Source organism: Amblyomma mixtum, chromosome 7, assembly GCF_055824585.1.
Source record: "Amblyomma mixtum isolate Tamu chromosome 7, ASM5582458v1, whole genome shotgun sequence".
NCBI lineage: Eukaryota > Metazoa > Arthropoda > Arachnida > Ixodida > Ixodidae > Amblyomma > Amblyomma mixtum.
In genome coordinates, this window is record NC_143018.1 from 90,994,581 (window position 1) to 91,065,344 (window position 70,764).

The 70,764-nt window shown below is 48.1% G+C and overlaps 2 protein-coding genes and 2 long non-coding RNA genes across 5 annotated transcripts in view; 3 read left to right on the forward strand and 1 right to left on the reverse strand.

Moving 5' to 3' along the window:
• Positions 1-1,789: 1,789 nt before the first annotated feature.
• LOC149336811 (uncharacterized) lies at positions 1,790-4,031 on the forward strand. Of its 2 annotated transcripts, none has more exons than XR_016284331.1 (5): positions 1,790-1,963; positions 2,722-2,778; positions 2,891-3,006; positions 3,158-3,323; positions 3,678-4,031. It is a non-coding gene; the product is annotated as an uncharacterized LOC149336811 (long non-coding RNA). The 2 variants fall into 2 exon arrangements; XR_016284332.1 differs by having other exon boundaries at positions 1,805-1,963; positions 2,891-3,041.
• A 1,421-nt stretch (positions 4,032-5,452) lies between these two features.
• Positions 5,453-6,539, forward strand: LOC149336812 (uncharacterized). Its single transcript, XR_016284333.1, has 2 exons — positions 5,453-5,781; positions 6,396-6,539. It is a non-coding gene; the product is annotated as an uncharacterized LOC149336812 (long non-coding RNA).
• Positions 6,540-9,443: 2,904 nt separating this feature from the next.
• Pop1 (POP1 ribonuclease P/MRP subunit) lies at positions 9,444-54,469 on the forward strand. The gene is made up of 10 exons (XM_089553151.1): positions 9,444-9,823; positions 10,022-10,112; positions 12,242-12,423; positions 14,675-14,905; positions 21,357-21,444; positions 21,826-22,722; positions 26,180-26,329; positions 38,984-39,064; positions 40,874-41,093; positions 53,378-54,469. The coding sequence occupies exons 1-10, from the start codon at positions 9,683-9,685 to the stop codon at positions 54,141-54,143; spliced, it is 2,847 nt and encodes a 948-aa protein (XP_089409277.1). The 5' UTR covers positions 9,444-9,682; the 3' UTR covers positions 54,144-54,469.
• Positions 54,470-56,687: 2,218 nt separating this feature from the next.
• The window catches only part of Apt1 (Acyl-protein thioesterase 1), a 15,954-nt gene continuing 1,877 nt past the window's right edge, over positions 56,688-70,764 (reverse strand). The window contains exons 2-7 of the mRNA XM_089553152.1: positions 68,500-68,531; positions 68,189-68,254; positions 67,872-67,990; positions 65,730-65,905; positions 58,897-59,061; positions 56,688-57,056 (exon numbers count right to left, since the gene is read on the reverse strand). Of these exons, the coding sequence (XP_089409278.1) occupies positions 57,003-57,056; positions 58,897-59,061; positions 65,730-65,905; positions 67,872-67,990; positions 68,189-68,254; positions 68,500-68,531 (612 nt within the window). The 3' untranslated portion in view covers positions 56,688-57,002. The remainder of the gene's footprint in view (positions 57,057-58,896; positions 59,062-65,729; positions 65,906-67,871; positions 67,991-68,188; positions 68,255-68,499; positions 68,532-70,764) is intronic.

Below are 70,764 nucleotides of genomic sequence, written 5' to 3' on the forward strand. Positions count from 1 at the left end.
CCCGTTTAGCTGAAAGAATCATTTTACGGGGCGCGTATATTTCCGCAACACGCGATAGAATATTGGGTAGTGTGCTCACTGCGCCGCGTCTCCATAGGCCGAGGTGAAGCCACCGGTGTAGACATTTTTTAGTTTCCCGCTTGTCCGCTAGGTGCCCCCCGTGTTCCGAACACTGTAGTCGGCACGGCACAACCCATAGAGTTTCTTACTATTACCTAGAGGGAAAGCTGGCAAGCCGTCTATGGGAGTTTGCATGGAGACCCCACGTGACCACCTCAGCCACCATGGGCGCTCAAAGCATCATGGGGCGGTGAGCTACTTGTTACGGAACTGCAACTTTTGGCCAAAAAATAATAGAAAAATTAAGCTGTTTGATAACTACAAACGTCCTAACATTCAATATCTTGTCTAATGATTGCAACAAACGAGCAGAAAAGTATTTAAGTGCAAAGTTTGCCTAAAATAAGAGATGACTAGCTTTCCTATCGGCCAAGTGATGAACACTAAAAAAACTAATATTTCGTAGTTAACAGGCGCACTTTTAAAAGTAAATATGTTTTCAAAAAAAATGTTGTTGTTTAGATACTTTAAGAGGTTTTTTAATGGCATTTCGGAAGAGTAAAACCTTTTATTGGCGTCGTGTGTCGTCGAGTTTTCACTACTATGGCTTTTGCACACTGCGCTCGCGCGAAAGTCGTCTGCGCACACACAAACAGCGTTTTCGGAATGAAACATCTCAGTAAAGCCACTCCATGTTCCCAAAAAAATACAACTGTTCCGCAACAAGTAGCTCACCGCCCCATGATGCTTTGGGCGTCCATGGTGGCTGAAGTGCAGCGCCGCCAGCTTTCCCTCTAGGTAATAGTAAGAAACTCTATGGCACAACCCACGAAACACAAAACGTCTTACAAACGTCTCGGAACAGCTAAAAATGACTACAAACGTCTTGCGCTGCGTTCAAACGTCTCATAGATGTCGACAAGCAGAAGTTTCCTCTGCGACGTCTCTTAAACATCTGCAGTCAGATGCTTGCTGTGAAACTTCTGTGAAACATCTGAAGTCAGATGTTTTCTAGACTTGTTTCTAACACGTGGAACTTCAGACCACGTCAATGAGACGCGCCTAGCAATCAGCAGGGAGTTGCCGCCGTGGATTAAACATGCTGTAAATCACGGCACATAAATCAGATGGCTCTCCTGCTTGACGTTTCGAAGAGCAGGCGCGCCGGTCCACAGACCGCTCTTTGTATTCGAACACTGAAAGCGCGTTTTCTCCTACGGAGCCCGAATCACGTTCCACATCGAGTGCAGCTAAGCCGCCACTCGTAAGGCTGGATTTAGGTAACATATAATGGCTCTGAAAGCCGACGGTAGTTACGCGAGCGAAAAATTTGCTTCATGTTGCGAACGCCTCTGTTACCCCTCGGCTAGCTGGCGGCAGCACGCGGATTGACAGGCGCAGCGTACGCTGCCTACGCCGCCTTCCCATATGCCTTCCCGCCGCCTTCGCCGAGCTCGCTCGCGCGCTTGTCACCCGCACGCTATCGTGTCGGCAGATCTTGGAGGCAATAATCTTTCTTGAGTCACGCCGCAGCTTGCTGCTTGGTGTCGTTCCGCACGGTGGCGATGCAGGCTAGTTTGCCACAGTGGTTTTAACCGTTTCAAGCAGAAATAAATCTTAGTGCAAGCTGCAAGTGCTTAGTTTTACATGAAAGTATTAGATTCAGTTTGTTTTTTTTTGGTTCTTTGATGATTTGTTTATTTTTACGTTTAGAAATTTAGTACTTCATTTGGCGTTGCAGAGGCTAGCGATAGCTACGCGCGCAAAGCGGATGCTGCGTACGTTTCGCTGCGCACTTTTTTCCGCGCTGGTTGGCACTTGACGCCGCTGCAGTTTCCCCTTTTTCTGCGGTATCGTTTACTACCAGTTTTGCACTGAGATGTGAGCCTCGTTTTCCGCAAAAGTAAGTAACCTTCCATTTCTTTTCTGTGGTGAAAGTGTCGGCCTTGCTTTAGCTAAGCCTCTAACGCGCCTGATTGAACGGTCGGCTAGTGTGTCACTCCTTTGGTTTACAAATCACAAAACAGTATCAGCCAGTGCTTTACATACCAAAGTGCTATTTGAGCTTTTGTTAAGTGGATACAGCTAGGCTATGCGAGTTACTTTCTTTACCAAGGCGGTGACAATATGAACGTGACAAAGCTTCAAACCAACCAGCTTTGTTTAAGCGTACGTTGATAAGGCGCGAATTTTTTCCTAGACAAAGTCTGTGCTCTATTGCATTCTGGCAGGGTTTTATTCTTGCCAAGGACTCTCATCTGGCCACCTGTGTGCTCCAATTCTCCTTGCTGTGATTGCCGTCAGTGAAACTCCCGTTAAAAAGGCTTTGGTTATCTTCACTAAGGTATTTGTTTGGGCTAGTCGGTACATTGTTAAAACTGAAGGCATAAGGCACGAAGGACCTGTCCTGTCCTTCGTGCGCTGTGCCTTCAGTTTTTGGTTATCTTAACTGCGTCAAGCTTTTATTTCATTACGATTGAGAGCCCCGGCACAAAGGTAGTTTACTCAGTGGTGCTGCTTATGTGTGCCGGCTGTTTGACAGTGCAGTGAAGTACTACGGCGCTTTGCAGGCGTGGCAGCTTTTATTTTTTGGGGAACCATTGCGCCATGCACAGCTGGCGTTGTCCCTGCTTCACTGTGTGCATTTCGTTTTGGGTACAGGCTGTTCAACAATGGTTTTCAGAGGACCTCCTTGCCTGCTCAACTTCTCAAGTTTTGGTAAGCACGCTTTGCAGCTGACACCTTTTCTTTCACTTCATGATTTCTTGTATAGGTCTGGGCTGTTTGCTAATGTTCATTCCACAAGCCCCATTATGTGTTTGTCCTTTAGGACCCCAACTGTTGGCCGGAGGAGCAAGGACCTGGTCTAGTTTCACGCAAATTAATCGCAGCACCTTGTACTTGGTTGTTCAGAAGACTTGGCCTGGAGATTGTTTCAGTTCTGAGGTGGGAATCTGGACAAATGCTTCTTGTGCAGTGGTGTAAGTAATCTCTTGCCCGCTGTTTGAGCTTCATCGTACAGATTAGAAAGGGCTTGTTTGGCAATGCAGTGTTAAGAGCCTTATACACACGCACTTTTATTTGTCTTATCTTTCAGATGTGCCCCTGTGTGGCTGTCAAGGTTAGGTCCAAGATTTAACGCATCTCTTGTGTATACTGAAGTGATGCAGGTATTACCAGGACAGCAGCATCTCTTCTATGGTTTCGTGCGACGGTGCAAGATGTCAACCATCAACCACTTTTGATTCAGCCACTTCTTTCAGGTAAGAGAAAGCCTGTTTGCGAGATGCAGCTTAGGAGGTTCTGTGAGTACAGTGTGCATCACAGTAAGGCAGTGCACTTGCTATTGACTGCTTGGCTTTCAGTGTCCATGCACGCTGTTTGAATTTTGCTTCTCTTAAAGGCTTCTTGAGTTTATGGTGAGCCGTAGCACTCTGCTGAAATGCCGCTTGCAATGACATCATATGCTTATATGTTTTTGGTTAGCTTATTTTATTGCCTGTGCTGTCACTCCTTGCCATTTCCTGGTCTTATTTGCTTCCGACTCCTCATTGGCCATTCTACATGCACCTGACTGACTGTGCTTTTGGTCACTCTAATATTTTTCACTTCTGCAGGCTGCTGAACAGAGCTGGATTTGACTTCCCCTTGTATACCGTCTAGTTGGCATCCTCCTTGCAAGAAAAGCGATGTTTGGAACACCTAGCGATCTCTTCATTGCCGTCCACATCACAGCAACTTGATCGTCAACGCATCTGTTGTGAACAAGGCCTGGGGCCGAATGAATTTTTGATTTAACAATTGGTTGCTGCTCGACACTTTCCCGCCATCCAAGTGCTTACCGTTGTAATGTCAGCCAAACCAGTGAAGCTACCTCCTCCATGGCTTCTAACATTAATTTCCTGGTCCCTTTCTTTTTTTGTGTGGGTGTATGCACTGGATTCAATAAAGAGAAATGCAGTGACTGAAAATTGTGCTCATTTTTCGGGTCTTTGCAAATCAGCTTTGAGTTCATTTTTGAGTGTATACCAGAAAAATGAACTATAACATTTTTAAAGCTTTAGAGGGTTTAAAGGCAGCACTAAAAATCAGTCTTGAAATGCGTAAGATATTACAGGCACCCATTTCGGAAAAAAAAGGAACGTCTAAAAAAATTCTAAAAAAGTTCTACCTCAGAAGTTTTCTAGCCGTATACAAGCGTAGCGTTAGCAGAGCTAATAGAGGGCTAGTAGACGTCGAAGTCTAAAAAACTGCTTAGATGAAACTTCTTTTAGATGTCAAGCTTTTTCTTCCGAGACTTTTTTTAGACGTCTATTAGCGCTTTTCGTGTTTCGTGGGAAGTAGGCGCGGTTGGCGCGGTCTCGCGCTTTGGCTTTGTTTTGGTCGTCGTTGTGTGTTATGCTCAGTTTTAGCTTGATCTGAAGGATTCATTGGCGTGCTTAGAACATTATTTCGTGTCCCACGAATTTGCAAGGCACGGATACAGCATCCTGGATAAATCGCGAGAGTGTTCAGGAAAAGAAAAAAATTGCCGGGTGGCAAGCAGAACCATTGCTTCGCGCCGGGTTGCAATACCGACTATGCCTACAAGAAAGATGACCCAAGATAGCCGTCTTCAGCGTGCCGAAGGCTTTGAGGGACCAGTGGGAGAGGAACCTCCGTCGCACGGACAAAAAGCTTGACTACAGCTGTGCGGTGTGCGAGCTACACTTCGAGACGCGCTTCATCAGTTCTCAGAGAAAATGTGCAGATTCTCTGTTGGCCTCCTTGCTTGATGTGGGAGATAAAGAATAAGCTGAGATACCTAAACGTCACATGCCAGCAGGAACTACCGTGAAGTTGTCACTTGGTCAGGTTGGAGCTCGTGCATGATCATAGTCAGCACGTAGTCAAGAGTGACCCAAGCAACCTATCCGTCGGACGTACGAGCTAGATCCGAACGTCCTTTGCCGAGATCGGACGTCCATCGGACGTACGAACACAATCCGATTTCGGATATCCGTATTCGTACATCCGCCGGACGTACGGACAGTGTCCACTTTTGTATATCCGCATGAGAGACGAGGTGTACGTCCGAAGGATGTAAGGCCGAGTATTTTCCCAGGCCATGAGTATGGACGTTTTTTATTTCACAGAATATTCGCGTCTTTCGTGTATGTATACTGTTTTATTTGCATCAGTTGGAGGGTTTGACGCGAAGATGTTTGTAAATTGGTGCGATTCCACTCCTACCTGCAGTGCAAGAGCCGCCAACGAGCTAAATTTATCTAAGAGGAGAAGCAGGTGTTGCAGAATTTTGCAAGAACTCAATGCCTAGTTTTATAATTATAAAACTTCTCCAAATTAGTGGAGTTCTGCGACATGTCCACCGTTTTGCTAGCTAAACTTGCCATTGAAACCATTCGTACCTAAGTATCAAAACTCCCGTGCATTCTGCTATCACCATCATCATAGATGTCACTTCGTGGTCAGTTCAATCCAATCCATCAGTACGGCTCTGTAGAGCTGTTGTTGTTTTGTCACGTGGTGTTGTCGCGCAGAGCTTTATAGCTCTGTTATTATCATGTGTGGCTTTGTTCGGTCTGTGGACGAAAGTAGAATGTAACTTAAGCAATTCGAAAGATACGGGAAGCGCCTGAAGCTCTTCTGGAACACCGGAATCCCGTACTGCGTCGACCTTGGTTTAAAGAAGGCTTAGTGCACATGTGATTGCCTACGAAGGTATGTATCCAGTACACTTCTTGGAACTTGCTTCTATGACAATGCAGCATGCTCATATAACATTCGTTCACGGGACAGTGGGGGCAGTAAGCGCGAGGAGATGGCTTCCACAAGTGTGTGCTGTTCTCACACTTTCGGGAGCCTACATTACTCAGCTGCGGGAGCCCTCAACTCGCGCGACTAATTCCCACTCCTCTTCAAAGTTGCGGGACGGAGTATTTTCGCATCTTGTTAATTTTTAAGGCATCGTTAGGTTCACTGTGCCTATATAAAGAGTGACAACGCGCGAAAGGCAAACCGTAGGAAGCACGTGTAGTTCGCAGTGGTTCGCAACGGAAGCTTTGCGGCTTTCTGTGCACAGTCGCGTACAGTGCTGCGCAGGTTAGTGCCCTAAGGCCCATGAGAATAAATAAAGAACAGATACATTGTCAAATATGGTGTGGAAAAGTGAGAGCTGTTATTGCCTTATACTTGTGGAGGTGGTAAAGTGCATTGTCTGTTATACTTGCAGCATTAAACACTTCTATTAATTGGTTCCAATGTTTTTACTTGGGTTGCTGCATTGTGCCATTTGTTTCACATGACTGATGTTTGCCGCGTTCTTTTTATTTCAGAAATCCTGTGGATGGGAAGATTACGGATGTGTGCCCCAAGCTTGCCACATTTGACGAGTCACATTTAAGAAATTTTCCGAATAGAACCCATTGCTCTGCTGATGTATCATCAACCACAATAAAATATGCGTGCTATGCATCAAATTGTTTTTGGTTTTATTGCATCGCGCGGAGTGAAAAAAGCACGCATGCACCATATATGCGAATATTCGAGAAAGATCCGCCAATGGACGTACTCAACTGGACGTCCGTCGGCGGGCGAACCGTATACCTTTGGCCACCTTTCGGACGGCCGACGGACGTCTATCGGCTGTTTGCGGATGTTCAGCGGACGTACAGAACATCCGAAACAGACCTCTGTCGGCCGTCCGAAGGATGTCGGTGGTTGCTTGGGGACTCAGTACTAGTCTTTCATATTGCAGGCTATGTAGCACGAAAATGTGTTATGAAGGCGAAGTGTGAAATCTGCATTAGCCTCCTAACTATGCAAGCCGCTGATGACAGTTTTCATCTGGCAAGGTTACACAAGATACTGCGACAGGGCAGCACTCGTCTACTCTTCCGCACAGCTGTATGATTTTGTGCTGAAGCTTATTAAAGATCAGGTAGCATGGTCGTGCCGGAGAGGGGTTGAGGAAGGTCGGAGACGAGGTTTAAGGGAAAGACAAGAAGAAGAACTTTATACAAGGGAATTTACATAAATACAAAAAGCAACTGGGAGAACGTCTCAGTGAGAGAGTATCAAAACAAGGAGCAGAGCCACATGACGATGAGCTCAGATGGTCAGGAGCTACTCGGCCGTCCAAGGCGCCGAGTTTTATATCCTTTCATTCCCTGGGCTCCCTAGATGGGGACCGGGCTTGTCGGGAAAGGAGGGTCCTGAAAGTTCACTGTGGCACCCACACACACACACTCTCAATAGGGAACACGTCCCCGTCACGTGTTGGGAGAGAAGGATGCCCTCTGCGTCGCGCAGATTCTGGAAGGCTCTCGAACAGCATTCCTGCGCCTTTCCTGTGGTCGCACGTGCTCGGGGTAGGGGAAACGGTCGTTGACCACTTCTCCCTGGAAGACGGTTGCTGCTGTCAACTTGATGTGCCCCTTGGAATGTCTAGTACCGCCGAACGTGGCAGCTAACTTCTTTCTGTACTGCAGAGCTGGCTGGCCAGATGCGGGGTGGATGCCTGACGCCGCTTCCGTGGCTAATTCAGGCGTTGACCCCGCGTGCCTTTCGTGACTCATCGGCATTCCGCTGCTACCACGGCGATTTTTTCTCACGAAGGAGGCGAAACGTAACAAGCTTGAGAACCTTTACCGAATGCTTCAGCCAAAGCCAACTCCATTCAGACGGCATCTTTGATGTGCTGGACTTGGTCAGGGCAAGATTGTGTAAAGAGTCGGTTGCCGTCTTCCCGCAGACCTTTCGAATGAAATTGTAAAATTTTACAGCGTAGCCAGGCTTCACTTTTTTGTGAAAGGAGTGAACACTGAGAGGCCTAGCAGATGAGAACAGGCCAAGCACTTGAAATTAAGCCGCAGCTGAAGCACTGCCACAGTTGCTTTCCCTGTGTGCTTATTGCAAACAATGTAAATAAATTTGTCTTTGCCCTATTTGATGTTGACGGTTTTGTGTACTATTTCATTTCAAATCTGCTAAAAATTAACCCTTGGGCTGATGCTATGGCAGAGGAGTTACTGCATGCAAATTCAAAGGAATGGTACAGGCAATTCAAAAAGCATGAACGAGTCGGGAAATTAACTGCAAGGTAGTGGAACGCCAGGGTTGAATCTGTGAGCATGTGTAGAATTTCGCATTCTACACTATTCTAGTTCATTCTATTCTAGTTCACTGTAACTGGGTGTTGGCAGATTCCGCGTGGCGATTCATGACGTTCTTTTAAGGTCTTACGCGCCCTCTCAAAGAAAAAAATCCGCAGCGGAAAATTTGGTGTCTCTGGGGGACCCCTTTCATACAACAGTGACCGCAATAATGGTAGGTGGATCGCCGCATAAAAAAGTGCATCGAATAAGAAGTGAGTTAAGTATTGTTTTATGAAAATAACGCAAAAAGAAAGAAGGAAAAGGTGTCGGCTACGGCAACTGCTATTTAAACACCCGAGATGGGGTCGGCGGAAATTATTTATGTATGGGCGGAAATAATTGAGAGGAACAGGAGAAGTAGGGACCGTGTGTCAGCGAAAATTAAAGAGCAGGAGAGAGCTATTTATGCACTAATTACTAAGCACAAAAAGTAAGCAAGTTTGCGCAGGTACGCAAGTGAGCAACTCATTTTACAGCCATAAATATGAAGTGCGGTGAAAGTGGCGTTTGTTTCTTAGAAAAGCGGCAGCAGGAGCTAGCTGAGGACTCGAGACGACAGTATTTATATATATATGACTGTGAGAAACAAATTTGTAGAATTTTTGTTTCGAGTAGATTTTGCAGAGGGTTCAACGACGGAAAACATATACCTCTTCGGTGGTGGTGGTAGTGGTTTATTTAAAAAAAAAAAGTGAAGCAAAAGACTACCCGAACCATTTTACACCATATGTGCCAGTGGGCAACGGGTACGCGGTAGTGCAATGAAAAAAAAAAAAAAAAAAGGCGGCTGAGAAAATTTTGAACGCATTTGGTTGGCGTGATTATAGGGGTAGGCATGTAACGAGAGGACAGTTTACTTTATTAATTATGAGCGCCCATTTCAATGACATTCATGTGCAATAGCGTACTCAAAAGAAAACCACAATCGCGATTCAGACATCGGTCACTAGCGCTCAAAATTCTTTATGTCCCATCCGTGTATGTTATGGCTTAAGTCGCCAAAATATGGCATGCTTCATGACAATATAACGTAGAATGATTTAAGATTTGCGGATGGGTCAAAAGTCGGCAAAACTTCGGACCTCAGACCATGCCGTATTTCGAAACCGAAACTTACTCAAAAGCAGCAGCTCTCTCTCCACATTCCACTCCCCCTTTTCTCAACTTATGCCTCAAAACAGACTTCACGAATAAAAAAAAAAAAAGTTCTCTCTCTCTCTTTCTCTCTCTCTCTCATACGCTCTGAAAATGGCGGCAGCGTGTCCGGAGGGCGTGCACGTGTTTGTTGTCGCAGCGCTTATTTGTTTAGACAGTTCAGGACGCAGCCTGTTTTGCTCTTAACAGATGAGCTGAGATATTAATCGGTAATGCGGGCTAACACGGTACTGCATTTATAATAGCCTGGCAGCTGTTATTTAGGTAAAATCGCCTAGGGCCTCGACTAATCTACGAAGCCGTCTCCTAAAATGCCGGCGGGAATGGAACAACCGGCAGATTACTACAAAAATGTCGCGTATTCGCCAGGTAACGTCAACGGCGAAAAGACCGAGCCGGGACACGCAGTCGGTGAAGACGCTGGCGAGGTTTCTTCGGTAAAGTCTGGAAAGGTGAGTGAATGCACAGGCGCGCATCGAAAATCTGATCCCACATTTTTTGTTGGCAGAAACTCTTAAGTCCAAATCAATGTGACATTGAGTAGCCTCGTAAGAGTTTTATGTTCATGTGTGTCGCTCAAGTGCATCGTGTTCGAAAATCAGTCCTGGCACTAGTGTTGAGTAATGACTCTGCGACGGATGTCTTTTCAGCATGCCGCTGACGACGACGGGGCTTGCGGGAAGCCCAAGAAGCCGCGTCTTGAAGGCTCCCCGGATCTGGATGACATGAAGTTTCCACGTGGTATGAACTCTGTTTTCTAATCAAGTAGAAGGTCCGCTTAGATAGATAAAGTGAGGTTTGCATGGATAAGGTGCCGACAGCTGACGCAGGACAGCGAGATTAGCAGTAGGAGCCTTCGTCCTGCTGTAAGCTTACCTGGGCTGAAGATGATGAAAGATGATGGTTGCTACTTTAGAAAGGTGGCTCGTGACTAATATTGAGAATTTAGAGCATTTATTTTGAGTTGCCCTTCTTAATGCCCGTCATGACCCTGGCCTCCCACGTGTCTCTAACCTCCGTATCGTATCCCTCAGCATCACCCTGTTCCTTCACTCAGGACGCAGGGAGGTCCAAGCCGCCCTGTAGCGTACACGGTCGCCTCCGTGTGCAAATCTCTGGGTGCTGCATGCACCCACGCTTATACTCTCCCTTTTTTTTTCTCCTCACACTCGCTCTTCTACCAGTGGGCTGTACCTCCGCCCATCCGACAGTGCCATCTCGGAGATCCTCTTGATTGTGCACGTTTTTCAGGATTTCGCTCATCTTCCCCCAATCCAGCAGTATGTCATGTACAGTACAGTCCAGTGTTAAAGGGAACATGAGATTGCGTGGCCTCCGCGCTTTGCGGAACGCTGCCGCCCAGAACTGGTGAGAATTGTCGACACAAGGTGCATGCACAGTAAACACAGCGGCTGGTATTTCCGTGCATGCACCTGATGCTGTCCATTCTCGCCGCATGTGGGCAGCACGGCTTCATGAAGTGCAGAGGCCACGCGATCGCATGTTCCCTTTAACACTGGACTGTACCGTACAGTGACTCGTAAGCCACCCGCCATGCTTTTCAGAAGTGAACCATACCTCTGGATATACACTCTGACCTAGGCATTGCACCTATGGATCTGAAACCTTGCACAGTCGCATTAAGATGGATCCCTTGGCATTCAGGGACTGCTAAAAATGAGCTGTGTAATCAGCTTACTGAGGATCTCAACTGGGCCCCAGCAATCCACTATAGTAGGATACAGCTCAAGAATGAAGTGTTAAATGCCCTTTAAAGGAGGCCCTCCTGCAATGGGGTCGACTGATCTTCGTGTAGTCGCGGATGATCCCCTTAGAGCTGTTTGCGTGAAATAGCAGGGGGGAGGGTGGCAGATGAAACAGGGTCAACCATGGTTTGATCGAATTAACGACAGTGTCATTGAAATCGTTCGGCCCCATTGGCCAGAAGGCTTCCTTTGAGGAGCATCCGCTGCTTCATTCTTGAGTTTTAGTCAACTCCCATCATTGTGTGACAAGGGCCTTCAGACCTAGAAAGAAATCTTCCACTCCTTCCTTCAATTCAAGCCAGAACTCACCACTCTCCCAGTCCCACATCTCCCTCTCTGTTTCCGATGCTCATACGCTTGATAACATTCAGGCCTACACATTCGTTACAACAGCTAGACTTTTTTTTTCCGCTTCTGCTCTGGCCCTTCCCCCTGCCCCAACTACCTTGAACTCCATGACAATCTTGCACACTGTCTCTTTTACTGTCCTGTTGCCCTTCAGTCGCCTTTCTACATCCTTTATCCCGAGTCTTCTCCTGGCATACCTGGCTGGCATCTTGTGAAGAGGGTCAGCTCAACCTGGTGTGGCATGCAAAGCACTTTTTTTTTGTCATTTGATGTGTTTCAAAATAAAGCCTTTTACTGCCACTACAACTTAAGCGGTGAAAAACCTTGTTGGTGCATAATATGAAGAAATATGTAGTGCAACCAAGACACGGATAGATATGACGCACACATGCAGTAATGTATATGTGTGTGTGTCCTATCTGTCCGTGTCTTGGTCGTGCTACATATTTCTTCATGCCTTATACAAGCTTGCTGAGAAATTGAGTGGGCTGTATGTTGGCATTAAATGCTGCCAGTGGGTACACTCTAATTAGAAAGGAGTATAGAAAGGAGTTAAACTGTCTTCTAGCACACTCCCTTTTGTAAAAAGGAGTGACCGACCAGCTTAGACACTTCTCATGTTGGAGCTGAGCTGCTTCTTACGGTTAGTGCCACTCCATGAGCTTAAGAAGAATACGTTGTCTTTTAAAATTGCCTGCTGTCAAAGCTGAATGTCATGGTAGCTGGCCATTCAATCGCGGTTTCTCTAAATTTCAGAGGTGCAACTCTTTCACTTCCTGGGAAGCCGAGCGGACGAGATTGCGTCGTTGGCGAAGGATGTTGAACGCAAATACCCCAAGCTCATCTCGCAGCAAGTGCCTCGGCATATGCGGAGGCGTGCTGTCAGCCACGACAAGCGGCGGCTGCCCAAACGTCTTCAGGACAAGCTTGCACACGAGGCACGTAGCACTGTGCAAAGAATTGTGTACTCTTGGAGTTTTCTTTTGACATTTAAACAAGAGGCTTGCTCCTCTTGCCCTGTTGCATTCAGGTGTAATTGGCCTGCAGGCCTTGTTTTGGAAATGGTCTTGGCTTGTTTAAAGGGGCCCAGAAACACAACCTTAGTTAACTGTTTTGCCTGTTGATTGCATACAGTGAGTTATAATGGTGCTATTAGCGTCGGTAATACCGCATACATTCCGTTTTTTAATATTTTAATGTCCTCCCAAAAACAATTTCTTGGCTATGATGGTGTCGCCACACAGTGGCGGGTTTTTAGCAGCGGATATGACATCACCTGGCGCGAGCTTGATGACCGGACAAACAGTAAATATACTGCAAATTGTGTGAATAAATAGAGATGCATTTTGTCACCTGTCTGCGTTTTATATTAGATCAACAAAAGCAATTTGTTTGTCCTAGATAAAAGCCCTTCAAAGCAAGTAAAATAAAAATACACCACCAGGGGCGCTCTGGCATGGAAACAACGCTGCCAGTCTCACAGAGAGCAGGCAATCATGGAGTACAAACTTTCGCGACGTGCTCTGGCTGGCTGTTTTGATTGGTTGCGCCAGGTGCCGTCATTGGGAGAGCGGAATAGGAGTGGGAAGCCCCGCCAAAATCGAGTTGAGGGCAGCGTTTTGTTTGCTTGTATTTTGAAATTTCTTCACTGAATAACTCCCGTTCCTGTGCATCGATTCCTGTAATTCTTTTTAAGTCAGCATCTGTGTGACATAAAGAACACACCTGAAGTATAGCCGGTATTCCCCCAGGCAGTGTTTCGCAGCCCCTTTAAGTGTTAAAAGTGGGCCGATAGCCTTACCCTGACCGAGACATTCTGGCCTACATTCTTGGTGCGCATTTCCTCTGTAGCAGGTAGCCTCAGTGTCCCATTTGGTACACAGCATAAAAGAAAGGTGTTGGTCTCTGTGAAAAACTGCAGCTACTGCAAACTTGCAGCTGAGTGCAGCCCGAAAGTTTTAGTACTTTACTGCAGTAGGTGAATGTGGCCTGTGGTACCAAGCTGTATAAATGCAGTGCATTTGACATTGCTTTGCACATTGCGGGCATTGTTGCCATGGTTGGCGGTGAATAAGCGATAAAACTAGGCTAGTATTGGTGACCGCCTTGACGTCGGTGCTAAAGATTGCATTTCACACAGTGGGCTGCGTGTACGCAAAAAGAACATGGTAGTATCTGTTGCGTCATTGCCACTGTCACAAGAAATAGCTTTATTTATTTATTACTACACCCACAGCGCTGTGAGGCATTACAGTGGGGGGGCAAGACAACTTAAACGCAGTCGAAAAAGCAGGAAATGCAGATAAAAAGAAAATAGGCAAGCAACTGAATTTGCAATAATTGAAGAAACAAGGGCTTGATTACAATGCATATTTCGCAGTGAGGAAAAAAAAAAAACATCAGTGGAGGTAATGGTAGCAATATCATGTGGGAGATTATTCCACTTGCGAATTGTTTGGGGGAAGAAGGGCGTTTACGCAGTGCAGAAAGACGGGCAAGAGGCAGGAAGATACTCCACAGACGTTGACTATAACCTGAAACTTTTATGTACAGAACAATGAAATATATACGCTTCTAATAGAAGGAAAGCATTGCAGAACCTCACCCATGTGGGCAGAAACGTGGAGGCTAACAAAGAGGGTTCAGCTTAAGTTAAGGACAACGCAGCGAGCTATGGAAAGAAAAATGATAGGTGTAACATTAAGAGATCGGAAGCGGGCGGAGTGGATGAGGGAACAAACGCGCGTTAATGACATCCTAGTTGAAATCAAGAGGAAGAAATGGGCTTGGGCAGGGCATGTAATGCGAAGGCAAGATAACCGCTGGTCCTTAAGGGTAACGGAGTGGGTTCCAAGAGAAAGCAAATGTAGCAGGGGGCGGCAGAAAGTTAGGTGGGCAGATGAGATTAAGAAGTCTGCGGGGATACAGTGGCCGCAGCTGGCAGAGGACAGGGTTAATATAGAGACATGGGAGAGGCCTTTGCCCTGCAGTGGGTGTAGTCAGACTGATGATGATGATGATTACAGAACGAAATAAAACCTCCTTCGGCCACCAACTGATTGGTGTGTGGTCTTTGCAAAGAATCAAATTGCCACCTTTCCTCATGTCTTAAGGCTCTTGACTCCCAGTGTATGACTCCCAGTGCTTTCTACGAGTGCACATTGCTGAGCAACTGCTCCTCTGCCGCAGCCTGATCCTCCGAAGGGCAAGCGTCCGAGCCGGAAGCATCGGCGTCGACCGCGCAACCTGCTGGCGGAGTATGCGCGTCGTCAGCGGCGCCACGTCTGGCTGGAGACGCACATCTGGCATGCCAAGCGGTTCAAGATGGCCGACCTGTGGGGTTACCGCGTACCACTCCACCCGACCAACAAGGGCATCCGGGCAGCCTACCGGGGCAGCGCCAGGCATGTCCTGCTCCACGTGAGTTCTACCCTGGGAGGGGCAGGAGCTCTGCTTGATTAAAGGTGCACTGAAGAGGAATCTGAACTCGTCTTTTTACCGCTGGAACTCAATCTACACGCTGTGAGTGTTCTTAGAAACTTCGAATTAATGCCCTGTGCGGCTGATTTCCCTAATTTAAATCGGATTAATGTCGGGCTTCCGCCTTTTTTCTTCTGAATTCTCCGCAAACGGTGGGAGAGTCGACCAACCTTTCAAACAGTCCTGTGGCGGCTTGCCACTCTGCCATCGGCGGAGTGATACGTAGTGACCGGCAAAAGCAAAGAGTCCACGCGTATTTTTATTTCCGTGGGCCTAATTTGCAGCTATGTGGCCTCTGACTAGACCTATTTATTCACGGAAACCTAAAGGAAACAAAAGCAAAAGCAATTTCACCACGCAGCTGCCTGAAAGGCACTCCACGCGTTGGTCGACTCCTCCCACCGTATGCAGGGAATTAAAAAGAAAGAGGCGGAGGCCGGACGTTAATCAGATTTAATTTGGGAAATCGGCCGCACAGGGCAATAAATCGAAGTTTCTAAGAATGCTGGGAACGTGTAGATCGAGTTCCTACAGCAAAAAGACAAGTTCAGATTCCTCATCAGTGCACCAATGCACCTTTAGAGGGAGAACTGGGGACCACCTGAAGTTGACTTGTATCGATAGGTTACTGGGTTGGGGCAACAAAAAGGCCACTTTCTCTAAAAACAGAGCTGTTATAAGCTGCACAAAGGCCAAGAACTGAAATACGAGTGTTAACCATCGCTGGCTGAATTCCCAAGTGAAATGCATGTGTTCACTTCTTTTTTATTTGTTTTTGAGTGGATCCCAGATGCTAGGCTATACCATCATTCACTCTAAACCTACATTCTTCAAGGTGGTGCTGATGTCATAAGTTCTAACCGAGTGGTGATAAAGTTTTCAAATGCAATTTTGTGAGCAATAAATGAGTCTTTTATTACCGGGAAAAGGTCGGCGTACGCAAAAGAGTTACGGAACCGATTTTCACTGGGAACAAAGGTTGGATGGCTGTGTGATGTCATTGCACGTTAAAGAACCCCAGGTGGTCAAAATTTCCGGAGCCCTTCACTACGGCGTCTCTCATAGCCTGAGTCGCTTTGGGACGTTAAACCCCAATAAACCAAAACAAACCAAAGGTTGGATGGAGTTGACCTCAATGTCCCTTCTAAAAAGATTCTAATTTATTGTTAAAACAAGTGCAGGTGGCTCTAATTCAGATAAGGGGGGGAGACTGGAAATAGCTTTTTATAATGTCGTCACAGTTAAGAAATCTTCAAGGAATGTGTAGTTTTGTGTGCCGATTCTAAATGTGTAAAACAATTCCTTGAGCACTTATGTATTCGTTATGCAAGTTTTTTGTGAAGAGCTTGCAAGAAAATTTTATGCATGAAACTTGCTGAAATGTGTTATGGGTTCTCTTCACATAAAGGAATGCAATAAGAGTAAAATTACCATCCTTCCTATCATAGAACTTGAGTTATAGGGTGTTGAAGCAACCACTTCAGAAACAGAAATACAAACTTTTCTTTGCATTTCTAAGTGACAACTTCAAAAGCCTGTAACTCAAATTCTATGATAGGCGGGAATACAATTTTGCCCGTATTGCATTCCTTTACGTCGCGAGAACCCGTAACATACATTTCAGCTAGTTTTCTGCAGAAAATTTTCTTGCAAGCTCTTCACGAAAAACTTGCATAACAATTGCATAAGTTCTCAAGGAATTGTTTTACGTGAAATTAAATGACGTTTCTCGAATCGGCATGCTAAAATGCATGTTTCTGAATATTTCATGATTGTGACTGCATTAATAAAATTTTATTTTCAAGACCAGACCAGCCAAAGTGAAACGTCCGGTTGATTTAGACTGGCACTTTGATATATTGTCAACAGCAAGTGTATATTTAAAAGGGCTATGGTTAATAGCTTGGAACTCTGCATAATTTTAACACATTATCAGTTCCTGTTGAGTTTGAATTATTGAGCGTCATCTATAAGCTCAACCCCCTCAGCATTTTATTTTTTAATGCAGTGAAATAGTAGTGGGGCTCTTTGCAGTTATCTCACTGTTTGCTTGGCACTGGAAGAGGCCTTTGTTTTGCAGTGTGCGTCATCTGGCTGATGATGATGATGACAACAACCTTGCGACTTGCACCACTCTCCTTCTGCTGTGGTGTAGCTGTAATCTCATTCAGCCTTGCTGCTGCCTTAACAATGGGGTGACGGTACCCGTTTCTGGTCGTTGTCCCCAAGTGGGCAGCTAAAGGGAACCTGGCCTGTGTAATTCAACCCTCTCAGTCTTCGTCCCTGGACAGTTGGGGTCAAGGACACAGGTACATGCAGCCATGTATGCCAGAACTTAACGCACTCTAAACAGAAAGCACTAAAAAGGGAATAAGTTATCCTCTAACTCCAGGGAGTGTTTACAGAATGCACTAAAAAGGGAATAAGTTATCCTCTAACTCCAGGGAGTGTTTACAGAAAGCACTAAAAAGGGAATAAGTTATCCTCTAACTCCAGGGAGTGTTTACAGAAAGCACTAAAAAGGGAATAAGTTATCCTCTAACTCCAGGGAGTGTTTACAGAAAGCAATAAAAAGGGAATAAGTTATCCTCTAACTCCAGGGAGTGTTTACAGAAAGCACTAAAAAGGGAATAAGTTATCCTCTAACTCCAGGGAGTGTTTACAGAAAGCACTAAAAAGGGAATAAGTTATCCTCTAACTCCAGGGAGTGTTTACAGAAAGCACTAAAAAGGGAATAAGTTATCCTCTAACTCCAGGGAGTGTTTACAGAATGCACTAAAAAGGGAATAAGTTATCCTCTAACTCCAGGGAGTGTTTACAGAAAGCACTAAAAAGGGAATAAGTTATCCTCTAACTCCAGGGAGTGTTTACAGAAAGCACTAAAAAGGGAATAAGTTATCCTCTAACTCCAGGGAGTGTTTACAGAAAGCACTAAAAAGGGAATAAGTTATCCTCTAACTCCAGGGAGTGTTTACAGAATGCACTAAAAAGGCAATAAGTTATCCTCTAACTCCAGGGAGTGTTTACAGAAAGCACTAAAAAGGGAATAAGTTATCCTCTAACTCCAGGGAGTGTTTACAGAAAGCACTAAAAAGGGAATAAGTTATCCTCTAACTCCAGGGAGTGTTTACAGAAAGCACTAAAAAGGGAATAAGTTATCCTCTAACTCCAGGGAGTGTTTACAGAAAGCACTAAAAAGGGAATAAGTTATCCTCTAACTCCAGGGAGTGTTTACAGAAAGCACTAAAAAGGGAATAAGTTATCCTCTAACTCCAGGGAGTGTTTACAGAAAGCACTAAAAAGGGAATAAGTTATCCTCTAACTCCAGGGAGTGTTTACAGAAAGCACTAAAAAGGGAATAAGTTATCCTCTAACTCCAGGGAGTGTTTACAGAAAGCACTAAAAAGGGAATAAGTTATCCTCTAACTCCAGGGAGTGTTTACAGAAAGCACTAAAAAGGGAATAAGTTATCCTCTAACTCCAGGGAGTGTTTACAGAAAGCACTAAAAAGGGAATAAGTTATCCTCTAACTCCAGGGAGTGTTTACAGAAAGCACTAAAAAGGGAATAAGTTATCCTCTAACTCCAGGGAGTGTTTACAGAAAGCACTAAAAAGGGAATAAGTTATCCTCTAACTCCAGGGAGTGTTTACAGAAAGCACTAAAAAGGGAATAAGTTATCCTCTAACTCCAGGGAGAGTTTACTCCCTTTTCACTCCCATTTAGGCATATTCTTGTTTAGAGTGCATGCTGCTTAAATTTTTTCGTCTAGGAAACAGGAGAATGCAGGTGCGGTTCATGGAAGGAGTTATTCGCAGCTCTGGTTGCATTTTTCTTTTGTATTGCGTTAGCAATACTACTGTAGGTTTCGCCTCGTCGCGTAGCCCAGGTCAGTAGGGACGGATGACCTTGAACAGCGTTGCTTCAGCCGTGCTCCGCCACTTCTGGCCTTCGAAGCCGGCGTTCGCAGCATTGGCGCGCAGTGCATCGATGCCGTTCGAATGGTTAACCACCGTGGTGGCTCAGTGGTTACGGCGCTCAGCTGCTGACCTGAAAGACGCGGGTTCGATCCCGGCCACGGCGAGGCGGTTGAATTTCGATGAAGGTGAAATTCTAGAGGCCCGTGTACTGTGCGATGTCAGTGCACGTTGAAGAACCCCAGGTGGTCGAAATTTCCGGAGCCCTTCACTACGGCGTCTCTCATAGCCTGAGTTGCTTTGGGACGTTAAACCCCATAAACCTAAACCGATATCGGTTAAGCAGTTAGCCTCATTTCTAGTCAGACCATATAAATAAATAACACCGAGTAGGAAATTGGTCGAGTTGTGGAATTGAACCAGGGTTTGTGGCGCGTGAGACGAGCATGCTATCCACTCCGCCATGCCAGCTTGATGGTTTGGAATGAACGAAGATGTGTCTAGTGAATACGGTGTCTTTGTTCACATCCATCTTCCTCCCTTCCCTTACGGCGAGGTTCAGATGTCCACCGGAATATGCAAGACAGATACATTTCCTTTCCCCAAAAACCAATTTACTGACAAGCAAGGCGTACAGCCGAATGGGTGATGGCGTTCTGTGGACTCCCTGGCAGCGTGGCGGAATGGTCATGTGACCAAATATGGCGGCGCCCATGCTCCCGCGCTTTTAAGCGTCTATAAATGCGCGCTGGCCTTGGCACGAATGCTTTGCTATGCAGTCCTCTAAGGAGAAGTGGCAGCGACAGGAAGAAGCGAGAAAGCGACAACGTGCACAAGAGACGCCAGAACAGCGTGAAGAACGTCTTGCAAAGCATCGTGCTAAATATGCAGCTCGGCGACAACGTTCTACCTCGCAGAGTGGTTCCACGTCATCTGTCACTGATCAATCTGAACACCTGACAGCTCAGGAACGCCGCAATGCTACCAGGCGAAGGCAACGCGCTGAAGAATCGCCAGAAGAACGCGCGCACCATTGCTAACGCAATTTACCCGGTTTAACCAGAGCTAAAACACTGCCAATTTTTCTTTGCTTGGTAGCGTTGCATTTTGTAAATCAACCATGGTTGATATGTAAGATGTCCCTGGTGGTGCAATCTCGCAGTCTGCTTGCTTTCCACTTAGCACTGTCAACAGCTGTGCATCTTTGTGTGTAACGTAATGCTAAAAGCACTTGTCATAAGGTCTTCTATGCTAGAGGTGTACATATGTGCATGGCACGTAGCCTCTTGGGGCACCATTCACTTGACGGCCAAAACTTGACCTCTTTTTCTTGGAGCTTAGAGTGATTATGCTAAAACCACTGGAAAAGTGGCTTAGGTTGCAGCAAGATGGATGTGGATGTTTGCAAGGTGTGAAATTGTGCGTCTGTCAGTCATGGTGGAGGCCTGAAGCGGTGCCTGTTGAGAGGCTAGATAGGCATTCTATGAAGTCTGGCTTGCAGGATGAAGTTAAAAATTTTCACGAGATCAAAGTCACGTTTTTCTGTTGGGAGGTCTTGTGTGAATGCCTTTTTTGGGTGATGAGGTCTTGATTTTTATTACTAGGTCCCTCATTCCTGTTTGTATTTCTGTTACTGAACTGCCAACTTCAAAACATTGTAACTCAACTTATATGATAGGTAGAATGACAGTTTTACCCTTATTTCTTTGCTTGATATCCAGAAAAACTAATGGTATACAATTTAGCAAGTTCCCTACAGCGAAATTTCTTAAAAGTCCTTTGCAAAAAGCCTAGAAACAAACGTATATACATTGGTGCTCAAGGAATTCTTTTACATGAAATTAAGTTGCCTATTTTGAATTGGCAGATGCACAAATACATGATCCCTGAAGATGTCATAATAGTGACTGTGTGAATAAAAACTGCTTTTTGAAGACCGACTCCCTCTTAAATCTGAATTTCGAAAACTAAATTCAATGTACTTTCGTCGCTTTTTTTTTTTTTTACCTCTGGTTTCAACAGATAACTCCAAATCCCTACTTTTCAACAGACAAATATCCTCTCTGGTACTTCTCTATTATAAACAGGTTCAACTGTACAAGAAATGTTGTGCCGGTTCATTTTGCTGGCTCATCCATGTGCTGTGCTTCTTGAATGCACTATTGCTCTAAAAATTTGCGTACAAGCTTCTAAACGTTCGTGGTTGATTTGGCATGTTAGGCGTAAATATGCAGTACACGTGCCTTCATCTGGCCCTGCCATTCAGCCATAGTGAGTGGGCTTCATTGGAAAGCATGATCTCTAAGGTCTGTAAAGACATCTTCCAAGGAATCCAAAACCTCCACAGTGTCGTGTTTGAGAAACACTGTTGTGAGGGAGTATAAAAGCATTCTTTGATTCCTATTGTGTTTGGTTCTACCTTTGTAAGCTGAAGAAGTATGCTTACCGATTGTTTCTTCCCTCTTTGCTGTTGCAGGACCTCTCATACTACAACTGCATCGAACTGATTGGGGGCGCTGAAGAGCTCACTGCCAAACTGGCACTCATCACAAGTGGCGACACAGGTTAGTCTGTCTACTTCTGCATCTACAGCGGTGTGGCTCGTTTTATGATTAAATAATGCATCAGTCCTTGAACTTGAGTCACTTGGTTACAAATCCTTGATAATGCTGTGACAAGCTTTCTTGCAGTTTTTTTTTTGTATTGAACCATTCCTTTGTTGCGAAATTGTTTGATGCGTTGATCTGCGTTTTAGTAGTAACTGTGCACACATAAAAATGTGCATGTTATACTGTAGGCCCGCTTCGAGGTATTTGACAGACTTTTTTTTTGTCTTTCTATAGAGATCAGTTTATTCACGCTGTTTTGGTTCAAGATGCACAACTGTTTTTGTACCGTTTGATTTAAAGTCAATTACTGAAGATGTGACGTGCCTTCTGGTGCAGGCCTCACATTCGGAGCCAAGTCGTACCTGCCCGGAACCCGAGAAGGCTCCACCGTACTCTACCACCGTGGCCGCTACCCCTACGGCGCCATCGGACCGGTGAAGTTTCTTTGGCGTGTGGCTGGTGACAACGAAACGGGTGCGGCATGTGCCGACGGCCGTCAGCTGTGGCTGTGGGTGCACCCAGCCATTCATGTCGAGGTTTCCGAGGAATTGGTTTCACTCTTTGGGCTTCAGAGGGTTCAGGCGAGACCCGTGGTGGTGCCCTGTGAGGAGGCAGATGTTGAAGGCGCAACCGGTGACGAGTCCAAAAAGGGTAAAGCCGAGAGTTCAGCGGCGGAGGAGAAGACCGGCTCTGAAGCTACGTCGTCGGATCAGTCATCTGTAACTGCAGGCACGGTGAAGTCAGAGAAAGAAGCGCCGACAACTGAATCGGAAAAGCCACTGAAACGGGAAAGGAAGGCATCTGCAAAAGACGCTGCGCAGTGCTCGAAAAAAAGGAAGAAGGAAAAAGGGAAACCGGCCCCACCTGGTGACGAAATGGAGCAGGAGAAAAACGAGGTGCGTTCAGCCACCGAAGTGCTTCAGCTGCCTGTGTACACGAACGGTTCGGTGACGATGGTGCAGCTGAAGGACCAGATGGTGAGGTTTTCGTTGAGCGGTCCGCTCGCGACGGGGGTTGTCCTCGACATGCTCGCTCCGTCTCTGGAAGCCGCGTCTGCCGAGAGTCGGGTGTGGTGGAACCAGCGGACTGCGGAGAGGGAGGCACAGGAGGCAGGCTGGGAAATGCTGCAACGCGGAGACGTGGAGGCTGAGCCCCGGGTCTTGGGGCGGATGGTCAGGGACCCTCGCATCCTCTTGCCGGCCTGCAAGACCAAGGTGACTGCTGCTGGACATTGTGAGCATTTGGCATCTGCCTCTATCCTATTTGCTGCAGAGTGCGTGAATGTGAGAAGCTTGTCATTCAGAAGTAGACAGAAGTGACTGTACAGAGTGTGTCAGTTTGACAGTGACTGTCTAGGTAGCTTTCAAGTAGTGAGGCCGTGGTTTGTGACGGTTTGTTTTATTTCATTTAGTTCGCTGCCATTGGTTGCTGCTTCTCGTTAATGTTGGCTACGGGGTACGACGTTTATGCTGGTCATGACTGAAACACCCCCATGATGCCATGTTGGTGGACTGGTGCCAACACTGATAAACGAGGGAGCACGACCTTTTTCGGCATGCCTGGCGAGTTTTTCAGAGCCACCTCCGTTTCAGGGAAAGGAACTGTGGGTGGTTGTGTGGTGAACCGGCGTATAGGAGGTATTCACTGAGGCCGCGCTACCAGACGGCGCGAGCGTCGTCGCGGCAGGCGCGCCATGTTTGCGGTCGTTTCAGGCCAGCTCGCGCAGTGTCACGGTGCGCCGTGAGGTACCCGGCCTGAACTGTTAGTGATCCGTAACATATTTGTACGTTGTTGAATACGTCAGCGACCACTTATCTTTGTGGAGCGCGTATTGTGCATGAAGTTTGCAGCAGAATTCTTCTGCGCCGTGATATAACCGAGTTGCCTCAACTCGGCAGCAAAACTGGCTGGCTGCGCTGCACGCAAGAACGTACACGACTTGCAGCTTTTAATATCAGTTGATAACTGTCAGCTAGTCATGCAGGGCACATCGTGGATAAACAGCACGATTAATTACCGAAATTCCAGAACTGCTACCGCAGAAATTGATAATTCAAGCGCATAGCTGTAGTCCGCGAACTGCTGACGCTTCTCAGACGTACGGTCTTTCAGCAGTAAGGCAAAGCGTCATAGCTGCCTTATTTACCCGACAGAACGGCCAAACAAATACTGCCATGCGCTCGCAGCACGAACGGCAGACACAGCGAGAATGTTTTGCAGTTTTGATCGTAGCTACGTAGCGCTGCTTCGTATGCACAAGACCGTTTTCGCAGCAACGCAGTGTGCAGCCATTTCGCTAGATTCAGTTGTAACACGTCACTTTCAGCAGGTAGAGATGACAAGTTAAGCTACAGCTAAGTGAACAGACCCTTCGAATTACTCACCTCTTCAAAAACGGCACTTCGGCCGTCGGCACCGCGGACGTCGGCACCCACTGCACGGCTCTTGGACTCATAGGTTTATATCCTTTAATTCCTTGGCCTGCCAGCAAACTTAAGCCGTGCACCAGGTGGGCCTCGATACCGGTGAATTCAACGCGCGGCAGCAGTCTTGTATACGTCGCACACCATGCCGGTGCCTCCGCATTCCTACGGGGGTCGACCTTTTCACAAAGTAGAACCTTCTGAGCGTGCCCGCTCTTTTCTGCTTCGCACAGTTCACGGAATATTCACTCAGTCACGCGGCGGCACGGGTCGGACAGAAATTACGTGCGGCGAGACGCGAAATACACTCACATTTCACCCATCACCAGCTATTCAAACGCTGCGGCTGGCTGCGGCGGCCGCGCACGCGACCACCAACATGGCGAATGCCGCGCCGGCCGCTAGCGCCCCTTGCGGATGACGTCATGTGAATACCTCCTATTGGATGGGGCGGCAGTAGAGTGGCTAATGCTGGTGTTGAGCTCAAACCGGCTGTGCCTGTGATTGGTTGGCTGCCACCCTACCTCCTTTTGCTTTTGTCATGATTGAAATGCAAACAAAATGAAACCTTATAAAGGCAGCCCCTAGACTCGTTTCTACCTTTGGTTTGAACTTGGGGATGCTCTGAAAGGCTTCATGTTGAGGCAAGCCATGCTCTGAATATTGGCTGATGATGACAGAGCTTATAAAATGGAAGCTATTATGTTTGAATATCAGTTTGCCAGCTTGTAATTAATTAGGGCTGGATCATTCATGCCTCCAAATTATTCACAGAAATTTCTTGTACAAGTAGACGTGGATGTAAAGAACCTCTATGTAGCGAATTCTTCAATATTGCAAAGTTTCTGAATTCTCCAACGCCGCCCCCAAAGTGGTGCATGTATTTGTGAACTTCGTGCGGCGAACGATATTTCTGCTTTTAACCATGGAATGAGGAGCTCGCTAAGCCAGCTGTCTATTAGCTAGTGCTGCGTTATTTGAAATTTGGCCAAACCGCGTAAAGGTTTCGTGACGATAAAACACGAACTGCTATAAGAGTAATATCTGCGATCACAGCGAGCGAACGTGTTGACAGCATGCTGTGCGTCAGCGCCCTCTGCACCTCTAGACGACAAACTGGGTAGCCTTTGCAGCTTTTGCTTTTGTAATGTCTCACCATCTGCCGCGGTGGCTCAGTGGCTATGGTGCTCTACTGCTGACCCGAAAGACGCGGGTTCGATCCCGGCCACGGCGGCTGAATTTCGATGAAGGCGAAATTCTAGAGGCCCGTGCGCTATGCGATGTCAGCGCACGGTAAAGAACCCCAGGTGGTGGAAATTTCTGGAGCCCTCCACTATGGCGTCCCTCATAGCCTGAGTCGCTTTGAGACGTTAAAGCCCCATAAACCTGTAATGTCTCGCCACATGGCGCTGCAACTGTTCTTTCTCTGAAGCAGTGCAAAACAAACAGAGCATATAATGTGCAGGATAAGTATTGTGTGCCCATCACTGCCACTCTTTTGCTCGTGTCATCCTGGCACCATCAGCTGCCAGGAGCGGAAACGGTAGAGAGCTTTGGCGATGCAAGATATAGTCTTTGTCCCATGTCAACAGCTTCTGGGCAGACAGCGAGAGGGAACGTGTGCAAAGTGGCCTCTGACTATCCTGCCTCTTCCACTCTCCTTATCCCACACGTAGTGGCATCCCATCAGTGTGATTGCGAAATGTTTCTCCACGTTGAACTTCCGAGTAGCAGTGGTTTACTGTGAACATTTGCTAGGTGATCTCACTTCCGTTTATTTCTCCTTTTGGTTTCCATTATGCATGGACCTTTCGAGTCTTCATGTGAAAACTGCATGGAACGAAAAATAGCGCACATTTCTTAGTTTCGTTGTGTCCATGTTTAACAGGATAGGGGGCCAGTTCTGGCCTACTCGCCAAATTTTGTTTGCATATTGTTCTTGCCTACAGTGAACCTGACTGTATGAGCATAGAAAGCTTGATCGTAGGAACACTTAAAATAGAGGCTAAAACTAACAATTGTATAAGTCCTGCCTAGGTAATGCAGCTTGAATGCTCAAGAGCAGCTGGGTACTTTGAGGCATGGGGAATTCTGCAAAAGTGTTCAGTGAAGTAAGCACCTTAGCTATCCGTGGGTAGCCAGTTTATAGTTCGTTTCCAGCATAGTCGGAAGTTAGAGTCTGTGACGTCGTATCAAGTCTAAACTCTTATCTTCTTGTGATTTCCAGACAGCTAAGACCTGTAATGCCATAATGTCACTCCTTGCAGATTCTGAAGAAAGCGACACCCCAGGGCCTTTGCCTTCGCGAGCGAGCGACTCTGCACTCTGGGAACCATCGATCCGCAATGCTGTGTCTTCCGAGAAGATGTCCGAGTCCGAGCTGAATCGACTGAGGTCGCAGAAGAACCCCTTGCCCGGTGAGGAAATACTTTGAGCATGAAACACTTCGACGCGTGTTCCTCCGCTGTGGAACCTCCGCTCCAGTTGTGTCTGCCTCGCATTGCAGAGCTTCCTAGCTCCTTCTTCGCTGCTGGCTTTTGCTTGTGTGTTTCCCCTCCCCCACTATTCTCAAGCGCTAGAGTGACCTGTAGCGCCATCTTTTGCCCTACTTGCAAAATACACCACTGGGTACTGAGTGGCAAGCCATTGTGGCGGCGTGTGTGGTGGGAGGTAAAATACGAGGTCTCGACAGCCTGGACATGCATGAGTGCAAGGTGAACTAAGGAGCTCTTTGAGCTGTAGTCATTTTAGCATTATGCACCTTGTTCACTCCGATCTAAGCAAACCTTTTTTTTCCTGCACATCTTTGAGATGGGCTGAAGTGTTCCTTAGCTGAAACAAGTTATGCTTAAGTTTAAAATATTTAAAATTATACACTTTTTTACCAGTTTTTTTTTTGGGAAGATGTTCGAAGGGCCAGTTTTCAACTGAGTAAAGTGGCGTGTGGTTTGTGTGTCTCTGGGCTTGCGTACTGTTGCATTCCTGGTGCTTTGTGCAGTTGCAAGGGTGGCATTGATGTATGGCGTTGTATAGATGCGGCTGTTTGTTGCCAGACACGACTGTGAGGCTGTCCTAGTAGCTTCGGGATGGTGGTGCCCTGTTGTGCTGGCCCCTGTCCCCACCTGGGCAGCGAAAGGAAACAAGACCCGTGATATTCAACCCTCACAGTCCCCACACGTGGACTTTGGGGGTCAAGCACACGGGTACAGAGCGTTGCAATGCTTGTTTTATTCTCATGCGCCTGCATTTCCTATTTTTGCCATATGGAAAGCAGAAAAAACAGATTCACTTGTCAAGACGTAAATGTGGGCAATGAATATAGAGTCGAACTTGTCATAGCAAATGGGCAAAAAGTTGTAAAGTAGTGCCGATATAGCCAAAATTCGTAATATAAAATTGTGAAACGCATGTGAGTGCAGCATATTTTAGACAGTGATGGGAAGGATGGCAACTCAGGTGACTCTTACTAGAGAAACTGGGAGACCTCTTCCGAAGTTTTAGCACCGTTTCATAGGTTCTAGCGGCGGTTCAGGAGTGCGCAAAATCCGAGTGCTATACTACTTTTCATGCGAAGCAGGCAATGCTGCCAAAGCTTCACAGGCAAAGTCTGTGCCCGAAAAGTAGTTCGCAATCAAACCAAAGTCAACACAAGCATATTTCGTTGCAACAGATCTTAAGCGCTGTGACTGGCACCTCCGGGGCTTCGTTTTACCTCTCGCCAAATTTTCGTCCTGCAACTCACTGAGACTTCGAGGAGCAAAAAATATACGTAGTGGTATTGTCACGGGTGGTACAGTACGTCCGGCTCGGTTGGATACGTCAAAGTAAGTGACTGCAGCGAACGTCGGTAGCAGTCTCAAAAGCGGAGCATTCGCAGCCAGACACTTCGACTTCTTTCTTTCTAAAGCCAGCTCGCGCGCGCATTCCGCGCTCTCGTGGTTATAGTAGAACGACGACGATGAATGGACGGTGTCATTACTCCCCGGCAAAAGCAGCATCGTCCCGATGCTGGGAGTGAGTGGAGAGGTCGGAAGGAATGAACGGGATTAGTGGGCGAGGCTACCGCTCGTGATAAGGCTTCAGGCGGACCACGTGAACTACTTCAGGGCACGGGGACCGTCGGGACTTCTGAAATCCATCGGGAATGACCTCGTAGTTGAGGTCGCCCAATGACCTGACCACGCGGTATGGTCCGAAGTAGCGATGGAGGAGTTTTTCGCTCAGTCCTCGTCGCCGAATGGGGAACCACACCCACACACGGTCGCCAGGCGCATAATGGACGTCATGACGGCGCCGATTGTAGCGATCTGCATCTCGAAGTTGTTGGTCCTGAATTCGAACTTTGGCCAGTTGGCGAGCAGCTTCGGCGCGTTCCAGGAACGTGTAGGTATCAGTGTGAAGGCTAGAGTCGTCCAGATGCGGTAACATTGCGTCGAGCATCGTCGTCACTGCACGGCCGTAGACGAGGTGGAATGGGGACATCTGCGTTGTTTCTTGCATGGCCGTATTGTAGGCGAAGGTGACATAAGGAAGCACTTCGTCCCACGTTTTGTGTTCAATATCGACGTACATGGAAATCATGTCAGAAAGGGTTCGGTTCAGTCTTTCAGTCAACCCGTTGGTTTGAGGGTGGTACGACGTTGTTCGGCGGTGGTCGGTATGACTGTAAACCAAGATCTCCTGCAGCAGCTCAGCCATGAACGCAGGGCCTCTGTCAGTGATCAGCACTTCAGGTGCCCCATGGCGGAGTACGATCTGATGCACGAAGAACTTGGCGACTTCTAAAGCGGTGCTGCTGGGTAGAGCTGACGTTTCTGCATAGCGGGTAAGGTAGTCCGTCGCGACAATTATCCATTTGTTGCCAGAGTTCGAACGAGGGAACGGACCCAGCATGTCCATTCCTATTTGTTGGAAGGGCCTTGTGGGTGGTCTAATGGGCATCAAGAACCCAGCTTGTTTGGTTGACGGTACCTTGCGACGCTGACAGGCTCGGCACGTTCTGACGTAGTGAGTGACATCAGCACGGAGACGAGGCCAGTAGTAATTCTCTTGGATTCGGGCTAGCGTACGAGCTATGCCGAAATGTCCAGAAGTGGGTTCGTCATGGGAGGCTTGGAGGATTTCATTCCGCAGGCTAGCCGGTACGACGATTAGGTATTGCGTATTGTTTGGAGCGAAATTTTTCTTGACCAGAAGACCATTGCGGATGCATAAAGATGGCAACACGCGCCTGAAAGCGCGGGGGGCGGTCGTGTTGCTGCCGTTGAGAAATTCCATTACATCTCGAAGTTCGAGGTCGGCGCATTGTTGGTCAGCGAGGCAGGAGGCGCTGAGAGCACTCAGTAAGATGTCGTCATCATTACAGGCGTCGGTAGAAGGATCTACTGGGGCGCGGGACAGACAATCGGCGTCAGAGTGCTTGCGTCCGGATTTGTACACGACAGTCATGTCGTACTCCTGGAGCCGCAGGCTCCATCGGACGAGGCGAGCGGACGGGTCTTTGAGGCTTGCGAGCCAGCATAACGCATGATGATCGGTCACCACCTTAAAATTTTTGCCGTAAAGGTACGGTCGGAATTTCGAAGTGGCCCATACAATGGCGAGGCATTCTTTCTCGGTAGCGGAATAGTTTGATTCGGCTGGTGACAAACACCGACTTGCGTAAGCGATGACCCGTTCTTGACCCGCTTGGATCTGGACCAGGACGCGTGTTCGCCAAATGCAGCCGGTACAGCCAGCGATGACAGCGCCGCCCACCGGCAGGTAGCAGCCACATTAAAGGGGTCGTGAAACGTTTTCCGAAAATTTTGAACGACGTGTGTATTTGGAATTCTGACCCCTTAATTCAAAAGTATACCTTGGTTCGTTTCATCGGCTGGGTTGATTGAATAGCGAAAAAAACTAAATTTCGGTTTCCCAGCGCGCGTCCCCCTCAACTCACAGCAAACGTCATTTTAAGAAGCCAATCAGAGGCTTCTGTCGTCAACACAACATGGCGGCTTAGCGAGGCCTGTTTAGCCATAGTTGACCGAGGTTACAGCACACATATTGACTCGAATGTGGCACTGTCGTCTGCTCAGAATGGAGTCTGCTAGCTGGCAAGCTGACATATGTGCGAAAACTTGGCCGGCGCGCCGCCGCAGTCGCCGCTTGCGAACGGCCGCCTACTGCAAGCAGGGACACGGAGCGGCAAGCATCTTTGTGCCGCTAGACTCATGCCCGGCCCACATCCGGTTAACACTTTGGCACCGCACACCAGCGCCTGCGCGCTGCTTGGCTACTGAAGTTCGCACCAGAAAAGACAAAATAGCGATGTTATCAGAAAGACTGCGGGCTGTACTCGGGCGGCGACAAAGCATGCCTGCCCACGTAGCGCGCTTTCGGCAACGGCGCTGGACGCGGGCGCGCCGGGCGACGAACTGCACTGCTCTCTGGCTGCCCTGGTCGTCGCTTGGCCTGTTTCACACATCGAAGCCGCGGTGGACAGCGCTTCGGAAGTAGCCTGGGCTATAATAAAATGTCTGCTTTTGGCATCGCTTTACTGTCAACAGCATCGTCTCACAACAAAAAATATGGTCATTGTTGCGGTGCGCTCGGCAGCGGAGCTATATAGCGGACGCCAGGCGCGCAAGCCGGACCGCAACGGCCGGGCAGCGGCAGCTGAGCGGCGCGGCTGTGGCAAGAAATTTGCTCGTATTACAGTTGCTCTTTCTACCAGCAACTCGGCATTATTCAACGATCCTCAAAAATGATCTATTTTATACACTTCTTGCTCCCACAGTTTATTATTTACTTGAATAAAAATCTTTAGCTCATTTTTATGACGCCAGCGGACGGGATCCACGCTTGCCGGCCGGCCTGCAGACTCGCTGTATTTTACATTCGCACCAGAAATGACAAAACAGCCATGCTATCAGAAAGGCTGCCTGTGATATTCGAGCGGTGGCAGCATGTAGAGCTTTCTGCAACGACGCCGCCTGCGGACGCACCGGGCGATGAACTGCGAGGCTTGCCGGCGGCCCTGGTCGTCGCTAAGCCTACCTGGTTTTGCATCGATACTATCGATACCGCAGCTGAGGGAGCTTGGGAACTGGTCAGCGCTGTAAAAGGTACTACTCTCGTCACCCCTTTAACTGTGAACCTGTCCCATAATAAAATAAAGATATGCTCGATTTCCGCGACGCCAGCGGAGCTAGCAAATGCCAGCTATGCGAGCGGCGACCAGGCAGTAAATAAAGCGGTCATGAGATGAAATTTGCTTGTATCGCCGAATTAAATACTGCCAGCAACTCGGCATCAGCCAACGATCCTCAAAAATGATTCATTTTTGGCATTCATCTATTCCAGGGCTTGTTATGAGCGTGAACAAATAATACTAGCGTGTTTTTCTGACGCCGGCGGCCGGCATCCAGGCTGGCAGGCCGGCCTCGAGAAACGCGCCCCCGCGTCATTATGATGCTGGCGCTCTGCGCGCTTGCATTCTGCCCCTTGCGAGTGCGACGCGCCGCGTGCGGCCTGTCATTGACATCGGTTGGGCGCAGGCGGCGAGCTGCTGTCAGTCGTTGTTACGCCGCTCGCAACGGCACGTCGCGCGCCCGGCAAGTAGCAGTCATGCCGAGAGCCCGTGACATCTCTGCCTGCGGGAGCCCCGACCGTGAACCTCCGAACCCGGTCGTGGACTCGAGTCTTCATCTCTATCGCAAGGGGTGGGTTGACTCGCAGCCCCGTCTGCAAATTATGCCTAACCCTCTTCACGCTTCTGGAATATATTTTTCTGCAGGAAAGAAGAGAAGCGCGGAGCCGATGGGCGCCGCGATAGCTGACTCGTTCGTATCGAGTTCATGTAAGCAGAGAGTCGTCGAGATGGACTGACCTTGCTTAGCTTGATTCTCTGACTCAAACCACCGCTGTCAAGGAACACCGCCTAGATAGGTTCACGTAAGCAAGGCTATATCGAACCGCTGATACTTAAGCCAAGGAGGATGGAGAAGCAGAACCGAAACCGAAACTGGTCCCAGGTCAGTGATTGATGTATGACCACGCGCTGCAGTTTAACAGAGTGTAATTACGCGTGCAAATAATTGGAAAACATTGTTTCACTTTATGAATTTCTCATAAAGCTATTATTTTAGGGCAAACGAAAGTTGAAGATATCCGTACGTTTCTGAAGTTCTTAAAATGACGTAGTCGAGTAGTGCGTGTTCCACCCGACGGCGGCGCATGGTCGTTTCATGAGCACAAAAAGGCAGCGATTTCGAACGGGCTTTATTAAATGCAGACTCAATATTGAGTCGATATATTTCGGAATCAGCATGTCTAATGTTTATGGAAGCAGTAAAAATTAAAACCGGGCAGCTTCATTTTCTTTTCACAACCCCTTTAAGGCTGGTTATAAATATTCATTCAGAACGACGGCTTGACATCGCTGCTATGGCGCAGTGGATTAGAGGCTCGTGTTGCGTGTGGAAGGTCGGCCGTTCGACTCCGCTCTCTGTACTGTAGTTTTATTGCTTTTTTTAATTTCATTTTTTTACATTTTTTACCTTTTAGGTCGCTAATCGTGATGCTTAGTGGCATATAATGCCGTTTAAGAGGATTTATTATCCCTTTTAGGTAAGGCGTAGTGACAATCTTCAGTCACCGTGATCAATTCACCGTGGTTTCAAGCCTTGTGGCTGTACAGGCTGCAGTTGGCGAATACGCGACCAGGACGGCACCTAAGCCGATGTTGCTGGCATCAGTATGGAGCTCCGTGTCGGCGTTTACGTCGAAGTGAGCCAGAACGGGAGGCGCCTGCAGGAGGCTTTGAAGGCTGCGGAATGAATTTTCTTGCGCTGCTTCCCATCTGAAAGGTGTGTCCGACCTTGTTAGGCGCGTCAGCGGCTCGGCAATGCGAGCAAAATCTTTCACAAAGCGACGGTAATACGCGCACAATCCAAGAAAACGGCGGACAGCTTTCAGGTCTTGCGGTGGCGGAAAATGGGCAATAGCTGTTGTTTTTTCAGGGTCAGGCTGAACACCGGCTTGATTCACAACGTGCCCTAAGAACTTCAGCTCTGTATACGCAAAGTGGCATTTCTCATTTTTGAGCGTGAGTCCAGAAGCCCGTATTGCTTGCAGGACCAATTCGAGGCGGTGAAGATGCTCCTGGAAAGTCGGGGCGAAGACGACAACATCGTCAAGATAGACGAGACACGTCTGCCATTTTAAATCGGCAAGGACGGTATCCATGAGGCGTTGGAAAGTTGCCGGTGCAGAGCACAGTCCAAAGGGCATGGCCGTAAATTCATACAGGCCATCTGGAGTAATAAAAGCTGTTTTTTCACGGTCCCGCTCATCGACCTCAATTTGCCAGTAACCTGACTTGAGGTCCATCGAAGAGAAGTATTTCGCGCTACAGAGGCGATCCAGAGCGTCGTCGATCCGGGGGAGAGGATAGACATCCTTTTTGGTGATTTTGTTTAAGCGACGGTAGTCTACACAGAACCGCAATGTTCCGTCTTTCTTCTTCACAAGGACGACTGGCGCTGCCCAGGGACTTCGGGAAGGACGAATTACGTCGTCGCGGAGCATTTCCTTCACTTGGCGGCCAATAGCGTCGCGTTCAGCGGGAGACACTCGGTAGGGGGACTGTCGGAGAGGGTGCACGTTATCGTCCGTAATAATGCGATGCTTCGCTAGGTGAGTTCGTCCAACACGCGATGATACCGAGAAGGTGTCGCCGTAGCGCAGAAGAAGATCTTTAACTTGTTGTTGCTGCGTCGGGGAGAGTGCTGGATTGACGTCGAACGTGAAACCAGTGACTGGGCTCTGCTGTTGCGACAACGACATTGTGGAAATACTGGGTGTGCTGCTGACATGGGCGATAGCATCAACGTGAGCCACAACGGTTCCCACGTTCAGATGTTGGTGTGCACCACCGAAATTGGTTATCAGCACTTCTGTTTCTCCGTCGACGAGATTAACGACTCCTCTGGCGACAGCAAGGCTCCTGGCAAAAAGCAAGAGCTGGTTGCCTTCCGCGACGCCTTCGAAATTCCGCACAGTCTTGGCGCCGACAGAAACCATAATACTCGAACGAGGTGGGATGGTGACGTGGTCATCCAGGATGCAAAGTGCGGTCGGATGGTCTGGATCTCTGTGTATTGCGTTCTCTGTGGAGAAACACACGGCCTTTGACTGGAGGTCAATGACCGCTCCATTCTCGGTCAAGAAATCCATCCCGAGAATGACGTCACGTGAACAATGTTCGAGTATAACAAACGTTGCCAGGTAGGTTGCGCCTTGAACTGCTACTCTTGATGTGCAAGTCCCGGTCGGTGTAACTAAGTGACCCCCGGCTGTACGAATCTGTGGGCCGATCCACGGAGTGGTGACCTTTTTCAGAGTTGCGGCGAAATTTCCACTGAGGATAGAGTAATCCGCCCCTGTGTCGACGAGTGCAGTGACGTCTGTTCCGTCGAGGGAAATGCTCAGGTTTGCTGTCGTAGACGTCGTGGGAGAGGTACGGCGCGGTGTTCGGTCACGGCTGCGGTGCGGCGCGGGTTCACTTCGATTCGTCAGCTGGCATTCACGTCGAGTCGGCGTATCACGGTGTTGGACTGCAGTCGGTCGGGGCATCGGGTGGCCACCTAGTTGCGGCGTAGGAGGGTCTGTTACATTTCGTCGGTGAGCAACCTCCCCCTCAAAGGTTGCTGCTTTCAGTTTTCCTGGCGGGGGCTTGGCGACCTTCCCCGCGTAAAGTCACCGTAAGACCGACGAGGAGAAGAGAAACGACGAGGGGATGGCGACCTGCGTGTCCCGCCGGTAGATGCGGCCAGATAGTCGTTGATTTCCCTGGGTCGCTGCCCAGGCTGCGGACGGGGTGCATCGGCAGGGAACCCCTGCAAGCCCATCTGACGATACCGGCAATTGCGGTACAGGTGTCCCGGCTCACCGCAGTGATAACAGAGTGGACGGTAGTTGGGAGTGCGCCAGATGTCACTTTTACGGGGGGAATACCCTGGAGCAGGACGAGCAGGTGGTGGCGGCCGAAAAGGGGCCGGGGTTTCCTGAAGGCGACTCGGCGACGGCGGTGGTGCGCGACGAGCAACAGCGGCGTATGTCATTAGTGGTGAGGCTGTAGACGGCTGAAAGGGAGCTGGTGTTGTAAGCGCCTGTTGCACCTCTTCCCGAATAACCTCGGATAGAGCAGAAACTGTTGGCGCAGGCGGCGTAGCCGGGAACAGCTTCTGGAGCTCCTCGCGAACGATAGCTCGTACAGTTTCGCGAAGCATGTGGGTGGTACTGATGTCCGTGGCTGCCGCAGTCATGGCCAAAGGCTGTCGCTCGTATTGCCGCAACCGCATATCGAGTGTCTTTTCCATGGTGGTTGCCTCCGACAGAAACTCTGCGACCGTGCTCGGTGGATTGCGAACCAGTCCGGCAAAGATTTGCTCCTTGACACCTCGCATAAGGTACCGGAGTTTCTTCTGCTCTGTCATGTCCGGGTCAGCTCGACGAAATAACTTTGCCATCTCTTCGAAGTATACCAGTATGCTTTCATTTGGTAGCTGAGTTCGGGACTGAAGGAGCAGATCGGCCGTTCTCTTCGAATCACCGTGGTAAAATCCTTCAGGAACTGGTCTTTAAATACGTTCCACGTCGTTATGGACGACTCCCGGTTCTCGAACCACGTACGAGCTGCGCCCTCCAGCGAAAAGAACACGTGTTGAAGCTTGGAGTCATCCGTCCATCTGTTGTACCGGGCCACGCGTTCAAATTTCTCCAGCCAGTCTTCCGGGTCTTCGCCTGGAGAACCTTGGAAGATCGGTGGCTCCCGAGGTTGCTGTAGCACAACAGAAGGTGAACTAATTGTCGTCTGCATGCCTATTTCGGGCTGGACGGTCGTCGATGATGGCGCTGAACGAACCGCTTGAGTTGAGCGAGACTCCAGAAGCCCAAACTCGGTTTGAAGGCCTTGGAGCCGGCGGCTGCCGTGGTGTACAGTCGACGACCGAAAATTCGGACGCCTGATTTCTCGGACATGCTTGATTATTCGGACTTTTTCGCGGCACCGTGACATGGCCCATAGAGCCAATGTGTAAGAGCGCTTGAAATTTCGGACGCACCGCAACTGACCACTCGATTTTTCGGACCTCGTTCGCACTCGCCGCCAGTACCCAAGCCGCCATATAATGTGTACAGTGGAACCTCATTAATTCAGACTGCAGGAAATATCGAAAACTTGATCAAACAAAACGAAATTAAAGCTTAAAGGGAGCCTCTTGCGACGCTGAAATTCTGCGCGAGTCGGCACATTGCGCTCGCGTGTTTTCGAATTCGTACTGTCCTTGAATGTCTTCCGCCGCACGAACTTGAACCGTAGTCTGAGTTCACGGAACTCATCTGTGCCGAGTCTTTAGTCCCGAACACGGAACGCGAATACGATCGCGGAGCGCTTGATCGCGGAGGCTACGCGCACGCCGTGGCCTCCGCGATCGAAGCGCGCTTCGGGCGCGCCGCCGGATCTTATCGCGGCCGCGATCTGCTCCGGCGCTGCGCCGTTCGCGGAGGACACGCGCGCGCACCGGAGCTTCCAAGTGCCGTCTATGGATGGCGCCGTGATCATTATCGTCAACATTTTTCTCGGTCGCGATTTTCCGCTGTTCACATCGGCATTAGTATCGCCAGCTCCAGCCTTTCGTGGCGTGTCAGCATGCGTGTTAGCGCGTTCGCCGTGATAGTGGCTTTCGCGTGCTGCCGCCGAGCTTCACAGTTTTAGCGCGATGGGCAAGCACCTTAAGCTACACGGCTGGGAGTTAGCTCTCGAACGCGGTCGGTAAGCGTGCGGCGGGCGGGAAATTCGACGTGGCCGAGATGTGCGTCCGATGATGGTGCAACCAAAAGAGAAACACAAGCTGCAAAAAGCGCGCTTTCCGAGTCAAGCCGTGCGAGTTTCCTGAACTGGAAGAGCTGCTCCTCTATGTGATGGAATTTCGGAACAACAGCTACGCGTTGACAGCGGACATGCTGCGCGGCTTCTTTTGGCATGAGCGTGCACCAGAGCGCAGCACCAGCTCAGGAGTCTAAATACTTCGCGAGTGACGATTTAACGTAGAATAAATGTCGCTCATTCCCTGGTTGGTGTGTTTTTACTTAAAAAAAATTTTTTTTTGCATATCGCGTGTATGGGCCGCACCCCGAAAATTGGCCCTCGAATCTGGAAAAAAAAAAGTGCGGCCCTTATACGCGTTTATACGGTATTTCGCGCGGCGAAATATAGTCACGAGGAGCTTTAGAATGTGTGCAATACAATTGGCCGCTTTCTCCGGCATAGTGGTAATAAGTTCGTGATTTTTTCGGTGAAATTTGATTTTCCGGACTGCCCGATTTTTCGGTCGTTTTCGCGGTCCCTAGAGAGTCCGAAAAATCGGTCGTCGACTGTACAGGCGTCACCTCGATGGCAGATGACCCTCGAGGACTTGAATCCCTGCTTGCTGGGGGAGTCCGAGGCATGGAATGCGTTACCCCGCACCTCCACCAGATGTCACGGGTGGTACAGTACGTCCGGCTCGGTTGGATACGTCAAAGTAAGTGACTGCAGCGAACGTCGGTAGCAGTCTCAAAAGCGGAGCATTCGCAGCCAGACACTTCGACTTCTTTCTTTCTAAAGCCAGCTCGCGCGCGCATTCCGCGCTCTCGTGGTTATAGTAGAACGACGACGATGAATGGACGGTGTCAGTATGATACGCGATTGGCAGGGTGAATCACTCCTACTCAATCCGTGCCCAAAAAGTAGTTCGCACTCTGTAACAGCTATCGCCAGAGGGCCCGAACACTGAGAGCCTCACAGCTTCAACCGTGGTTTTCAATGCTGCCACATCATTTTATACTCCTCTATGTTTTCATTCACTCACCAGAATTTCAGGAAGAACGAATAATGCATGGCAGAGTAATACGGTTTCGCAGACGCACTACTTCCACAACCTCCACTGCGTTGTTTGCTCTATATAAAACTGAGTATAGTTAGGGTGGCTTCCCCACTCAGCACCGTGAGCACGCAACGACCAGCGTGCCAGCTAGGGTGGTTTCCCCGCATCATAGCCGTGTCGCTTGGAAAATGGTATGTCAAGCAAGATTTTCACCAGCTGTGCGACAATCAACATAAGCACAGAATGGTTACTGCGGAAGAGGGCGGAGTGGGTGAGGGAACAAACGCGGGCTAATGACATCCTAGTCGAAATCAGGAGGAAGAAGTGGGCTTGGGCAGGGCATGCAATGCGAAGGCAAGATAATTGCTGGTCCTTAAGGGTAACGGAGTGAATTCCGAGAGAAGGCAAGCGTAGCAGGGGATGGCAGAAAGTTAGGTGGGCGGATGAAATTAAGAAGTTTGCGGGGATACGGTGGCGGCAACTGACAAAGGACAGGGTTAATTGGAGAGACAAGGGAGAGGCCTTTGCCCTGCAGTGGGTGTAGTCAGGCTGATGATGATGGTAATGGTTACTGCAGGACAACAACCGTCCACGCCTCTGTTTCCAGGGCGCTGTTGTACCCGATGGGTGTGAGAGGCGTGAACGCGTGTCGGCTGCCTAGCTAGTACCAGCCCTCTGTGTCGCTGCATTTTCGTTGTTGGCAAGTGTGAGACACTGCAGGATGATCTGAATCTGAGCTAGTTGGTTCATAGCGCAGATGTATGTTGTTGTATATTGTTATGCGAGTGTCAGATAAAAGCGTAAACCTTGGTGCGAATGCTCACCAAACCACCATCAATCACTTCAACGAGCATCACTTGAAGCTGGGGAATTAGATATATCAGTTTTATGGCCAAATTAGTTTGATATATATAAAGTAATACCTGCATCTATATTGCTGGACATATTTAGGAAGGGTTCAATGTGAGCCAATAATTCTCCAAATCTGTGATTGTTGTATAGTAGTGGTTTGGCTTGGTGCATTTTGTGCATCCTTGCCTCCTGTGACAATTGTCAGGGTCACCTTTCATGAAATCATGGAGAAGAAAACATTCCTTACATCATTGATTTCTTTGTTAGCTGTGCATTCACTGCTTTCCTTTGTCTCTGTTTAAACAGGCACCCTTCTGGAACTCGGGGATGCTGAGTCGCGGATACCGGTGGTGGCCATTCGGAAGGAGGGCTCCCGAACCAACTTGGGTTTGTGTCTTGTCTATGCCTGGCTTAGTCAGAAGTCTGAGTGTGTGTGTGTGTGTGTAAGCCGGGGAAAATAGCTAACTGGAGGAGGGAAAAAATATATACCAGGCACTGTTTTGTCTTTGTTAATTTAACTCGACTAAGACATAGGAACTTAGGTCCCTCATTAATCTAATGGTAGTGTCGTCTCCTCTCTCCTCCTCCTGCGCCACCGCTCACTCTCCCCTTTTGACTGTGGCTCCCCCTATGCAGTGCGCTGAGCTAGCAGATGCTCCCCGGGAGCGATCGTGCTAAGTATCGCGTTGTATTGCATTAGTGCTTTCATGCTTAAGTTATGCTTAAGTTTAAAGTCATCATCATCATCAGCCTGACTACTCCCAGCGCAGGGCAAAGGCCTCTCCCATGTCTCTCCAATTAACCCTGTCCATTGCTAGCTGCCGCCACTGTATCCCCTCAAGCTTCTTAATCTCATCCGCCCACCTAACTTTCTGCCGTCCCCTGCTTGGGAAGATGTTCGAAGGGCCAGTTTTCAACTGAGTAAAGTGGCGTGTGGTTTGTGTGTCTCTGGGCTTGCGTACTGTTGCATTCTCGGTGCTTTGTGCAGTTGCAAGGGTGGCATTGATGTATGGCGTTGTATAGATGCGGCTGTTTGTTGCCAGACACGACTGTGAGGCTGTCCTAGTAGCTTCGGGATGGTGGTGCCCTGTTGTGCTGGCCCCTGTCCCCACCTGGGCAGCAAAAGGAAACAAGACCCGTGATATTCAACCCTCACAGTCCCCACACGTGGACTTTGGGGGTCAAGCACACGGGTACAGAGCGTTGCAATGTTTGTTTTATTCTCATGCGCCTGCGTTTCCTACTTTTGCCATATAGAAAGCAGAAAAAAACAGATTCATGTGTCAAAACATGAATGTGAGAGACGCAGTCGAACACCGCTAACGTTGTTTTGCTCACCCAGCGGGAGGGTTGACCATCACGAGGGAATGTGCAGGAAGGGAGGTTGGTGGCCTTCTTTAAAGCTAGACATTACTTTTAGTTCATTGAGGGACTTAATATGAACTGGTTTGGTAGCAGTTAACTTAGTTAAAGAGGTCGAACACATGGCTAAAGAAGACAGATGCATAGTACCTACCAGGTGTTGCGATTTCATGTTGAAGTGTGCAGTTCTTGGCGCTTGTGTAGAATTTCAATATTGAAGTACTATATATAATTTGGGGTTTTTTCATTTGTACCTTGGTTAAAATGTATGAATATGAGGTCGTCACTTCTACTTACTAGTGTCAATAGCGTTATAACATGCAGCAAACTGACTTCGGCAGCCTTTTTTAGTGAAACCAAATAAGATATTGACATATTTGCACGTTTAAAAAGAAAAAAAGAAAGATCGGCTGCTTCCTTGTAAAAATTTTGCTGAAGTTCACGTGAACATCGCTCCACAAATTGTTCATTGGGAGTTAGTGGGGGGGAATAATCGCATTACCTTGTTCGGCTTGCTGACAGGGAATCTGGAATGCTTCACTGGAGTGGAGAATTCGTTGTAGCAGCGTGCATTGCAGTGGGATTTGGCTGACTGTACAGCTTGCATGAAGCATAGTACTCGCACAGAGCTAGCGAAGGAGCTCGTGATCGCTGATTAAGGCACTCATTGTTTTCGTGTTTGTTTTGATTTATTACAAACAGTTGTGTATGGGTGCTTTAGAGATGGGCAGGCTTCCAAGCCTAGTTTCGTGTGATGGGGTTGTGTTTGGTGCAGTCATAGTTGCCACCGGCAACTAATGCCGCCCTTTGTGTGTCTCTCTGGCCGTGGTGCAGGCTTTGGCAGTGGCTGGGACTTGATCCTGCCAGCTGGCTGGGGTCGGCCCTACTGGATTGCGCTCGTGTACCGGGGGGCACGCGCGTCGGGCCTGAGGGAGCTGCGGCGCCTCTCGCTCGAGATGGGCCTGCCCTGCTTTCCCTTCGACCACCCGGACACGGCGGCCACCCAGCAGTCGGAAGAGCAGGAGCGCCGGGAACTGATGGCCAAGCACTTGCGGTGAGGGCCTCCCTCTGCATCACTTCCCGCTTGCTCCCCGATGGGAAATCAGCGGTGGTATAGTTTTGTCGAAATCTGCAGGGGACAGGCTATAAAAAATTCAGGGGGCACTCTGGCTCTCTAAAGTGCTGCAAGGCGAAAGCCTTTCCTGGCCACTGTTTGCTTTTATTTACTTTTTATTTTTCATATTTTGTTTTTTATTTAGTTTTTGCTCCTTTTTATTAACTTTATTGTTTTTTATTTTTATTTTCACATCTTATCTTTATTTTGTTTTTTTTTGTTTATTTTCTTATTTTTTATTTTCCTTTTCTTGACTTTACTCCTTTTATTTTATTTATGAAGCCCATGCATTCACTAGATGCGCCTTTATTCATGCTGGAACCTTGAGCCTTTTAAGCAGTGACGCCGAAAGGCGGACGAATCTGCCGACGCGTCTGCTAACGACAGTATGAGGCATTAAAGGCTTTCGCCTTAATATCCCTGTCACACAAGATGTTCTGATGTCCGGTGAGGAGTGACACTTGAACTCAATGGGATGAACTACAGTCGAACCCACTTATAACGATACTAGTTTTAACAGTATATCGCTTACAACAATGAAAAGCTGCTGCACCGTCCACTTTAGTATGTTTTCTATGGTAAAATAACCCACTTACTACAATGAACCCATGCCGCATTATCGGTTATAGCAATGAAGTCTGGCTCCTGAGTGCTCCTGCCAAAAGGTAGTGGAATGCGAAATCTTTGAAAAGAAAAAAGAAATTCCAGCCGCCGCACCCTCCCCGCCACGCGCTCATACAATAGAACCTGCTTTCCGGCCTTCTCCGCATTGCCAGCCTTGCGCGCCTCTCTCCCGCCGCCCTTCCACCCCTCCGAACACAAATGGGCTGCGCCCGTAGCTCTACGTCGCGCCACCCTCTGAAACACGAATAGACCTTGCCAATGCACCGACAGCGCTGCAGCCTGCTGCTCGGTCGCCCCTCATTCTGCGCAGTTCTGCCAACGGATTTGGTTGTTTGTGTTAGTTGATTGCGTCGAAGTCGTTCCTGGCCGCGTGGTTTCTCCGTCTCATTTGAATCGCCGCCGGTACGGAAGATGGCTGGTCTGCGCGCTGATTATCGGACGACATTGCCGGTGAAATGGAAGTGCACGGCTATCGATTTGGAGACGAAGTGCAGTATCGTGAAGGACTACAAAGACGGTAAGAAAGTGTGTAACTTAGTTGAGAAGTGCACACTATCGCAACCGGCGGTGTCAGTCCCTCCGGGGCTTCATTTCTGCGAGGGACCTTCCGCTGCACTACGTGGAGTACCTGGATGCCATGGAGTAGGATGTTGGCAAGCTTCGCGTGAGGCTGACGGACATGGGGTTTTCTCGTGCAAGCCAGTGAGAAGTACGTGTCGAGATGCTTGTGGCGATTTCACCCCAGTGTTCCTTCGATATTTCTCAAGCTGAGAGGTGGCTGCGGCAACCTTCTCATATTTTTTACAGGGCCCCTTTCGGGGCCACGAAAACGATGCCTCGGTGGAGCTCACATGTCACTTGCCGTCCGTGACCCCTCCTTGCAGTTGTTATGCTTTTTTTCACGCAAGCCGTTTATAACCATTATCGGTTATAACAATGGAATTTTCGCGGCACTTGAATATTGTTATAAGTGGACTTGAATCTATGCTGGGAATTTGAGAAATGTAACGCCCCACAAAATACCTGCATTTAGTGTACGTAAGCATGCATACGCTTATGGTACATACACAGCGTTGATTTCTAACCATATCTCTGTACGCCACGAGCGGCGATGTGGTGGCCGGGAGTTGTGAACGAAGCAACTTTTCAGCGGCGGCGGATTTCGCTCGCTCCCGCCGCCGAATGCCCAAGCGTAACCGAGCTGCACCGGTGTGAAATCTGAACGCAAATTCTTCCTCTGAGTGCACTTCCACTGGATTCACCGCGTCGCGAAGCAACCTAGCTGTTGGAGGATACGGGCAGACTTCATCGAATGCATATTCACAAGCACGGTTAAAAAATTGTGTGTAGTTGTCCATGTAGCGGTCTGTCCATGCTGCCATTTTTTCCTGCCTGCTCAACTGCGCTCACGCCGGGCACGCTACCTTGCATTGCGCGTCTCCGCCCGCGAGCGGGCGAAGTCACTTGTGGCAGTAGTGCAGTGAAGCGCTCCTCTAGGGCCAGGAGTGACGAAAGTACGCATGAAGGCAGCTAGTAGCTGCCTTAACTTTGAGAACGCACCAAGGACGACCTTATACCCCTGTCAAGCAGGCAAGTTAAGTGCACTTACGGAGAGTGTACTTCGCTGTAAGTACACTTTGCCGCATCTAAACGACGCAAGTGGAGTGTCACTCGCGGAAGAGTGCACTCCGCTAGGAGTGCGTTCACGGACCACACTTTGCTGGCCGAGTGCGTAGCCTCGACGCCAGCGGTTCCAATGGTACAAAATTTATAGTGCATAAAAAGTATACTTACAACTTTATTTTACGTGCTATAACACTGTTTTCAGAAAAAAGTTCGTTGGTTATAGCTACAAGCGAAGCAACAAAACAAGTAAACGTGATCAGATGCAACATCGCTGCCTGCCGCCATGTTGTTTGTTGTCAAAATTCAGGATAGACTTGGCTGGTCTTGGCTTTTCTTCTATTTTCATTTTTTTCATCGTTAAAAACTGTTGAACCTCGTTTTTTTGGTGCTATCACGTTAAACAATCAAATATTATGAGTCCTTTTTCTTTTCCATCGTCCTGTTCAGAAATTCCGCTCATTTTCTTCCACCATTTCTTTTTTACTACGAGTGCGCTTTGCTTTCTCGTTTAGCACCGCGTAGCCCAAAGTGTCACTCGCGATGCCGAAGCGCACTCCCCGTAAGTGCACTTAACTCGCCCGCTTGACAGGGGTATTACTTAGGGCTCCTCAGTAAGAAAGCTTTCAGATTGACATGAAGGGGCCTCACTGCACTGAAGGCTTCCTTACTGGGGTAAGGAAGCTTTCAGAGTTTGGGGGTAAGTTATGCTTAAATTTAAAATATTTGAAATTGTACGCTTTTTTTACCATTTTTCTTTGAAAAAGATACAAGGGACAGTTTAGGACAGTTTTCAACTGAGTAAGGTGCCATTTGGTTTGTGTGTCTCTGGGCTTGCATACTGTTGCATTCCTGGTGCTTTGTGCAGTTTGAAGGATGACATTGATGTATAGTGAGAGAGGCCAACAGCCACAGAAACCAAGAGGCACAGGGGATTTTTAAAAAAATTAATTTCTTTATTTTTTGGTGTTGATCAATTTATAGTATGACTGAATATGTTATCGCTTAAAGCTAATTGATTAGGAAAGCAGAAGAAAAAACAACCACATGCCGCCGGTGGAATCTGAACCCACGACCTCCGAATTACGCGTCCGGTGCTCTACCGCTGAGCTACGGCGACGGCTGTCAGATCTTCTGCTTTCGGGGGTATTTACGTTTACAAATAACCTAACCTTGGGAGTGTTCACCAGCGCCACCCACGTTCTTAAGCGGCGGACGTAGCACGTCCTGAGTTACCGCTGATGTGACGTAGAACGCCATCGAACGGCGAGGGTGGAAGCTGCGTGAGAACCCTCTTATGCTTCCTATGGCATCAAGGCTGCCAGAACCGAGGCCCTCGCTAAGCATTTAAGCAAACAAGGGAAGGGGAATGAGGGGCTCGTTATAAATATGATGTATGGTGTTGTATAGATGCGGCTGTTTGTTGCCAGACATGACTGTGATGCTGTCCTAGTAGCTTCGGGATGGTGGTGCCCTGTGTTGGCCCTTGTCCCCACCTGGGCAGCGAAAGAAAACAAGACCCGTGATATTCAACCGTCTCAGTCCCTACATGTTGACTTTGGGGGTCAAGCACACGGGTACAGAGCGTTGCAATATTCTCATGTGCCTTTGTTTCCTATTTTTGCCAAATAGAAAGCGGAAAAGACAGATTCACTTGTCATGACATGAATGTGGGAGATGAATATACAGTGGGGACTTGTCATAGCGAATGGGTAAAAAATTGTAAAGTAGTTCCGATATAGCCGAAATTCATATAATAGAATTGTGTCAGAAATGCACGCGAGTGCAGCGCAGTAATAGACAGTGATTGGATGGCAACTCAGTCTACCCTTGGTAAAGAAACGGGGAGACTCTTCCGAAGTTTTAGAACCAGATAAGCACCCTGAATGGGGATCATCTGGGTTAGGTTGGCTGGCTGATTGAGCCACTGTTGCTGTGGGCTGGCACGAAGCTGAGAAAAGTGAAATCGAACTAAGCGGTTGGACTTTCTCGGAGACAGGGCAAACCGTTCGTCATCACGCCTTATGTTGCCGGCACGTTGGAGGTACACAAGCGACTCTGCAGCATGGAACTCGGGTTTTGAGTAGGGCTATTTCGACGATCTCTTCCTGCGCTAGTCATGCCTACATGCGGCCTCCCTTCGGGAGCCCGTTCAAATTTATCGGTGCAAGACCTGCAGCGTACGAATTAGCGAGTATCGGATGCCATAGAGTTACATGGGCGTTGTTGAGGACTGAGCTGGCAGCTTGAACTGTCAGGATTTTCGAATAAACAGGGGTCAAAGTACAGTACAATCTCGGTGATACGAACTCAGCTGATACGAATTTCGATGTGATACAAATTCATAAAATTTCCCGGCCGAATTGTATTGCGTTCAATGGGCAAAAAATTGGATGTTCTGAACACTTTTTCTTTTCGCGACGGGTGATATGAACTTCGGTATCAACCCTCGAGGCCCGTGCGCACGCACATCGAGAAAAGCGTGTGCAGCTGCGTAGCACAGATAACGCACACACGCGTGAAAGAAAAAAAAAATTGGCAGAGGCTTAGCTCGGTTAAGCCCGGAAGGTTGAAAAAACAAATTAGGAGCAATTTTAGGGACTACAGTAATGAAAGGCGAAAGCCTGAGTGCTCAATGGAACACAGGAATTAGCTTAAAGTGCTATTGAGGTGTCCACTAAACCACAGAGTTGGTAAGGGGCCTTTCCTTTCCTCCAAATCAACACAGTGTACAGTGCTGCTGTCTAACCCTGGAATTAGCTTAAAGTGCTATTGAGGTGTCCAGGTAAGGCGCCTTTCTTTCCTCCAAATCAAGGCAGTCTACAAGGCTGTCTATGTCAGAGTGCATCAATGAAGGGGGGAATTAGCTTAAAGTGTTGTTGAGGTGTCCACTAAACCGCAGAGTTGGTAAGGCGCCTTTCCTTTCCTCCAAATCAATGCAGTCTATGTCAGAGGGCATCAATGAACATGGGAATTAGCTTAAAGTTCTATTGAGGTGTCCAGTAAACCACAGAGTTGGTAAGGCGCCTTTCCTTTCCTCCAAATCAATGCAGTCTATGTCAGAGGGCATCAATGAACATGGGAATTAGCTTAAAGTTCTATTGAGGTGTCCAGTAAACCACAGAGTTGGTAAGGCGCCTTTCCTTTCCTCCAAATCAATGCAGTCTATGTCAGAGGGCATCAATGAACATGGGAATTAGCTTAAAGTTCTATTGAGGTGTCCACTAAACCACAGAGTTGGTAAGGGGCCTTTCCTTTCCTCCAAATCAACACAGTGTACAGTGCTGCTGTCTAACCCTGGAATTAGCTTAAAGTGCTATTGAGGTGTCCAGGTAAGGCGCCTTTCTTTCCTCCAAATCAAGGCAGTCTACAAGGCTGTCTATGTCAGAGTGCATCAATGAAGGGGGGAATTAGCTTAAAGTGTTGTTGAGGTGTCCACTAAACCACAGAGTTGGTAAGGCGCCTTTCCTTTCCTCCAAATCAATGCAGTCTATGTCAGAGGGCATCAATGAACATGGGAATTAGCTTAAAGTTCTATTGAGGTGTCCAGTAAACCACAGAGTTGGTAAGGCGCCTTTCCTTTCCTCCAAATCAACGCAGTCTACAATGCTGTCTATGTCGGAGGGCATCAAACCCCACAACAGAGGTCAAGCTAAAGGTCACACGTGGATCCGCCGGGATGATGCTGAAGGCTCAAAAGCTAGCGCAGTATTGCTTTTGCAATAAAAAACAGCGGGAAAAAACCGGCTAGGGAATCCATGGCAGCAGCGAAGTTGGCGAAGGAGCGCTCCCCTTCGCCCTCTGCGCCCCCACTCCCTGCCACTTTTTTTTTATTTTGTTGTTACTCTCTGCAAAAACCAGCCCGGCGGCTGCTGCAGCCCTCTCCACATTTCTCCATCGCCCCGCAGGCCCCACTCTTGCTCTTTCCAGAGTCTCCACTGCAGCGGCCAGCGTGTGTTTCGTTTTTTCGTTTGTTGAGGCTGACAACGTGTTGACAGCGCATCGTTTTGTGATCGTGAATCTCGGCAACGCAAAAGGATACTGCAATGTCACGGAAGCGGAAAGCACTGGCCTTTAAGGACAAATTGGAAATTTTAAATATGGTGGACAAAGAGCCTAAGAAAAGGCGCACTGACATGGCCAAGGAACTAGGCCTACCGCTGTCAACGTTGCCAATGATCGTTGGTCAGCGCGACCAAATTATGCAAAATGTGCAGGGCTTCGCGATAAATTCAAAAGAAGCGAAAACTGCCCGCCATGTCAAGTTGGAAGAGGTTCTCCTAACGTGGTTCAGAGAGGTCACGGCGGCCGGCGTCAACATCGACGGAAAAGTGCTTCGCGAAAAGGCAGCGGGCATCGCACTCAAACTGGGAATTGATAACTTTCAGGCCTCCGGTGGGTAGATTCACCGGTTGAAGGTACGGCATAACCTTTCGTACAAGACTGTATGTGGCGAAGGAAAAAAAGTCGGCTCCTCTGCCGTGGAAGACTGGATGCCAACCACACTGCCGTTTTACATAGTGGGATATGAGGCACGTGATGTTTTTAATGTAGACAAAGCAGGGCTGTTCTACAATCTCCAGCCCGAAAAAGTTTGTGCTTTAAAGGCGATGCCTGCCAGGGCGGACAAAAAAAGCAAACAGCGTGTAACAGTTTTGTTGCAACGCCGACGGATCAGAAAAGATGCCGCTGACCGTCATTGGCAAGTACCAAAAGCCTCGATGCTTTAAGGCAGCCGGTCGATTGCCCTCCGTCTGCAAGGTGAACAAAAAGGCATGGATGACGTCTTCTCTGTTCATGGAATTTGTCACCTACCTTGACTGCAAAATTTCTTGCCAAAACAGAGAAGTTGTTTTGCTGCTGGATCAGTGTACCGCCCACCCGAAAAAAATGACGCTACCGAGTGTTGAGGTGGTGTTCCTGCCCCCTAACGCAACGAGTCATTTACAACCACTGGATGCTGGAATTATGAGAAATGTTAAACACCATTTCAAGGCTTTGTTGGTGCACTGCCTCCTCGCAAAGATTGAACGGAAGGACGCGAATCTCCAGATCAGTCTTCTGGACGCTGTGCACTTTCTCGCAATGGCCTGGGATCGCGTCACTCCTGCGACCGTTGCCAATTGTTCCGCGAAGTGTGGGATTTTCAAATCCGCAGTGGCTACCGCCTCGCAAGTGTCAGGCCTTATGCCGACCGATGTCTGGAACCAACTTGGCGTCGACTGCCACCGCGGATGACAATCTTGCCACCTGTGGTCTCCGCACAGTTGAAGACATCGTGGAGGAAGCGTCATCACAGCCTGACATTCCATGCAGTGACAAAGATCACGACTACCGAAGCAGTGATAACCCTCCGCCGAAGGTAGCAGAAACGATGCACACCCTCGATATTTTGCGGCGCACTGTGACGTCCGAGTCTGTGCGGGAGAACACAGCAACTCAATTTTTCAGTTTTTAAAGCTCTCTGCTGTCAGATCTCGCGTAAAAGAAGGTGTACTAAAGAAGGGGTACTACGGCACGAGGCGGATTTAGGGTTGCTTGACGGGGGAACTTATCTCTCATCCGTCAAGGCAACTGTGTGGTCTAGACCCTTTTCCCAAGCATCTCACCCTAGAAGAGCCGAGCACCAGGCCAGGGGAAATCTTGTACCCATCAAAGAAACCGGTGGGTACCCAGCGGCACTGGGGATCGAACCCAGCACCTCCCGAATGCGAGGCCACACTTCGGTTCGGCGACTTCTTTCAACAAAAAATAAATGTTTCATGTGTGTTGGAAGGTTTGAAAATGGATTTTGCTCTTTTTTGGTGGTACAAACTTTTGTGTGATACGAAAATTTTCGCCACTCCTTGAATTTCTTATCACAGAGATTCTACTGTATTGAGCTTTTACTAAGTGTTGCGAAGGGCTGTGCATCTTGCCGTCTTGCTGTTCGAGTGGAAATGTGCGTGAACCGTAGTATCAGTGACACAGTGGTCAGAGTTTCTTACTTTTGTTTTTTTGGTTCCTTGTCCAACCTGCGCGCAAGTGAGAATGATTTTCAGGGTTCCTCAGAGGTTAGATTAATTAGGCTTGGCCATAGCAGCTTTGAAGATTTTTGGACAACAAAAGGCTTGGGTTCATTGCCCACCACATTCACTAAAGGGACATCATCATCACCAGCCTGACTACGCAGGGCAATGGCCTCTCCCATGTCTCTCCAATTAACCCTGTCCTTCTCCATTTGCGGCCACCGTATCAACGCAAACTTCTTAATCTCATCCACCCACCCAACTTTCTGCCGCCCCCTGCTACGCTTGCCTTCTCTTGGAATCCACTCCGTTACCCTTAAGGACCAGCGGTTATCTTGCCTTCGCATTACATGCCCTGCCCAAGCCCATTTCATCCTCTTGATTTCAACTAGGATGTCATTAAACCGCGTTTGTTCCCTCACCCACTCCGCCCTCTTCCGATCTCTTAACGTTACACCTGTCATTTTTCTTCCCATAGCTCGCTGCGTTGTCCTTAACTTAAGCTGAACCATCTTTGTTAGCCTCCACGTTTCTGCCCCATAGGTGAGTACCGGTAGGATACAGCGGTTGTATACTTTTCTCTTGGGGGATATTGGTAAACTGCCATTCATGATCTGAGCGAACCTGCCATATGCGCTCCACCCCACTCTTATCCTTCTAGTTATTTCCCTCTCATGATCCGGATCAGCTGTCACTACCTGCCCTAAGTAGACATACTATTCTCTTACTACTTCCAGCACCTTGCCACCAATTGCGAACTGCTGTTCTCTTGCTAGACTGTCGAATATTACTTTGGTTTTCTGCACGTTAATTTTTAGCCCCACCGTTCTGCTCTGCCTGTCTAACTCATTGATCATGCTTTGCAGTTCATGTCCTGAGTGGCTTAGCAAGGCAATGTCATCAGTGAATCGCAGATTACTTAAGTATTCTTCATTAATTCTTATCCCCAGCTGTTCCCATTTCAGGCCCCGGAATACCTCCTGTAAACAGGCAGTGAATAGCATAGGCGAGATCGTGTCTCCCTGCCTGACACCTTTCCTTATTGGAATTTTATTGCTGACTTTATGGAGAACTATGGTAGCTGTGCAATCGGTATAAACATCTTCGAATATTTTCACACAACACTCTTCCACACCCTGATTCCGCAATGACTGCTGAGGTTTCTACTGAGTCGAATGCTTTCTCGTAATCAACGAACGCTATGTATAGGGGCTGGTTATATTCTGCGCATTACTCTATCACCTGACTGATAGCGTGAATATGGTCTATTATCGAGTATCCTTTACGAAAGCCTGCCTGGTCATTTGGTTGATTGAAGTCTAAGGTTGTCCTGACCCTATTAGCGATTACCTTAGTAAATACCTTGGAGGCCTGTAATTCTTCAAGTCCTGTAAGGTCTGTAATTCTTCAAGTCCTTGAAGTCTCCTTTCTTATGAATTAAGATAATGTTAGCGTTTTTCCAAGCTCTAGGTGCGCTCGAGGTCCCAAGACAATGCGTCTACAGGGTGCCTAGTGTTTCGAGCACAATCTCTCCTCCATCCTGCAACAAATCTGCTGTTATCTGATCCTCACCAGCTGCTTTCCCCTTTTGCATTGCTCCTAAGGCTTTCTTTACTTCCTCCTTCGTTACTGGTGGGATGTCCCATTGCTGTGCTCTACTGTCTCTCGGTAACATTCTGATTGCATTCGCTACTGTATAGATTTGTGCGGAACTCTTTGGCTACTTTAACGATCTTATCCATATTGCTAATGACATTGCCCTCTTTGCCTTATCGCATACATCTTGTTTTTACCTATGCCCAGTTTTCTCTTCACTGCTTTTAGGCTACCTCCGCTCTTTAGAGCATGCTCGATTTTCTCCATTTTAAACTTCCTGATGTCGGCTACCTTGCGCTTATTTATTAACTTCGACAGCTCTACTACTCTATTCTATCTATGGAGTTAGACGTCCTTATGCATTGCCGTTTCTTAATCAGATAGCTTCTTCTCTGATAGCTTCCCAGTATCCTGTCGAACGATCCTACCACCTACTTCTGCGGCGCACTGCGTAATTATATCTGTGAGACGATCGTTCATTGTTTCAGCATTATGGTCGTCATCTTTAGATAAAGCGGAAAATCTGTTCTGCAGCTTAGTTCTGAATTCCTCTACGTTCCCTCTTAATGCTAACTTGTTAAGAGCCTTCCGCTTCACCAATTTCCTCTGTTCCCTTTTCAAATCGAAGCTAATACAAGACTTTACCATTCTGTGGTCGCTACAACGGACCTTTCCGAGGACCTCCACATCCTCTACGATGCCAGGGTGAGCGCGCAGTAGGAAGTCTATTTCATTTTTGGTCTAACCATTGGGGCTTTTCCACATCCACTTCTTTTTGGCTCGTTTGCGGAAGAAAGTACTCATGATCCGTAAATTATTTCTATCTGCAAACTCCACTAAAGCTCTCCACTGCTATTCCTAAACCTATGCCATAGTCACCTACCGCCTGGTCTCCAGCCTGCTTCTTGCCTACCTTCGCATTGAAGTCGCCCATCAGTACAGTTTACTGCGATTTTACTTTGCTCATCGCCGATTCCACGTCTTCATAGAAGGTTTCAACGATCTGGTCATCATGGCTTGATGTAGGCGCGTAGGCCTGCACCACCTTCAGCTTATACCTCGTATTAAGCCTAATTACGATAGCTGCCACCCTCTCGTTAATACTATAAAACTCCTCTATTTGTCCAGCTATATCCAGATTTATGAGGAATCCGACACCTAGTTCTCGTCTGTGTGCTAATCCACGATATCACAGTATGTGCCCGCCCTTCAGTACTGTGTACGCCTCATCTGTCCTCCCAACCTCACTAAGCCCTATGACATCCCAATTAATACCCGCTAATTCCTCCAACAGCTCTGCTAAACTAGCCTCACTGGATAAGGTTCTTGCGTTAAACGTTGCTAGGTTCAGTTTCCAATGGCGGCCTGTCCGCAGCCAATGATTCTTAGCACCCTCCGCTGCGTCACAGGTCTGACTGCCGGCCCGGTCAGCTGCTCCGCAGCCACTGGGGGCTGAGGGCCTAGGGTTAATTGGGTTGTTCATACAAGGTTGCGGCCAAGTACTACACCAGGGTGGCCAAATTCTGCTCCGGTGAGGAAGTGCGTTGTCGGTTCTATTCACCGAAATCAGGTCGCACCCCAGGCCTGTTTGTGCACAGGCCTGGGACATCGAGGACAAATAACTAGGCATATGCGAATAGTGGTTTTTCTTTTCACATAATTTCGAAGCGAATATTTCGAATGCTTCTGACACACAAAAAAGGTTGAACAGCACAGTAAGCGCTTTCAAAATCATCTACAGTAGAATCTCGGTGATACGAACACGGTCTATGCAAATTATTAAAATTCCCTGGCTGGAGTGCTTTGTGTGCAATGTGCAGAATTTCGGGAGTTCTGAACTCTTTTCCGTGCCACTGTGGATGACACGGACGCATGAGTGGCTACCGCACCTGTCACAGCAGGCAGGTTGTGATGACGTCACAACGTCACGCGACGTCTCTTGACCAGTCGGCCAATTCCGTGACATGCGCCACCATTTTTGCAGAATGTGGACTCTAATGCTGTTACATTAATACAATATTTTTTTTTTGCTCATATAGATCTGTGGGTCTAGGCCACAGAGCTATCCATCTTGACAGCAGTTGTGGAGGTCACAATTTCCTCAACGTCACCATCAGCGTCGCAAATTTGAATAGAATAGCAGGAACAAATAGTTTTATACTCCAGATGTCTCAACAGTAAATGCATCTTTAGCTGCCTTGCGAACATCAGCAAAAAAGCTGAACAGTGCTTCTTATTACTTGTGTGCACCTTAGGCGTCTGAAAATTTGTCGTATAGCAGCTCTTCTTTACCGGAAAGCTTGTGGACTACTGCATTGGTTGCTCCCAGTGGCAAAGCAGAGAAGAAATTTTTGTTTTCTTGTATCATTCCAGGTACCCTCCGGACAAGCGGCCATCATTCAAGACGCTTCGCATCTCATGTCCCTTCTTCTTCCCTTGGGCTCAGCTGGTTCGGGAGTGGCGTGCACTGAATCAACCCGACACCACTGGGGAGCACAGTGAGGAAACGCCGTTCTATGTTCTCAGGAACCGCAAAGTCCTCCGAAGGCTGGCAGCCCTGTTTGTGGAAGCAAAAAAGAGGCAGAAGGGCGCGGCAGCAACCGAGACGGCGGCATCCAGAGTGCTGGACGACATCCGCGCCACAGCTCGGGCGGCAAGCCTGGACCTCTCTCAGTCCCTCGTCTGTGTCGAGCTGACCAGTTGTTCGAAGGGCGTTCCCAAGCGGTTCGACTCCATCTCCCTGCCGACAGCTGAAGACATGTCCGCGTTGAAGCAGCACAGCTTCGGCGGTTTGCCGCAGGCACCCAGCGAGCGTCTGCGGAGGTTGCGGAAGAAACCGAAGGACGTCAAAGCCAAGAAGAAGAAAGTGCCGAGGCCGACGGTGGAAGAGATGTTGGCGAAGCCAGATGTGGACGAGGTGGTCAATAGCTGTTCGAGGCTTCTGCTGGGGGGCGTGGTGAGCGGGGACTACTGTTTCTCGTCTGCATGTGGCAGGGGACTGGGATACTGCACGCTCGAGGGACTTGTTCATCTTGTGCAGACTTCTTGTGCGGCCGGGGTCAGCCCTTTTGTGCTTTTCAGGCATCAGCACTCAGTTCAGTACCGGTATGCGAGATTGCGCATTCTAGAAGAATGCTAACATCTCTGGCAAGCAGCAGCTTCAGCGTGGCTGCGTTTTGTACATAAACAGGTTGTAATCATAGGGCTGAGTTATTTTTATATATGGATGTTATTTCATCTGCTGCTGTTTCGTGAAGGTGCCAACAGCTGTAACATTGCCATGCGGGTGTGTGTTTCCTGCAACAACTTGACAGAGTGCACCGCATATGTAAATTGCATACAGCGATTCTTTCTCTTCATTTTGTACACTCTTTCTTACGGTGATGATATTCACCTCCATTGCGATTGTACCAGGTACACACGTTCCCTTTCTTTCCGATTGCTATTAAATTATTGAGAAGATCACTAGTACGGCTGTCAGTCATTATTGCATTCAACTGCCAAGAATGTGCATGGTGTTTGTACACTTTGCAGTTTGTTACTGCAGGCGCTTTATGTAGTTTTTCTCGGAAACCAAAGTGTCCATATTAACGATGCACAACTGTAACAAGATAAATTTGACCTCTTGGGGTTAGGCTGGCTCCAATAAGGTTGGAGCACATTTTGGATCTGGAGGTAGCCGTTTCAAACACAGCCATTCGGGGTGCTTGCGAGACATAGGTTGCTCTTCCCGAGCAACCTTTCGCGACCAATCATTGCCACCTGCCACAGTGGGCAGGTTGGGATGACGTCACAAGGTCACATGACCTAGGTGGCAGGTGGGCTACCTCCTTTTTCGGCCACAACACCGCCGCCGCCGGATTTTCTCCACAGCGGGAGCCTCAACGCTGCTGTGTTGAAAAACAAACGGCGCAGCAGACTTGTCTGCCTCTGTAGCGAAAAAGTCATGGCAAAGCTCTGCTGCCTTCCACCAATCTCTGTTCTCCTCACCATGCCTTTACGGATTGATAACGGATCTCGCTGGCGAGTGAGCACGTGAAAGCTTGTGGGTTTCTAAGTGGACAAAGGCCACCACCCACCGCGGGTTCGAGCTTCGCGCGAGCCAAGGGCCCCGATCAGCCGTCACCACACACACACACTGGGACACCGATGCGGTGCACTCAACCTCCGCTGAGAGGAGAGCGATTCGCCGCAAAGAAATAGGCCTCCAAGTTCACAAAGGAGACGTTTATTCACATCGTCCTCCAGCTGATACACACACACTCAATAGTCACCCCGTCCCGGGGGCGCGCGAGGAGCAAGGCTCCGCTGCGCGCACGAAGCGACTCGAGTAATGCGCACCGCTAGCACGCCGCTGCAGGAGAATGTCCCCGCGGCAGTGCTGTGATCTCTCTCTCGTGTCGACCGTTGGGCCGGTTGCGAGAGAGAGTGGGCATTCAACGCAAGGTACGCCTGTCAGAGGTCGCTGGACCCCGCTGGACAGGCTCGAGCCGCTGCAGGTCAGAGGACACGTGCGGGCGAGCTCGAGTAAGCACTGGTCCGAACGGCAAAGGCCGGCACGGACAAACAGTAACGTACGCACCTTTCGCTGTCTCGGAGGGATCTCTCTCTCTGGGCCCCGCTCGGACGGTCGCGGGGTGCGCGGCCGCCCAGCGGATCCCGACTTCCCGCCAAAAGGCGCCAATGGCAAAGGCCCTTGGGGAGCCGGGGCGGAGCTGTGGCTAAATGACAGTGATTAGTCACCCAGCCGCCTCTCCACCGCCTGAGGCGGGAGCAAGGGAAAGAGGAGAAACAACGCGGGAGGCCGGAACAGCCGCGCAAAGGCGACGGCGGAAAGCCAGCATTCCCACATCCTGCAGTACTGCAGTGACACATAGCTACCACGGCGAACCCTACCAGACTTGGCTATTGCTATACAACATCTGCTTCGAGTGCTTGCAACTGTGCCCACCAGGTGGCAGGATGGATGGATGGATAGGAGCGCCCCCTTTACAACGGGGTGGTGGCAGTTGTCACCATGCTCAGCTTTTCTTTCTTTATTTTTGTTCAACTGTGTTGTCAGTTCTCATTAAGATTCGCCATCTTCTTTACCTACGGTTTCCTACACTTCTAACCTTATGCCACATCTCTGCTTTTTAGCCACCAATCCTCCAATCGCTTTTTGCCGACTTCCACTGCAGATTTATTTACATGACCATTGTTATCTTTAAACCCTAGGGCCTCAGGAAGAGTGACTGTGCCTGCATCGACATCCGGATGGATACCATCACATTTGATTATGAGGTGTTCAATTGTTTCAACAGATCTACCACACACTGCACATGTGTCATCTTCTTCATTGAATTTGTTTTGTAGCTGCGCGTTCTGAGACACCCTGACCTAGCTTCAAAGAGTAGGGCACTGCCTCTTGAGTTATCATAGATAAATTCCTTCCTGGTCTGCCTTTTCCAGTATCGATAGTTTTGAATTAATCCAGCAGTGTCTACACTGCTGCCACCTGGTGGCAATAAGTTGCAATCACTCGGAGAATTTGTGAACGTAACCACTGGGTGCAAGTGGCAGGCTGTGCTGAAAAAAGAAAAAGTTCCATTTTATTTCATTTGAATTCTTTATATGTGCATGTGGTAGGTGAATGACACCAAAGCCCTAAGTATTTACTCGTGCCAATGAAAACAGCATGAGAAGCGTCGTCCCAACTCGTTTATTTTTCCTCTCACCAAGCCTAGCTGGCAAAAACACTAGGTGCAGTGTGCATTTGACAGCGCATCTACACTTTTTTTTTTCTTCCTCAAAGCATTCATACAAGAGAAGAGAGAGAGCTTGGAATGAACAAAATGAATGAAAACAAAAATATCGTGCTCGGACAGAAACAAAAACAGAGGCAGATGTCCTGACGCCAGGAGGAAGCAAGTCTCTCTCTGCGGGGCTTCGCTGTGCACGTACGGGTCTTCTCTGCTCTGTGCTGTCTTTTTTTTTTTTGTTGGCTTGACTTGACCTACTATGGCTTTGGTGGGAGCCTGGACTGTAGATAGGCGGCAACGTCTTTTGTCTCCTGCACAAAATCATTAGAACAAAGATGGTCGTCACTGTGTAAGTACAGGGTCAATCACACTTAGAGGGAACACGGCTCCGCGTGGCTGCGCATACGCGGAGCACTGCTGCAACCAAACCGGTGGCAAACCGGGTGCTAAAATACACGATACATTAAAAAATGTATTTCAGACACTGTCATTTTCAGCAAGCAATACCTAATACCGATGCAAAAAATAGAATCGAAGATACATGTACCGTCGATACTGCCCACGCCTGACACCTGGCTCTAATATCTTGCCAAGATGCCTGCAAGCATGCAATCTTTCTATTCCTTTGGCTTCTTTGTAACGTCTAATTAGTTGGCAGGCATGAACTGTTTCGTCAGTGAAAATCTGAGTGGCAGACAGGCAATGGCGAGGCTAAGAGGATCGGCACTGAGGGTAGCACATGCTGCACCTGAATCGCACAGAACGTAAATGAATCGGCGCAAGGGGATGATGAAAGGTGACCGCTTCTCTCCAGTGTTAACTAATCTGCCAACAACGAAGTGAACACGCAGATGAACACATTACTTCTACACTTTCACTGAACTTGGCAACGTTCATTGATGACAACGGTTCCTACTACTCCAGTCACAAATCACCTGAACAAGGCTGGTCAGTACGGTGCATGGATTTGTGAAGGTACTGGTGGCACATGGGCATAAAATGCACAATGAGCAAAGTTCCTGCTACCGGAAGAACAAGCGAGACAGTGCAAAGATGTTGCCTAGTTGGTGTCTGTTCATAGTAGACAACTGTGCTGCTGGACGGCGCTACAAGACTACTGGCACAGCAAAGTTGTGACAAACGACACATGAGACTAAGTACTTCGTCTTGTCTGTGTCGTTCATCAAACCACTGGTGTGCACAAAGTCTTCTAGTGTCTTCAAGCAGCGCAGCTGTGAAACAAATGTACCGTAAAAACCGGAATATAGGTCGGACTGATAGGTTGACCCTCCAACAAACCAATTCTAAAAATTAAAAAAACCTTTTTCAATGGCAAAAGTACCGAGACACATCCTTACCTTGAAACAAATGTGACTCAATAGGCTGCACAATGGTGACAGTATTTATTTTCATTTAGATGCTGCTCGTATGTACACCCGGCCAATTCTTGAACACAATTGCGCGACCATCAACCCGCGTGCTTGTCAGTGCCTTATTAATGGCGCTGAGCGGCGAAAATACGCACATGTGTACACATGTGCTTACTCTCTCTTCTTTTGCCGCTCTGTGATAAGGTGCTGACAAACACGCGAGGCAATGGTTGCGCGATAGTGTTAAAGAATTGGCTGGGTGTACAGTAGTACAGAGAAGGGCACGAAGTGCGCAAGCGTTGCTCTGAGTCATCAGAGTCGTCTGAACTCGAATTGGATGGCAATTGCTTGTCGCTGCCCACGTCCCCTAGAGCATCATCCTCTGTGCCGTCTAATGCATTGCTTATGCTGCATTTTCTTAAAGACTTGCGCACCATCTCTGCGGGGAGAATATTTACATGCCGACAACACCCAGCCACAAACCAAAATAACTTTGTGAAAATGGAAATGCAAATTGGCGGTGCCACAACGTCGCCATACCGCGCTGCTGCTGATGGTGATGGAGGCTGTTGACTTCAGTCGCCCATTGTTGCAAGACTTCCGTAGTTTTTCCGCTAATGAATGGTATATAAGACGGGGGTCAACTTTTTGCCATGGTTTTTTGAGAGAAAGTTCGACCTACATTCCGGTTTTTACGGTACTTAGGACAACAGTAAGCTCAGCGTGTTCCCTTGCATTCATACTTGCATGCAAGGCGCATGCCAGGCGCATGCTGACTGACCTCCTCGCACGAGGAGTGCCCCATGCCCTTGTACTGCCGGAAGGTGACGTCCCTGGCGAACTTCTTCAGCAGCTCCGAGGTGAGCTGACCCCAGTGGAGGGGCACCAGGTCATCGCTGTCCCCGTGGCACAGCAGGATGGGCGTCTCCTGGTTGCCCACCGCCGCCTGCAAAGTAGGCACCAACACTCTCTCATTCCATGTCCCTTGTGCACCGAGGACTCGGTCTAAAAATTAGGGGGTGCACTTTGTTGAACCAATGTGCGGTCAGGCGAAAGCGTTAAGAGTGGTGTTGCTGCTTGATTCACTGATGTCTGGTTAAGATGTTAACTAAGTGCACAATTGTTTGTGAATCTTTAATGCCCTCCACTACGGCGTCTCTCATAGCCTTAGTCGCTTTGGGACGCTAAACCCCATAAACCAGCCAACCAATCTTAAATGCTGGAGACACTGGAGGGTGTTTGGGAGGCACCCGTCTGATCTGACACCTTTCTGCAAACACTCTCCAGCGTCCTCGACAAGCAGAAATACATATGTGTTGGCAGGAAGTAGCGTAGCCATTAGCACGCTCGGCTGCCGAACGGAAGGATGGTGGTTCGAATCCCATCGTGCACAAAGATTTTTTTTTCTGGTCCGACTAGAAAAAGCGTGACATTTCTGCTGACAACCTTCTGTCGACAACGATGAGGCATTAAAGGCTTTCGCCTTAAAAACCTCTTGCACGGGCTTCACAAAGAGCCTGTGCCCTTTACTTGAACCTTGGGGTTACTGTAACCTACCTGTAGACCAGGACATACAATAGACCCCTTATGTGTGTTTTACGCTTATCTCTTTTGCCCACAAAGAGATGTTTTTCCCAACATATGGTATAACCAGTAACCGAAGTATGTAGTATTTGGCACAGAAAGTTCTGGCAGTAGATAGCAGTAGATAGCAGGACACAAAACTAAGCTTTCCAATCAGTCTCTATACTGAACCCATCATGTTCCCCTTTTCATTCTTTTCTTCTTCATTTCCCATGGCAGCCCTTGCAAGTGACAAATGGGTCACCAAGCTGATCTCGCTCTCCTTTCCTGACACAGCTGGCTCACATCTGCCCGAGCAATGCTCGCAGAGCAGCGGAAACTGCCTGTCGAGAGACTAGGCACACGCACAGCTGTGCACTCAACCTGCGCGAGTAGACCGAGCAGCCACTGCTGTCCGATTAAGAAAGAATAAATAAAGAGCAAAAGGACACGCGTGAGCGCACCATGCTCTTGCGGATAATAAGTGCAGCTATTTCACAGTCGGCTCCGCCTGGCATTTTCTGAGGCAAAAAGCGGAAATTTTCTCCCACAACTTTGCAGGGTCATTCGGGAACACCGGCTTTCTTGGTTGCAGTAACAGCTGCAGCGACATCCGATCCGCTGCAGCACAGCATAAACAAGGCCAGCTGAAGTGGACAGAGTGTAGAGCGACTGTATGCATCCTAGTCGGCCTGGTCTGCTTTTTGAATTTCTATTCATGCAGACAGCTCTGATAAAGAAGGAAAGGTGTTTATCTATTTGCTTATTCAAAATGCCCCTGAATGCCCTTCGGTGATGGTCCAAAAGATAAGTATGTCCGAGGAGTAACAATAGATTTTTCACAAAAAGATAGATTATTACGATGCCAGAAGCAAAGACAAATGTGAACAAAATATGTGTAAGACAGCACAAACTGTAAAATACTGAGCATCGGCAGTGCATTCACATGCACTGTGCAAACCAATGCATATCGTTCACTATGTTCCCATAGTGCATGGAAAATAAATTGATTACACATTGATAAGCACATGTTTCTGTAGAAACACGATTCAGTGGGGAGACACTACAATGGTAAGGTATCACAATTACAAATTCAATTCTACAATGGCTGCTATCGATTTAACAAGGTGGCACACCATTTTGCAAATTACACGATCCCCAAAGCAATTTAAATTTACTCTTGGGTTGTACTTAATAAGGTTCACCACTAATGAGCGCAAGTCCTTTAGATCATTACTGTTCAGAAATAAAGATCTATACACCAAAACAATAGCCCCCTACAGGCATAAACTTTGTCCTGTGAACACCCGTTGAGGCAATGAAGGTTAGTTAACGAACACAGCCAAGCTACAAAACACTCGCCAGCACGAGATAATGTGACACCACGGAGACTGCTCGGGCCAAACAGACACTGCAATGGCTTTGTGACATGCAACAAGATGAACCTATGTGCGGATGATGCTCTACATGATAACTAGGCCAGCAGCACATGTCATTACGAAGTTGCTGCTGTCATGACATTCCTTTCACAAGCCACCCTGGTGGCTTTTGAAAGGTGCTTAGGAAGTCTGTGTGTCATGGCTTTTGTTCCTGCCTAACATGAATGCTGAAAAGAGCCTACAAATGCACAGCCCCTTAAAAAAAAAGAAAGAAAAGTAATGCAATAATGATGACTGGCAGCAGAGCGAAACTGTTTGCTACAAGTAATTATACCAAAATAAAGTATGTGAAGGAAAAGTATGGGTTGAAGCATGTTCAATTTCATGCGCTTGGGGAACCCAATGAGCACTCCAAGGAACTCGAGGGTTCCAAGGAACCCAGCTTGAGTATCTTCGCTTTAGAACAACTGAACGATTTATGCATAATAAAACTGGCACTCATTCTTAAAGCACCAAGCGTGTTCCCTGTTCTACAAAATGCGATGCAGTCACATTTTTAAAAATAAAAGCACTGCTGACGCCATGAGACCTCTTTACTGGTCACTAGAGATAGCGATGAAAGGGTATTGACAGAAAATCAGGCACATGGAGATGCCGGAGTAGTTCAAACTATGCACGTCATGATGCTTTGTTCCAATAAATCTATTGATAGTACCTACATATAAACACGGTGAGAGGATATTGACTCAAAAGTATATCCTGCGACAAATAGCTTAATATAGTGAAATGGGATTACTCAACACGCAGCGTGATGCCTGTGAGCTGTTGCAACACTCAATAAGGACTCCTGAACCCAGAGGTCCGTCACCCTGTCATGTGGCTGGCAGCTACATTTCTAAAGACACACACTAACATCACAGAATTGTATGTGACCTTTGCGATCAACAACAACAACTTTCATGTTGCCTCAAAATGGGGAGGATGCAATCGTGCTAAAGCTTGTGCAGTTTCCTCCCTGCTCTACCCTCTTCCTATAACTTGCCACTCACAGAGGCAACACTGAAGCAATTACCGTAACTGTTTGAATGGAATGAGTTTTTTTTTTACTGAGAATAGGAGTCCAAATTCACCCCTGGAATTACAACAGCACATTACACAGAGGTGGATTATACTGTGTTTACTTGCATGTTGGCTGATGTGCCATATAGGTCGACCCCAAACTTTAGAAAACAATAAAAAAAAAAAAGTTGGAATACCTAAATGGTTGACCAACGGAAGCTATGAGCCTTAAACATTAAACTAAGGCTACCGTATGGAGTATTACATATTGGAGAAATGGCGATGCAGTGAAAAACTCATCATCGGAGGTGGCTTACTTACATACCGAACTGAATTCAACGCTTGTTTTCGAAGAAAGTGTGACAGAATGTGCGAGATGTAAAGGCCTTCTTTTTATTCTATTTAAGTTCGGCAGACACTCTCAACATCCACTGCACCGCCGATGTCATTCAGCAGTGATCCGCTTCGGGCGTATGAAAAATCATGGCTTTGCTAGAGTGCATAAACTGGTGCTCTCGCTGCTTTTCTCGGTAACGGTATTTGAAGCACCCAATGGCTACATCGAACTCGCGTGGTATTGTGCAAATTTTTAGCAGCTCCACGCAAAAGACAGCACTTCATTTAAATGCTGCCGAGAACAGTCACCGCTGTTCGTTTGGCATGACTTGCCGCAGAGTGACTGGGAGAAGGTTCATCTTTACGACGAAGCCCGTGGCCTCCAAAGCGCACAGTCGACACGGAGGCAGCATGGTGGGACTCTGTGCTTATCTTTGCATCGGTATTATCCGAGAATCTTCAACCCGGCTTTCTGGATAAAGTGGGCGTGTTGCGACGGTGGTAGCATATTCTGTACTTTGTTGAAACTTGAAAGTGGCATCGCCTTTCTCGTGAGACGAGGCCAGGAGAACCACTTTTTGAAGTACCGTATTTATTCGAATCTAGGCCGATAGTTTTTTCAAAAAAACGAGATGTAGAACTCTTATGTCGGCTTAGATTCGAGGATTTCGTTTCGAGGTTTCGTATTCGTAAAATACGAATAAATGTAGCACGCAGGTGGCGCCCCCACAAAACGCCAACGAAAGACAGCACTTTAGCCGTTGCTATCCGTAGCCGATACTGATCAAAGCACACATGAGCACTGGCTGCCATTTTGGCCTTGTTCTGTTCTCGTGCGGTGGCGTGAGCACATTCACAGCAGTGAAGTTTTCGTGCGTGGTTTTTATCACCAACACCATGGCACCAAACAGGCGGTGCCATTATAGTGCCGCCTTCAAGCGGAAAGTTATACTCGCTGCAGAGCAGTCGTCAAATCTTCAAGCCGGACGGGACTTCGGCGGCTGATCCCGGGCTGGCGTTGCATATGTCTCCTCGCCCAAACGCCAGCCCGGGATCAGCCTGAGCGGGTTCCTGGCAATAAATGTCGTTTGCGTGCTGTACCTCTTGTTCGCAGTTGTTTTTTCGGCCGGCCTACAATCGAGGTAAGTTTTTTTTTTTTCTGTGGCCTTCAACTTTCGGGTCTCGGCTTAGAATCGTGGCCGGCCTAGATTCGAGTAAATACGGTACTGTTGTCCATAAATTTCCATCCAATTCTCAGTACTATACTGCGGCCCCGTTCCTTGCGTTACATTCGTGCACCCTTATTTTCTTTTTCCTGTTCGCATCCGCAAAAACGACAATCGCATTACAATTGCGGTTGGTCAAATGTTTAGGGGAATCCCTCAAGTTGGAGTAAATTTTGTAATAAGGGAGCAATTACTCATTGACATCCACCCGAGTGCATCCATACAAAGGAAAGCTATACAGCTTTCTCAGAAACTTCGAAGTTAAAGAAAAATTCGTCCTGGTCCGGGGTTTGAACCCGGGACCTGAGCTAACTGGAACGGCAAGCTTATGGTAGGGCGACAGCGAATTGATCAATAACTCGAAGTGGGAACTGTGTTGGTCAACTATTTAGGGGAATCCCCAAAGGTGGAGTGGTCCCGGGTTCGAAACCCGGACCAGGACGAATTTTTCTTTAACTGCGAAGTTTCTGAGAAAGCTGTATAGCTCTCCTTTGTAGCCGTATGGCTGCGCTCGGGTGGATTTCAATGAGTAATCACTCTCTTATTACAATTGTGGTTACGCGACACTCCGGTAAATTTGGTGTTTTAAGGCTCATTGTTTGTTCGGGCGCCAATTTTGGGAGGAGGGTCGGCTCCTCACCGTAGTTTCCTGGCCATCTTTCCCAGACCCCGATGGGGAGGGTGGTTCGGGTTCGGAAGCGGAGGAGGAAGCGGAAGGGGCGACTTCCGTACTCTCTTCCTCTCCGTGCACGCGGTCCGCCGGACTGGGCGGCTCCAAGTCCTCAGCCGTCGCGCCCTTTTTGGGTGGCGCCGCTTTGCGCGGTATGAACTGCCGTCGCCTCGTTCGGCTGTGGCCAGGACGGTCTAGGTCGGTTAAGTTAACCTCTGACCCCATCGACGACTGATGCGGCGGTGATCTGGCCCCACGCGGCACGACCTCAGCTGACAGTGGCGCGCCTTTCTGCATAGACGAGAGGCGATGTTGCGCCTTTTGAGTCCCTGTTTCCCTCTAAATTGAAGTAGCCGAAGATTTGGCTCTGCTTTGTGGCGAATTTCCCGAGATTTGTGGCAGTGAGACGAGTGCGCTTTTGCTAACAGTGAGTAATTTCAATCACCTGGAGCTTATCAATGTACACCGACATCGCATAATGCATGGGCGTCTTAACATAATAAAATGCGACATGTGGCTGCGTATTTATAAGATGGATTTCACCTTGACTGGGTAAACTAACGGGTCTCTTGGTCCCGAATGAAAAAAAAAAAAAAAGAAACATTTTGCATATTTACTTACAACCCAGAAATGCACTGTGCCAAATGTTACACGCTCAGATGATTAAACGAGGCCACTAGCAATGGAAGAATGCGCGCGTTACAGCCTGCTTAGCTGGTAGGTTTCATATTTTCACGAAGTATTCGCCAAGAGTTCAGTCCTAGCAACACTGGGGAATGCGTATAGCACCATGCACCTTTGTAAGAACTGCTCTGACCTGAGCTCCCTCTTTCAGTAATGCTTCCGCCGCTATTCCGAAGTCACGCCTCTTTGTGCAAATGTAGAATCGGGAGCATTCTGCTTTTTTTCCCACAAAACACTGTATGACGGCATTCCTATATTCCTGTGAGCTCATTTTAAATGGCAAAATTTTTTAAATACTGCGTGAATTTCACTTGACGTGTACACGATGGAGCCTATTAGCAAGTGAAATGTTCCAATGCAGTGGTTTGGGTTTGGTTTGGTTTGGTTTATGGGGTTTAACGTCCCAATGTGACTCAGGCTATGAGGGAGGCCGTAGTGAAGGGCTCCGGAAATTTCGACCACCTGGGGTTCTTTAACGTGCACTGACATCGCACAGCACACGGGCCTCTAGAATTTATCCTCCAAAGAAATTCCGCCGCCGCGGCCGGGATCGAACCCGTGTGTTTCGGGTCAGCAGCTGAGCGCCATAACCACTGAGCCACCGCGGCGGCCCCAATGGAGTGGATACTATAAGCGCCATCCTAAGCTGTGAGAATCTGTGACAAGCGAAACAAGAGGTGCGGGAACAGAGACTGACCGCCGGGAACTGCTTGAACAGGGGCAGCCAGCAGCTCAGGCCCAGGATGCCGGCCAGGGGCTTGGGGTAGCGCAGGCCCGAGTAGAGTGCCAGGGCCCCGCCCATGCTGAAGCCGCCCAGTACAATGCGGTCCGAGGAAATGCCCGCCTTCTCCTCATCGGCTATCAGCCTGTGGACTGGTAATGCCACAGGGGCAGAGACAGAGAACAAAACCAAATTTCATGCGCTTCCTTGCAGTGTCTGATAAAGCGGTAAGCAAGAGCCTGAATGTCACGAGATGTCTGTCATCACTAGGGCCCGGAAATTTAGGCGCTAAGGAACCCCGAAATAGGCAGGCATCTAGGCTCTAAAAAACATTGAAATAGGCGCTATAAAGCAAAAATAGGAGCTTTGAATAATACTTTTTATTCATAAGCGCAAGATTTGCCAGTCAAGCACGGAGCGTACGCATTCCTCAACTGAAGCAATAAAGCGCATTCTCAGGTTTTCGAACTTGAAGCGCCTTCGGTTTTCGCTAAGCATAGCTTTGTACTTTCTTCGCATGAACATCGCATGAACTTAGTGGCGCGAACCTAAAACATGAGAGTTGGTGAAGGCTAAGGCCTTCAGGTGATGTGGCCGTATCGTCTCCGTGTAGAAAGCCTCTGATTTGGTAGATTGTTTCTAGCCATCTATTTTTTTCTACCAATTGTTGCATCTCCGTAGAAGCAGTAGCGCCCTTTCCTTCCAGTCGCCGAAGTGCTGCTGGTACTTCTTCCACTACCTTCAACGATTTATCTATTGAGAGCCCAGCCTTTTCCAACTTTCTCATCCTTTCCGTCAATGTTGAGAAGTTTGTTCGTTACACTGCGTTCCAGTTACAATTCGAGAAAAACGTTCGGTGAGACCCGCGCCTTTTGTGCGTGCATCGGCGCGCTTTTCACCATACATAGACACAATGTCTCAAAATTGAAAAACTTCACCGAAGACCAAAGTGCCGGATTTAGGCATTTATAGGCAAAAAGTGCGGTTAAATAGGTAGTATTTCCTAAAAAATGACAAAAAGGCAGGCAAGTGCAAAAATCCCCTGTTTAGGCATTTATAGGCATGCTTAGGCAAATGCCTAAATTTCCGGGCCCTAGTCATCACCATGGTGCTATCACCAGAGCAAGGTGTATGATCACACTCCCAAAAGAGTGCCATGCATGTAGCTGTAACAGAAATCCAATTTCCCTCTCCTTAAATTCAGTGGCATCCCGTAATTTCAGTGGCATGTGTCGCCTAATTGTTTTGACATTCACTGATGTTGAGCCTGCAGTTATATGGTTGGCTACCACCCTCACAGACAACAACTACTATTTCGAGACTCTTCTGAGGGTAGAAAGTGTAAAGTGCCTCAGTACAGGGTGTTTCGGATTTGTCTACACCACTCCAGAGCCACTCAACAAGCAAAAAAAAATTGAGTGACTCAGATTCACAGTGAACCCTCCTCTGCAAAACCAGCCAAACAGGCATACATGGGCCACGGAAATGGACTCAAATCCTGCAGCTGTTGGGCATCACTTTCATAGTATTGCAGCATACTCCTTGTGTACTTTAGACAAGTCTGATGTGCCCTGCACTCAAGAGGTACCTGTAACAGCAACCTGGAAGAAGCTTGCTGTGTCATCTATCAATGACTCACTGAATCCTGTTGTCAACCTGGGCTATAATCACACTGCACAATCGCTGCTGATGTAAGGATTCCATCTCTTCATCCCTCACGCCACTATCAAAATGAAAGTGTGCGTCAGACTAGAGCTATGCACAGCTTCAAAGAACAACTTAGTTACGAGGTGTGGTAACATAGCCGGACAGGGAACAAACAAATTGTGTTCCCTGTTTCAATACCAAGACTTCTTGGAAGACACCAAAAAGCACAGCTGAATGAAAGGGTGATCACTGGTAAAGTTCTAACAAGGTGTACTTATCATACTACACCGTGCTGAATACTGTTTCGTCGCACAAAACCAAGACATGCCTTTCAAGCATTCTGCACTACTATTTCCTTTGTAATGCATTCAGCAAGCACTACAACCCGAAGGTATTTTCCTGCCTTCAGCATCCACTAGCTCAGACTGCTCCCAAGCATCCCTATGCTTACAAGCAGTCATGACAACCTACTTCCTTCGGCAGCAGATTTGATGCCACTCTCATCCTCCCTGCCGTTTGGGTCCAGGGAGCAGAGGTCGAACCATGCAGTCATTCTCATGCCTCCATTCAGCGTGACAGGAATGACTGGCCTGCAAAACGGTGGGCCACACACTATTACCTGAATGCTTCGCAACAAATGAAAACCAGCGGTAATCGCAGTTCTATGCACTACACTCCGACAGTCTATATGCTGGTGTCTTACATGCAACTAGAAAACTAACAAAGTCCGTCAATACTTGCAGATAATGCTACGGCAAGAGCGGAAAGAGAACTTTGGCAATACTCACGCTGTGGGGCATATGTACTTGACATGTGGCTGACGTATTGCTTCGAATACGGATGACCAGCCCAACCTGCATAGTTTGAAAGACAAACATGCATTAGTGCACTCTCTAAAACTCCCTAAAGGTGTCACTATACAAGCACATAAATGAAAAAAGGAGTAAAAATAAGGTTCAAGCATATTTCTTTATGCAAGAAAACCACTTTGGCGATTAGGTGAAAATAAACAGCAATGAAAGCAATGGACCTTTGGAAATAAATTATGAATGCCTAAACTTAACCATCAGTACTAAGAGATGCCTGTAACGCCTCTTACCCTGTATCTCCCAGGCCATGAAGAAAGATAACCTGAAACAGCACAGAAGTATCGATGTTTGAGCATTAGCATTTACACCACTACTGTTATAGACCTTATGCGAAATGCACTGCCATCTAGCGGTCGCCGCGCGCGATCCGCCATGTTGGAGGATAGCCGCCGGATTCACAGCACGTACTGGTACACGCTCGTCGCGCGCGCTCGAGTTTCACCGTCCTCAGTATGCGCACATACTGCTTAGTGCCTTGCTGTACGCAGAAGGGTCACAAAGACGCCCGGGGAAAAAAAGGCAAGAGGGCTTGATTTGAGAGCATTTCTATTTTTGGACTGCGATCCCCGACATCGGCGACACAAATGTTGCAGTACCGTCGCTACATGTCGAGACGTCGCGAAACACATTTCGTTATCGCCATGTAGCAAATGAAATTAGGAATAAGCTTCGTAGGCACGAAGAAAATATCACACAAAAGTAGTTTTTCTCCTGCAATTGCCCGTGAAGTGCTGCGATTATCGGCCTCGCAAGAGAGTAATCGTGATCAGCTGTTCAGTGGTACGGGTCGCGCTTTGTGAGAACCATGGCTCCTAGCGTTATCCGCCGCAGCGGTTACACGCGTTAGTTTTTAGTGCGAATATTTGTTTCGACGGAAACACCAGCAAGGGTCTAGTGCCCGTGGCACGGAACGTTTGTGCACTGCTAGTCAGTTAATCGTTTCTGTTAGACCAGGGAAAGGTGCCTATTTTGTGGAGCGACGGCTTGATTGCATGTAGCGATTTCACTTAACCGACCGGTTTCCACGAAACCTTGTGTTGTGTAAAAAAAAAAGAAAGGACCGTAAGGGAAGCCGCTCAAGCGGTACCATATAGTTCCAACTAATAGCGGGAATGGATAACGCATGTAGAATCCTCCAAAAATCTCAGTGCACAACGGCTTGCTTGTCATGGTAAAGCCATAGACACTGCTGCATTCACGGGCTACGTGTTTTTAACGGCGATAGTCCAAGAATGGTAAACAGTTGTGTAGTGGGGTCGTGCGAGGACCTAGGGGTCTATGTGCCCGGTAATAAAAATAACATGTTTTCTTTCTTTGCCTAGGGCACTAGGGCAAACTAGGGGCTCTGGGCGCTAGAGCACTAGGGCAAACAAACAAATGCTGTATGAACTTTTCAAGGAAAATGAAGAGCGTCGCATGTTGACAGGCCACTTTTTCCGACACTGCCAACATGAGCGTGAAGTTTACTATCGTTCGCTTTCGGTGTCGATGCAACACACAGAAAACGCTACCACAACAGCAGCAATTCAAGCGGCATGCCCGTTCGCAAAAAGTATCCAATCAAATAAAAACTGACTCAAACTAGACTGAAATGCGCACATTTTTAGCCGTAAACGAAAATTACACTTGCTTCGTACATTTCTTGGTGTTCAGCGCCGGAAAACTGGCGTAGGACTCCGTGAAAAACTTGTATCTCCGTACCCGGTGGCGTTCGGAAAGTGTTTTGGACGCGTAGTAAGTGTCTGCGAAGTCGCTTGGAAACTTGGGCAGCAGAAACAGGTCGACTGACCATTAAGTCATGTTTACAGGCTCAAGTGACAGGAAATAAGATTTTCGAGCCAGCACAGCAGTAAGGAAGCTAACGCAGGGCACGCCTAAATCCAGAGAGCAGAGGCGAAATGAGCTTCAGTCATCCTCCAACATGGCGGATTTCCGCTGGTTCTTCTTTTCTCCGATAGATGGCAGCAATTTTGCATAAGGTCTATTGTATTCTGTTTACTTCTGTCCAATCAACCATGAACACCCATTCTATTATGTGTGCCAGGATTGAAATGAGAATGTTTACATTACAGCTAAGTGTGCATGTTTCATGGACAGTAAAATTTTAACACTCAGAGCTCAAACACCTGAAGTACAATGCACGGCATAGACCCATAGTAGGTGCTGGAATGCCCATGCTATGTACGTACCAGAGACATTCAATCTGATAAGTGTTAAATCATTTTATTGCATTTAGCAGAGGTCTGCACTGCTCTAGCAGCCCTACACTAGCTGTACAAACATTTCTGTAAGGATACATGTAAACTTTACTGTTTTTTTTCTGTACAACCCCAGTTATTTGCCTGACTGATTGACTATCATATCGCGTGTTGCGTAAATCAGAGAAAATCGGAAAAAAATTCTCTCGGCTTAACCGCGCGTTTGTTCGGGCTCAAATTTCGCACAGAGGTTGCATTTGGTGGTCAGTTTTGTTTTATACTACATTTAGGTGGGGT

What these genes read in the sequence shown, in the direction of transcription:
- Pop1 (XM_089553151.1), top strand. Translation starts at nt 9,683, where the DNA reads ATGCCGGCGGGAATGGAACAACCGGCAGATTACTACAAAAATGTCGCG. An exon ending in CCAGGCATGTCCTGCTCCAC is followed by an intron (nt 14,906 to 21,356) that starts GTGAGTTCTACC and finishes TTGCTGTTGCAG; the next exon opens with GACCTCTCATACTACAACTG. An exon ending in GCAGAAGAACCCCTTGCCCG is followed by an intron (nt 26,330 to 38,983) that starts GTGAGGAAATAC and finishes CTGTTTAAACAG; the next exon opens with GCACCCTTCTGGAACTCGGG.